The sequence below is a fragment of the Podarcis gaigeae genome (genome assembly GCF_964106915.1).
Source record: "Podarcis gaigeae genome assembly, chromosome: Z".
Taxonomy (NCBI): Eukaryota; Metazoa; Chordata; class Lepidosauria; order Squamata; family Lacertidae; genus Podarcis; species Podarcis gaigeae.
Genome location: NC_139691.1, coordinates 32,164,001 through 32,227,206, shown reverse-complemented (window position 1 = coordinate 32,227,206; position 63,206 = coordinate 32,164,001). Strand labels below are relative to the sequence as shown.

Genomic DNA, 63,206 nt, shown 5'->3' with positions numbered 1-63,206 from the left:
ACATCAGGGTCTTCTCCAGGGAGTCTTCTCTTCTCATGAGGTGGCCAAAGTACTGGAGCCTCAGCTTCACAATCTGTCCTTCCAGTGAGCACTCAGGGTTGATTTCCTTCAGTATGGAGAGGTTTGATCTTCTTGCAGTCCATGGGACTCTCAAGAGTCTCCTCCAGCACCATAATTCAAAAGCATCAATTCTTCGGCGATCAGCCTTCTTTATGGTCCAGCTCTCACTTCCATACATCACTACTGGGAAAACCATAGCTTTAACTATACGAACCTTTGTTGGCAAGGTGATGCCTCTACTTCTCAAGATGCTGTCTAGGCCTGTCATTGCCCTTCTCCCAAGAAGCAGGCGTCTTTTAATTTCGTGGCTGCTGTCACCATCTGCAGTGATCATTGAGCCCAAGAAAGTAAAATCTCTCACTACCTCCATTTCTTCCCCTTCTATTTGCCAGGAGGTGATGGGACCAGTGGCCATGATCTTCGTTTTTTTGATGTTGAGCTTCAGACCATATTTTGCGCTCTCCTCTTTCACCCTCATTAAAAGGTTCTTTAATTCCTCCTCACTTTCTGCCATCAAGGTTGTGTCATCTGCATATCTGAGGTTGTTGATATTTCTTCCGCAATCTTAATTCCGGCTAGGGATTCATCCAGCCCAGCCTTTCGCATGATGAATTCTGCATATAAGTTAAATAAGCAGGGAGACAAAATACAGCCTTGTCGTACTCCTTTCCCAATTTTGAACCAATCAGTTGTTCCATATCCAGTTCTAACTGTAGCTTCTTGTCCCACATAGAGATTTCTCAGGAGACAGATGAGGTGATCTGGCACTCCCATTTCTTTAAGAACTTGCCATAGTTTGCCGTGGTCGACACAGTCAAAAGCTTTTGCATAGTCAATGAAGCAGAAGTAGATGTCTTTCTGGAACTCTCTAGCTTTCTCCATAATCCAGCGCATGTTTGCAATTTGGTCTCTGGTTCCTCTGCCTCTTCTAAATCCAGCTTGCACTTCTGGGAGTTCTCGGTCCACATACTGCTTGAGCCTTCCTTGTAGAATTTTAAGCATAACCTTGCTAGCGTGTGAAATGAGTGCAATTGTGCGGTAGTTGGAGCATTCTTTGGCACTGCCCTTCTTTGGGATTGGGATGTAGACTGATCTTCTCCAATCCTCTGGCCACTGCTGAGTTTTCCAAACTTGCTGGCATATTGAGTGTAGCACCTTAACAGCATCATCTTTTAAAATTTTAAATAGTTCAGCTGGAATGCCATCACTTCCACTGGCCTTGTTATTTGCAGTGCTTTCTAAGGCCCATTTGACTTCACTTTCCAGGATGTCTGGCTCAAGGTCAGCAACCACACTACCTGGGGTATACGAGACATCCATTTCTTTCTGGTATAATTCCTCTGTGTATTCTTGCCACCTCTTCTTGATGTCTTCTGCTTCTGTTAGGTCCTTTGCACTTTTGTCCTTTATTGTGGAAATCTTTGTACGAAATGTTCCTTTCATATCTCCAATTTTCTTGAACAGATCTCTGGTTCTTCCCATTCTATTGCTTTCCTCTATTTCTTTGCATTGCTCGTTTAAGAAGGTCTTCTTGTCTCTCCTTGCTATTCTTTGGAAATCTGCATTCAATTTCCTGTATCTTTCACCATCTCCCTCGCATTTTGCTTGCCTTCTCTCCCCCGCTATTTGTAAGGCCTCATTGGACAGCCACTTTGCTTTCTTGCATTTCCTTCTCATTGGGATGGTTTTCGTTGCTGCCTCCTGTATAATGTTACGAGCCTCCATCCATAGTTCTTCAGGCATTTTGTCCACCAAATCTAAATCCTTAAACCTGTTCCTCACTTCCACTGTGTATTCATAAGGGATTTGACTTAGATTGTATCTTACCGGCCCAGTGGTTTTTCCTACTTTCTTCAGTTTAAGCTTGAATTTTGCTATAAGAAGCTGATGATCTGAGCCACAGTCAGCTCCAGGTCTTGTTTTTGCTGACTGTATAGAGCTTCTCCATCTTTGGCTGCAGAGAATATAATCAATCTGATTTCGATGCTGCCCATCTGGTGATGTCCATGTGTAGAGTCGTCTCTTGTGTTGTTGGAAAAGCGTGTTTGTGATGACCAGCTTGTTCTCTTGACAGAACTCTATTAGCCTTTGCCCTGCTTCGTTTTGATCTCCAAGGCCAAACTTGCCAGTTGTTCCTTTTTTCTCTTGACTCCCTACTTTAGCATTCCAATCCCCTATAATGAGAAGAACATCCTTCTTTGGTGTCACTTCTATAAGGTCTTGTAAGTCTTCATAGAATTGGTCAATTTCAGTTTCTTCAGCACAAGTAGTTGGTGCATAAACTTGGATTACTGTGATGTTAAAAGGTCTGCCTTGGATTCGTATCGAGATCATTCTATCATTTTTGAGATTGCATCCCAGTACAGCTTTCGCCACTCTTTTGTTGACTATGAGGGCCACTCCATTTCTTTTATGGGTTTCTTGCCCACAGTAGTAGATATGATGGTCATCTGAACTGAATTCACCCATTCCCGTCCATTTTAGTTCACTGATGCCCAGGATGTCAATATTTATTCTTGCCATCTCATTTTTGACCACCTCCAACTTACCCAGTTTCATGGTTCTTACATTCCAGGTTCCTATGCAATATTTTTCTTTACAGCATTGGACTTTCCTTTCGCTTCCAGGCATATCCGCAACTGAGCGTCCTTTCGGCTTTGGCCCAGCCGCTTCATCAGCTCTGGATCTACTTGTACTTGCCCTCCGCTCTTCCCCAGTAGCATGTTGGACGCCTTCCGACCTGAGGGGCTCATCTTCCAGCGTCATATCTTTTATATGCCTGTTGTCTTTGTCCATGGAGTTTTCTTGGCAGGGATACTGGAGTGGCTTGCCGGTTCCTCCTCCAGGTGGATCACGTTTGGTCAAAACTCTCCACTATGACCTGTTCATCTTGGGTGCCCTGCTCGGCATAGTTCATAGCTTCTCTGAGTTCTTCAAGCCCCTTCGCCACGGCAAGGCAGTGATCCATGAAGGGGCAGCACCAGGTTAGGTGCAGGCAATTCCCCCACATAGGGTGCCAAGCTGGTGGGGCAATAATAATAATAATAATAATAATAATAATAATAATAATAATACCACCTGAATTTATATGGGTACCTACTGAGGAGATCCCTGGGGCATGGCTAAACCAGGTGAGGGTAGCTGTTGGGTCTCAAACCATAGCTGTCAACTTTCAGATTTGAAAATAAGGGATCAGCAGCCTCGAAAATAAGGGATCAGCAGCCTCACCTGTCCCAGGGACAGTCTACGGGATATCTCACAATCCGGGATAGCAGCTGGAGACGGCGCTGGAATAAGGGAATTTCCTGCAAAAAAAGGGAAGGTTGACAGCTATGTCTCAAACCCTCAGTTGGTGACTTCTCAGGCATGTGGTGGATTGATCAGGCAAGACCAATGGTGGGTCCAAAGGCCAAGGAGCCTGTTTCGGGAGATGCCATGTGAGAGGCAAAAAGGGCTTGTCAACCTAAGAAGGTAGCCCTCCTAGAAGGAAAACTCTGGTCCTGAACCTCCGCTGCTTTGTGGGCTACCTTTGGAAGAAGAAAAGGATAAGAACTACCAGGGCCATCTTAACCATTGGGCTTAGTGGTCCATCACACCATGGCACCGGCCTCTCAGGGGTGCCCAGCAAGAGTCCAGGGCCAAAATTTGGAGTCTGGGGAAGCTGCGCTGACGAGCGGAGCAGATTTTGTCAGAGGGTGCGCCACAGTCTCTTCTGCTGCGGGCACCGGGCGACTCTACTCTGCTGCTGCCCCTGCCCCAAGGGGAGGGGTTGAGTGGGCATCGCTTCCCACGCTTGCAGGGGCATGTTATTGCCCCCTGCATCATGGGAGCCCTAGGCCCAAGTCATGCTACCCCGCCAGCCAATCTGGCTGGCAGGGGTGTGTGGTTTGCCACTCCTCCTCTTTGCCTGCTTCCTCTGATTTCGGATCTCTCACACGCCCTGTTGCACGGTTTGAGTGTGTGTGTTTGCCGCTTGCCTCCTGGTCAGTCCTGGTTTGCATGAGGGTGTGTGCGCTCTGGGGGCTATGTGTTTCCCTCTGTGTTTAAAGAGCTGCTTGCCACTTTAAGAGGCTTGGGCTTTTCATGCACTGTAGAAATGGCTTGAAGGCAGTTTTGGCCAGCTTTTATTGTTTAACAGCGGGGCTTGAAATGCTATATTGGCAATTGGCATTAGCGGCAGTGTTTACTGTGAACACCCCTTGTTGTTCGTGTGGGTTTTTGGATTGCTTTTTGTTTGTCATTACATGCAGTGCGAGATCACTAACCTGAGGGCTGCCATCTTGTTTTCTGGTCACGTGGTCAATATTGCTGGCTATAGCATGTGGTTTGGTTCGGCAACCATTTTTTAAGTGGGCAAGCGATCTATATTCTACAGACCTGCAAAGCTTTTCTGTGGGCTGCCATTTCATTTATCTGCCTCACCAGATGGTCTGACAACTTTGGTATCCCCCCTCCCTAAAAATAGGTCGACAACTCTGGGAAACCGGGGGGGGGGGCAGAGGAATCTTTGCACCCCAGCGCCACATATGCTTAAGACGGCCCTGAGAACTACACAAATCCAGAGTGCAGTCCCTAATACAATTGAATGGCGCCTTGTGCGGTTCCTTCCAGCAACTCCTGCAGCCAAACGGGTGCCAAGCGTATAGCTCTGCTTTCCTTTGAACCACATCGGTAAGGCCAAGAGGAGAGTCTGTTCACCTGGGCACCCCAGGACTTCCATACCCAGGCTCACACCTCTGGGAGGACATTTCAGTGCTGCAGATGCCGCAGTCTGACTTCACCCCTGGAAGCACACACTTGAGACAGATGCCAACAACCGCCACCAAAGTTCCTTTAAAAAAGCAACTGTGCCAAGAGGAATTACTGCATGTTAGGAAGCATCCTAAGTAAGATACTTAGTCCATCTGACTTGGTTTTTTCAATGCGGTGTGATTTCACATAGGTCTCTCTCAGCACCCTACCTCAAGGTGCCAGCAGGGATTTGCCTGGTGCCTTCTGTGTGCAAGGCAGATGCTCTGCCACTGAGCTGCAATCAGAAGGGAGGACTTTGGACCTGTGTGTCTGCAAGAGAAAATTGCTTAATTGCTTAATAATTAGGGCGGGATACAAATAAAAGATTATAATTATAATTATGTACATTGGCATGTGGGGATTTGGGGTTGGAGGACAGGCGTGCAAGCTGGGGGGGAGGTTAGAGAGCCAGTGTGGTGTAGTGGCTAAGAGCGGTGGACTCTTAATCTGGTGAACCGGGTTCATGTTTCCGCTCCACTTCTTTGAAGTCTCTCAGCCTCACTCACCTCACAGAGTGTTTGTTGTGGGGGAGGAAGGGAAAGGAGAATGTTAGCCGCTTTGAGACTCCTTAAAGGGAGTGAAAGGCGGGATATCAAATCCAAACTCTTCTTCTTCTTCTTTTTCTTCTTCTTCTTCTTCTTCTTCATTGGTTGTGTTAATCTGCCGTTGTCATTTGGTATACATTATCTTTATTTCCCTACACATAAAAGTGAGTAATGTTCACTTACCACACAGGAGATTATGTCAACCCAGTTTTTTTTTCCCTATTCATTTTTCCCAGGCTTACATTCAGTTCTCTACAATTTCTGCTACAGTTTATAATTTTTTTAAAGAAAAACTCCTGAAAATCCATTGGCATTTTAGTGCAGATTTCTCATAATATACACATTTTTGCAAGCTATTTCCCAAATATAATGCACTTTATATTGAATTGAGTTGGCATCTGTCTGTTTTTGGAAGACAATGGAGAAGTCTGCCTTTAGGGGTGAGGTCAAGCTGTTGGACAGTTGCAGAGCCCATTGTGACTGGAGAGATTTATGCAGGAGAGGCATGTTTTGTTGCAGCTGGGGCAGATAATGGTGTCCAGTTGTACTGCTACAGATGCATCATGACGTTTCTTCTCTCTGTGCTCCTCCCAGTGGTCATTTCTCCTCTGGTCACTGCTATGGAATCATGACTTGACTGCCTGCCTGACAAAGACCAATATCTTGGGTCAAGACATTGCCAGCAATCCACTCATCAGCATTTTATAGAATTACAAATATATGCCCAATACAGTATGTGCATTTTTGTGCATTTTGTTTTTGCTGGAGAACTGCATCACAAAATTAGGCAAAGTGCAAATTTCAAATAATAGTAGTGTTTCAGTTCACATGGTTTGCAAAGTGTGGTAGAATCACTTTAAAATCCTAGTTGAATCAAGTTTCTTCCCTCCCTGGTAGAGACTACCTTCAACATAGAAAGCCACACCCAAACCAGAACAGCATACCTAGCTGCTGTTGCGAATGTTAATGTGTCAAAGGTTCCAGGCACATTGTTAAACACCTGTAAGCATCTGCTGAATGTGTAGAATAGTGGGTAGGCATGGCAGACGACACAGTGATGTCTCCAAGGCAGCTCTTTATTTTGTAAGCTGGAACAGCAAACTGAACAGCAAACAGCTCAGCCGGCCTGCTTTTATAGGCAGCCGGCTGTCAACATTGTAGCAACAACAACCCAGAGTTTCCCGCCTAAAATAACTGACGTGGACCTGAGTGAAAACTATCTACAGACCTGAGTGAAAACTATCTACAGTATCCCCCTGCTGGCCCAGGGGGGACTTCACTACATAACAGAATGCAATTTGCCATGGACAGTTTTCTAATATTTACTTAAAATAACCTAAAGGCAAAAATCTGTGAAACCCTATATGGAGACAATCAGCTGTTTTGAAAAATGTCTCTCAAGACAAAGTACCTTTGAGAATCTGCTCAGCACATTTTCCCAACCATGGAAAGCAGCTCTCAGATAAATTGACATAAGGACAGTGTCTCTTAGGTGCAAAGTTAACCTCATAAAAAACACATGCATAATAGAAAATCATACTCCTACTGTGCATGAATTTTTCTGCAGTATGCATGTTGAAATGGACCAACATGGTCAGAGTCAGAGAAGGGAGACAATGTTACTAAAAAAAGAAGAAATGGAGTGTTTTCATTGGTACAATAAGATGCAAGAAAATACCAACCCACACATTCTTTGGGAGTTATTGTGAAATATTTTTTTATCAAAGTAATTACTACTTATTTTACTGAACAGAATCTTATTCTTCTCTCTCTCACACACACCCTTGTTGAGAAATTTCCAAGGGTTCATGCCAGTGTTGGGCAAGGTAGAAGGCAATGGGAAGTGGAGCAATGAAATGACTCTTAACTTAGTACTGTGGACTCCATTCCACTTGTGCAAAAGCCCGGGGTTTCTCTGAAAACTCCCCCGCAAACTTTCAATCTAGTTAAGCAAGAAGTATAATCATAGTATAATGATTATAATTATATAATGATTATATATAATTATATATAACTATATAATTATTATATAGTATAATGGACGCAGGTGGCTGCGGGTTAAATCACAGAGCCTAGGACTTGCCAATCAGAAGGTCAGCGGTTCGAATCCCCGCGACGGGGTGAGCTCCTGTTGCTCGGTCCCTGCTCCTGCCAACCTAGCAGTTTGAAAGCACATCAAGTGCAAGTAGATAAATAGGTCCAGCCGGAAGGTAAACGGCATTTTCGTGCACTGCTCTGGTTCGCCAGAAGCGGCTTAGTCATTCTGGCCACATGACCCGGAAGCTGTACACCGGCTCCCTTGGCCAATAAAGCGAGATGAGGGCCGCAACCCCAGAGTCAGTCACGACTGGACCTAATGGTCAGGGGTCCCTTTACCTTTACCTATAATCATAGAGGAAAGTTTCCAAACAGCCAAAATTTCTTGAGAGTGCAGAGCGAGGCTGATGAGGGGAATGACACAGCGAGCATCCTGAGGACCAGAATGGCCTGGAGGGCTTCATTTGGCGTACAGCAGGCATGGCCAAACTTGGCCCACCAGCTGTTTTCGGACTACAGTTCCCATCATCCCTGACTACTGGTCCTGTTAGCTAAGGATGATGGGAATTGTAGTCCCACAACAGCTGGAGGGCCAAGTTTGGCCATGCATGCCTGGCCTACAGCGTAGAGGCTCCCTACCCCTGTTATAAAGTAAGTGATAAGTGTAGCTGGTGCTGAGAGTTGTTTGGAAACCCCTATTCCCCTCACAGACTTATATTTCCCAGTTTCCTGGCAAGAGGGATTGATGGCTAAACCACTCAGAATTGTCACTCTGCAAGGAGAATAGGGGTCTCCTAACAACTCTTAGTAAACCACAATTCCCAAAATTCTTGAGCAGGGAGGAGCCATGACTGGTACAATACAGTGGTACCTCTGGTTAAGAACTTAATTCGTTCTGGAGTTCCGTTCTTAACCTGAAACTGTTCTTAACCTGAGGTACCACTTTAGCTGATGGGGCCTCCCGCTGCCGCCACGCCACCGGAGCACGATTTCTGTTCTCATCCTGAAGCAAAGTTCTTAACCTGAGGTACTATTTCTGGGTCTGTAACCTGAAGCGTCTGTAACCTGAGGTACCACTGTACTGCGTTTAATGTTAGGTACAGATGTGACCGATGAGGTCAGCAGTGCAGAGCCTGACCATAGCCACATGATGGCACAATTTTCTTCATTTCTTCCTGCACTTTATACTTACTATCAAGGTATGTTCTATGGCAGTCTGTGGCTGTGCCGACCTCATTGCAAAGGACAGCAAAAAGAAACTTTGAAGGTGACGTACAGTATTTTGAAAGAAAGTGCTGATATCAAAGGAAGCTTCTGAGTGACACAGAATATTTTTCAGGCAGAAGATAAGAAAAGTTAATTTGGTAGGCAGGTAGATTGATTGGTTATTGGTAGATTTTCACATCCTAGTGCCTTGCCAATGTTTTACACTATCTACAACTCCCATCAGCCCCACTTGGCACCAACTCATGAGGGGAATTGCAGTCCAAAACATCTAGAGGACACTCAGATGAGTAAGGTGGTGGGTGGTGGTTTTTACAACTCTGTAACAGCTGCTCCATATGCACCAAGCACTAGGATAGTTGTTTAAAACCCTGTCACACTCAGATTTCATGATGGGGTGGGGAGAGGGAATTCATTTATCTGGCAATAAATAAATGAGACCATAACTAATTTGTATTCTAATGTTTCCCAGGTGCTGAGACAAAGAAGGAAGATACCTTGCCTTTATTTAGAAAAGCACTGGACTTTACCTTTAGTAGAGAGAAGTGGGACCTGCAACAAAATGTTGCAGTATGGAGTACTCCTGTTCAAAATGCCAGCCATGGCCTCTTCTACATATTCCATTGTGTTCTTCCCTCCCTGGAGGCTTCCTGTTTCCCCCTTCCAATAGTTAGTCAATGTCCACTGAGGATGCGGGCCTTTTACCTTTTTACAATGTTACCAGGCCAAGTTGAAGGTTTTTGTGTTAACAGAGATAGCACTGAGCAACTTGAGTCCAGGATACCTTAAGGTCCGTGTCCCCCACCCACCGAGTCCTTATATCCCAGCTCGATCACTGAAATTCTGCGGAGGCGTGTTTTTTGTTGTTTCCCAGGTTACAGAGACCCAGCTTGCTTCAAAACCAGAAGTTGGGCATTGAGTGTTGCTGGGCTTGTAGCGGAAGGTACTTTTCTAGTGGAGATTCAGTAGGCCCATCACTTTCAACTTTCAGGCATCTCTTGGGGTTATTTTTATGCTGACAGCCCCTTGTAGTTGTTGACTTTAAATAATAATAATAATAATAATAATAATAATAATAATAATAATAATAATAATTCTGGTCATTATATTCTTTGTATGATGGGGTGATAAAGAATTACATTTATAAACAAAACAGCTGAAGTAAAATCTAGTCTTTCTCCATTAGCTGTTGAAAAATCATCTCAGCTTCTACATTCAGGTTGTTTCGTTTGTTTTAACAGAATAAGCCACGTGATATCCATTTATGAAAAAGTCAGTCTGAGTAGAGCATCTGCTTAGGACACAAAAAGTCCCAGGTTCAATCCCTAGCATTGCAGGGAACACTCGTTTGAAATCCTAAGGTGCCACGTTAGTGTAGATGAGACACAGCCCACACGGTGTCCTCTAAATGCCTTGGAATACAACTCCCCTCATCCTTGAACAAATGACTATACTTGCTGGCGCTGATAGGAATTGTAGTCCAAAACACTTGGAGTCACTATGTTGCCTACCTCCGGTGTAGACAAAGCAAGCTAGATGGGCCAAAAGGAACATTTCCTATGTCCTATTTTTGTGTGTGTGTGTGTTTTCTCAAAGAGGCAAAGAAGTTGAATGGTGCTGTCCTGGTGGATTTGCTGGCCACCCCCATCTCTCTTCAATGTGATTTATTTATTTAGCATTTCCTTTATTCTGCACCTTTTTCTTGTTGCCAGCAAATTATCTCTCAGAGGCAGCTTCACTCCTGGACCTTCAGCTTCCTTCCCAGTTTCTCATCCATTGTGCAAGTAACATAAGTTTCCTTACCGATTTCAATCAATCTGATGTGACTTTTTCCACCTACACTGATACCTCCCCACCAGCCCTGACCTTTTCAACTCCATTCTCTGCACAAGTCCCTCCCAGGAATGCTGAGCTGTTCAAAGCTTTCACATACATACAACACAAAATATGCACCATGGCAATCTCATTTTAATAGGTTGGTTTATTCAACTCTGCAGCTACACAAACCCACACACTTTCTGCACAGAGCAGGGACCGAGATCACCACCAGCAAAACAGTCTCTGTGCACTTCTGGTTTCCCAGGATCAAGTGGATTTACTACTGATACGTTTACAGATCCAGTTGACTTCACCCTATGCTCCCCCACCTGTCTCCTGCACCATGTGAAAGGGTGTGTGCTAAGCACCTCAAAGTAAAGGCAACCAAGTTCTACTTCAACACAGGGGGGTGTTCTCTTTAAAAATAAAGACGTTTCCAGCATAGAATAACAGAAACAAGCAAAAGATCTCAAGCTAGTTATTCTGTGGAGAAGTATGGCTCTTGTATAGTTTTTTGTTCTCTGCATCTTCATTTTTCAAGGCGTCTGCCAGCATCTTGCCAAGATGAGGTGCACATCTGGAAGGGCCAAGTGTGCCAATCCACCACTCCTTTCCCCATTTCATCTCTCTCCTCCTGTCTACCAGTATGGTCCCAGCAGTCTGATAATCCAGTCCAGCTCCATCTGCCTGCCTCAGTAGTATGCATCTTCATACAAATCTGTGCGTAAGCAGTAAAGGATGGCAGCACCCAGCATGAAGACGGCAGATCCCCAGCCTAAGCCGTAGCCCCAGTTGAACTCGTGGTAGCTCTTCAGCATGCTGCTGTCGATGAATTTGATGGGGTAGAGGATTAAGGCACAGACATGCAGAACCACTAGACCAATCCAACAAAGAAAAAAGGTCTGTTAGAAGAAAAGAAGGAAAATACACTTGTTCCATGGAGACACTGGGGAGATCAGGAACAACTGATCTCCAAGTCTGCCACATTCTTGCTTCTGTGTTTACCAACTGGTCTCAACATCTATCTTAAGACAAGGTCATTAACCTTTAAAGCCCTATACAACTTAGGACCCTCATACCTACAGGACCGCCTCTCCTGGTATGTCCTACTGTATGTCCTCTGGTATGTCCCCCTTACGGTCTTCAAATAAAAATATATTGGAGATCCCGGGCCACAGGGAGATTAGCCTGGCCTCAACCAGAGCCAGGGCTTTTTCAGCCGTGGCCCCAATCTGGTGTAACACTCTGTCACAAGAGACTAGGGCCCTGCTGGATGTGACATCTTTCCGCAGGGCCTGCAAGGTAAAGCTGTTCCACCAGGCCTTTGGCCAAGCACAGTCTGTCCCCCTCTCTCCTTCTGTAATCCACATAGAACTCCAGCCCAATGGTTGCCATTAATTTGATCCCGGATTTCAGAATGTATTATAATTAATTGACTGTGTGATTTTACGTACACTGTGCTATTTTTACTTGTTGTTAGCCGCTCTGAGCCCAGCTTTGGCCGGGGAGGGCGGAATATAATAATAATAATAATAATAATAATAATAATAATAATAATAATAATAATAATAAATAAAATAAAATAAAATAAAATAAAATAAAATAAAATAAAATAATAATGTCAAATCTCGGTCCCCAAACGCCTCTGTTCTGGAACATTTTGGCTCCCAACCAAAAACATTTTTTGGAAGCCGAACATCCGACGAGCTTCCGGAATGGATTACATTCGACAACCGAGGTTTGACTGCATCTGCACTATACATTTAAAGCATCATGATGCTTCTTTAAAAGTCATTGCTTTCCCAAAGAATCCTGGGAACGGCCACCCATGGCTCCTTTTGTGAGGAGGAAGGATGGGATATAAAGTCAATAAATAATAATAAGCAATAAGCTTGTTAAAGGTGCTGACAACTTTTCCCACAACAGAGCTACCAATCTCAGAGTTCCCTAGGAAGAGGGATTGATTGATTGTTAATCCACTCTGGGAAATGTAGCTTTGTGAGGGAATAGGGGCTGTCTAATTATTCTCAGCACCCTTAACAAACTACAGTCCCCAGGATTCTATTAGGGAAGTCAAGGCGGTTTAAAGTGGCATGATAGGGCTTTAAATGCCTATTGTAGATTTGGCCCAAGTTCATCTGGAGTAAAAATGGAAAGGACAGCCATTGGCAATTAGCTAGGCCTTATCTATAGGTCCATTGTTCATGCTGCTTGGGTATCGGAAAGGGCATATTAGGCAAGCCCATCAAGAACTTGCAAGGTATTATTTTGAAAGAAGCAAAAAGACAATTGCAAAGAAATGGAGTGAATGGAAGGGGTTTTAAACTATAATGACCGTGCTTGAACATTGCAACAAAGCATAACATATATGGCTCCCACTTCACTCCTGGCCCAGCAGAAAAAGCAGTGAGCCCTGATATTTAGCCAATTTCTGATTTTAACTTTTCTATATGGTTTTTATTGTGTGGTTTTATGTACAATTGTTGTAAACCACTCTGGTTTTATTTATTTTTATGAACAGCGGTATATAAATACATTTCAAATAAATAAATAAAAGCAGCATAGAAATGAACTGATGTTACAAAAGCAGAGGTTAAAGGATACGTACCAGCAACAAAAAGGAGGATGGCAACAACCCGGTAATAGCGCTTATAGATCCCCAGGCAGAAGGAAGTCAGAGACAGGAGGAATGACAGCAGAGTAATGGTGGCTGCCGTCAGGATTAACACCAAAGCAGCTATTTGCCAGTCTGTAGGAAGGGAAGGGGGCGGGATAAGGAACAATTGTGAAAAAGACTCTCAAAGCACTATCAACAGACATGAGGGTCTTGTTTAGTCACCAAGAAACCTGGTGACATACACATATGCTGTTTTAGATCAGAGTTTGTCAGCTCAAGGACCACACTTCCACATGGGACACATGCCTGTCTGTGGTGGGTGGGGCCGGGGTGGACGTGAGCAGAGGAATACAATAAATGTGAATTTTGCCTTTGTGTGGTAGGCTGGTTTCTACACACAATCACAAACCCCATGCTGTCCTCCATTCCAGCAAGCAAAAGGCATGGTCAGTGTTCAAGGACACATTCCAGCTATACAAAAACACTTGAGGAGTTTATAATAAAATTGTTTAAAAGGATGGGCAGAGCAGGGCTGGTGAGGTGTGTGTGGCCTGGTAAGAACTTGAGGGCCAAAAGGGTAGGTAGGCTGCCATTGAACCCTGGGCCTCCATCTCTGTTTTCCATCTCTGTTTTAGAGCCCGCAAAGCAAAAATCCCCAAGGAAGAGGGATGGATTGTTAAACGATGCTGGAAATTCTGGGTGTGTGATCGGAATAGCGGTCTTCTCTTGGCACTCTTAACAAACTAGTTCCCAGGATTCCTTGGAATGTTTATAAAATTGTGTGAGACTGCTTTAAATGTATAGATGGGGCCTGTCTCAGCAAAAAAAAACAACCAATTCAGTGGCACCTTAAGGCAGACTTCCTCAAACTCGGCCCTCCAGATGTTTTGAGACTACAATTCCCATCATCCCTGACTAGCTAGGGATCATGGGAGTTGCAGGCCAAAAACATCTGAAGGGCTTAGTTTGAGGAAGCCTGCCTTAAGGTCTAACTTACGCACCTTACTAATTTTTAGGGCTCTATTGTTTCTGCACAAGTGTAGCCATCAGTCCTTGAGAATCCACTTACTCAACCCAGTTGCTGAACACAGCTTTCCATCAGCTGCACAGACTCTGGCTCTATCTTGGCTGGATATACAAATTCGGCTGTTCATGTGTATAGACATTTACTCTATAGCTCTGCCAAGGTATACTCCTCCTCCTCTCTGCATAGGTGCTTCTCTTTTGGCTGAGTAATTACTGGCACTCACAGCCTGATCATTGGAAACTGAGGGAATGAATGCTTATTCTAACAGAAATAAGAGCTGAATTTCCAGCCAAGTTGCCTACTTGATGCATAAATCATTTATCCTGTGATAAAAAGTGAGAAAGGCAGAGCCTACAGACTTGTCTAGTCATGGAAATGTGAAGTTGTATTTCTCACCTCCAAACCTAACGCAGAGTATCCCCAAGGGCCCCCACCCCATTATTTTGTATTTATTGAGGACATAGATCACTCAGGTCTCTAACCATCTGGGGTCCTCTATGACCATCCCAGTATTGGCCATGAGAGCTAAAAAAAGGAGGAAACCAGGTTTGGAAAGACCTTCAATGCAGGGGGGTATACCGTAAGTGAAGCATCAGCTTCCCTGCTTCTAAGATTCCCAGAGCTATTTGGCTGGCTGCTATTTGCAAACAAATGGCAGGGCTAGACATAAAATCACAAAAAAGATGGGGCAAGCTTGTTTTCTTCTGCTTCAGAGGGTAGGCCTCAAACCAATGGCTTCAAGTTACAAGAAAGGAGACTACGACTAAACATAAGGAAGAACTTTCTGACAGAAGGAGCTGTCCACTGCTGGAGCAATCTCCTTCCAAAAGTGGTGGGCTCTCCTTCCTTGGAGGTTTTTAAGCAGAGGCTGGATGGCCATCTGTCATGTGTGATCTAGTCGAGATTCATGCATTGCAGGGGGTTGGACTAGATGACCCTCAAGGTCCCTTCCAACTCTAAAAGTTCCATGAGCATATTACTGTGAACATCCAGCAAGCATCCAGCAAGACTCTTCTATGTTCTTATTTCCCTGAGCCTGAAAGGGCAGCATACTCTGGGCCTTTGGCTGCTGGGAGGTTGCCACACCAAGCAGACAGAGCCATAGATCAGTGGACCATCTACTTCAGTATTGTCTACACAGACTGGCAGCAGCTCTCCAGGGTTTGGAGCGGAGGGCCTTCCCAATATGTCAATGCTGCAGAACTGAACCTGGGCCTGAACCTCTGCCATCGAACTGTGTTTCCTCCCAAAATGCTTTGTATGCAGAAGGTCACGGGTTCAGTCCACAGCATCTCCAGGTAGAACTGGAAATTTCTGCTATTGAAACCCTGGAGAATTGCGGGCAGTCAGTGCAAACAATACTGAGTTCTACAGACCAGCAGATTGACTTGGTATAAGGGAGTTTCCTATATTCCTGCCTCCCTTGGCAAGCAGAAGACCAAATTGGCCCTATCCTTCACAGATACAGGAGCAGTAGCTGCGGGATACTCTCTCCCTCTGCTCTCCTCCACTCTGCTTCAACTACCAATTTTTCTGGAACTGCTGTGGTGATGGAGATAGCATACTCTGTCCCCATTCATCACCAGCGAGAGGAGTATATCTGTGTGTGAATATTGGTTTTTAAATATTATTACAACCTGTCATCTGTAAGCCACATTGAAAATCATTTGATTGCAAGGTGTGGATATACATAAATAAAACCAACCACACCTTGCAATATATATTTATATGATTTGTCAGGAGGTGAGCTTGCATAGCTAGCACAGTGTGGTGCTGTGCATGTACGAATTAGGAAAAAATAAGGCATAGGCTTCAGCTTCAGGGGAATCCCACTTAAACAAACTAAGTACCGTAAGTAAAACAACTCCAAATTCCTAGCCCCTGTGACTGTGGAAGCCACATTGAAAGCATGCAAACAAATACCTGCTGATTCTCAGAGGGCAGATTGAATAAGACCCAGAGGGCAGTTCTTCAGAACCCTGCACAGCTGCTTACTGCCCTCCCCAGTAAGAAATGCAAAATTATGCAAATTAAGGAACTTTGCCTATCTCTGCTTGCATATGCACACGTGATTTATAGAGACCACAGGAAAGGTCAGTGGAATCAAACAATACATGCAGCTTCAGTCAGCATCAGTCACCTATACCAGGAATATATTTAACTTTCTTCCATAGTATAATGGCACATCTTCAGCATAAGCAACAAGACAAGGGAGAGGCAGCATAAGGGGAAGTTGATATAACAGCTTTCTAAGCAGATACATGGATAAAGCATATCCTGGAATGGGAATGGTTCTGAACCGGGTTGGCACAGCAGAAAGCAGCTAGTGAATCATCTGGAATCACAGGCCCTTGTACTATCTGCCTATTGTGACAACAAAGGACTGGTTTCCAGTTCCTATTAATCAGCAGTTAATTGTGACCAAGTCAAATGCAGCAGCAAGAGGTCTGTTTAACTTTAGGGACATCTGTGGGGCAAGGAGAAAGGGGCCTCCTTTTTGAAGGATGACCCGGCTAAATTCCCACAATGTTTCCACCCAGCTCTTCTCCACAGCTTTTAAAATAATGGCTGTCCAGGTGTGCAGTTTGGTAAACTGTGACTCTAGAGCAGGCTTCCTGAACCTGGATGCTTTGAACTACAGTTTCCATCACCCCTGACCATGCTGGTTGGGGCTGATGGGAGTTGTGGTCCCAGCAATCTATGGAACAGAGTCAGATTAAGACCTTTAGAGGCCTTCCAACATGATGAGGCCCCAAACTGGGATGCCCTTCTTCCCGACCATACTCCCATGCAAGCCACATGACCTGCATGAGATCATGGAGCCCAAAAGATGTACTTTTCTGGGGCTATGATCATGCATCCACACAAGCAGTGCCAGATTTACATATAAGCTAAACAAGCTATAGCTTAGGGCCCCACTCTCTCAGGGGGCCCCAAAAAAATTAAAGGAAAAAAATGTTTGCATTATTAAGTTTGTTAAGAATAAAAAATCATTATAAATTAGAGCTCAATAATTATTTCACTATTAATATACTTCTTAATTGTGTTTCAGTTCAACAATTACTTTGATAAAATACATATTTTGTTATGTGCAGATGGCTTTAGATCCCTATTAGATCCATAAATTACCATATAGCATATATTCAGCACAAAAAACAGCGACAATTTGTTGTTGACAAAGGACAATGGACATATAAAGGGCCCCATTACCTTCAGTAGCTTAGGGCCTCATCAAACCTAAATCCGTCCCTGCACACGAAATCACAGCCTCAATAAAGCACTTTTTCGGGGTGAGATCATGGCACTCCAAATGGCCACTATGCTCTCATGGAAGAAAATGGGATGTTCTAGTTTTTCCAGGACACTTGCGAAGAATGGTACACTATAAGTACATGCTTACTGTGTCTACTGGATAATCCAGTACTGAACTGGGGGGCACCAGGCTGGGGGACGCTGCTCTAGAGTCTAGACATCCTGGTCTTGTGGCAGAAAGGGGGTGGGCAACTGTCTGACATCCTCCCCCGCCCCTTTACATGCTGATGTGTATTATATTGTTCAGAGTGTCGCAAGCAAACCCAGCTGCTGTCAGGGGCGCTGGACTTCTGCTCAAAGGCCTTCCTATGACTACTTCCTGCAGGTGCTAAGAATGTCAAACTATTCACTTCCCCAACAATGAGATGCTGGGCAGGACAGACCATGAGGCTATCAGTAGACAAGACTGCCTTTGCAACTATGGTCACATCCACACCATCCATTTAATGCATATGACTTCTCCCAAAGAATCCCCAAAGGGGGCTGCAGTGTGCTAAGGGCACAGGGAACTGTAGCTCTGTGAGGGGTAAAACTACAGCTCTCATTGTTCTTTTGGGAAAGCTTTAATGCAGGGGTCAGCAACCTTTTTCAGCCGTGGGCCGGTCCACCGTCCCTCAGACCATGTGGGGGGCCGGACTATATTTTGGAAAAAATAATAATGAACGAATTCCTATGCCCCACAAATAACCCAGAGATGCATTTTAAATAAAAGCACACATTCTACTCCTGTAAAAACACACTGATTCCTGGACTGTCCGCAGGTCGGATTGAGAAGGCAATTGGGCCACATCTGGCCCCCAGGCCTTAGGTTGCCTACCTCTGCTTTAATGGATGGTGTGGATGCAACCCAAGGAAGGCAACTGACAGCTGCTTCAATGTTTACGTGACATCCCCTGCACTACTTTCACCACTACCCACACCCCAATTTCGAACCAGACTTACTGAGCATGCTCCAGTATGTGTTTCTAGTAGGACTGCAGCTCTTAGGAACTGTCAGCCCAGGACTTAGAAAAACAAAAACAGAACCATACAGAGCAACTGAGTCACCACTGCTCACCATCCTGTTCCTGGCACAGCTGGGAGGACTCAGAGGTTCCGCCGCCAGCTGTGAGGCATCCCTGCATGCATCAGGCCCTAACTGATCCAAGATCCACAGAAGAGCTTTCCGGATAAACAGAACAATTTTCACCATGCCAGAAGTGGTTTAGAGAACAGGGTGGCCTTTGCCTCCATGGGAAAGGCAGCTACACTTTGGATGCCAAAGGGAGAGAGAGGAGCTTTCTCATCGAAGATGGATGGAAATGCTAGATTTAAAAATAAAGTGAAATTTTTATTTGTTTAGCTGAAGGCCTGCTGTAGGGACAAGGAACCAAGCATAGGGAATCATGATTTGATCTAGGCGTTTGGGCTTCACCCCCCCTGTGGGATTTGAATTCAAGTAGCTAGAGGGGAATTCTCAAACCTGAATCAGGCGTGGGGGCCATTCGGCCTTCCAAATGTGCCTCAGCAACAACTCCAGTCAGCCCTTGCAAGCATGGCCAAAGGCCAGAGATGACAGCTGTTTTCAGCAACATCTGGAGGGCTGCAGGTTCCCCAGACAAGTCATACATCCCTACTGAATACCTTCACTGTTCCAGCTCCACCAGCACCCTCAGCTGCCAGCCCTTGCTCTCTTTCTCAAGCTGCTTGTATTTTTGTCTCAGGAGGAGACTGGAAAAGTCGGTTTCCCAGTTCTAACTTGCAGCAGAGAAAAAGGAGACCTTTTTTATTATAGAAGCTTGAATTGAAGAATCTCTACATGGAACAAAAATGGACCTAACTGCTGCAAATTTGGATGGGTGTGTAGGATTACAGGTGTCTGCAGGATTATTATTTTTCTGGCAGAGGGCAGGGTTGTTAAAAGCTACAAATAAACAAACACATGCAACTGAAAGGTAGGAGCATGCAGGTTTCTCATAGAACAGAAGAAAAGTACCTGCACATTTTCCTCATATCACAGGTCCTACAAATGCTAGAAGCTCTCTTTTTAAACTGAATGCTGTGGAATCTAGGGATCACGCTTCATCCAAGGCAAGGGCAACTGACCTCTCTGTCACCTCATCCACCCTTCCTTCATGGGGACTCACAATCTGAGTTCACCCAAACCCCTCTTCTATGAAGTCTCCCACTCCTCAAGCTGAACGGGAGAGCAGAAGACAGTGAAGGACTCTAGCCAGTAAGCAGGTGGTCAGCAGAAGAGCCTGACAATAAATCACAGGTTTGAGCTCCGGAGTGCAGCCTGGATAGCAAATGCCACACATCTGTTACTCTCTTTGCGAAGACTAAAGAGCCTTTACACCCGAGACAAATGTCAAACTCTTCTCTCCTCCTCTCCACCTACCCCCCCCCCCCGCAGCCATTTCCAATTTGTAGGCTTGAATTGTTGCAAAAAGAAAAGAAAATTGCCTTTGCAAGGAGTTCCCCAGCTGCCTCCCCCAGCACCTGTTGCATTTCTGATTATTGTGTCTCAGGCTCTACTGCCAAAACAAAAGAGGAAAATCAAATGGCAGCGCTTGTTCAATAGGTAATTGGCCCTGTTGTGCCATTAGGTGGTAACCCCCGTGCTATAAACTAGGGAGAAGGTGGTAGCAGCAAGCTACTTTTAGAGAATCTGAAAAAATTAAGAGGCTCACACTTAACCTTGAGGTATTCACTGACCTTGAAACTTACACTGAGGCAGCAAGCAGGTCTCACTTCCACCCCCTTCACCTGATGAAAAGGCCACAACCCTTTCTAGGAAATCTACTGCCTTACCGACCACCATTCATGCCTCCCTAACTGGAAGCTAGGCTGCTGTCGTGTATGTACCCGGGACTCCCCTTGAGGCCCGCTTGCAAATTTCTGAAGATTAATTAGCTGGCAGGGCAGCTCCCAATGGAGGTTGACTTGGATGTGATACCAGAGCACTCTTTATTGCAGCCTCCAATAACTCATGCTGTGTAGTGGAACCCAGGTTCAAATCTCTATTCCCTTAGGACAGTCACTCTATTTCTGCACAGCCTACCTTACAACAGTGATGAAGGAGAGAAAAAGAAGGGGGGGTGTGCAGGCTGCTTTTAAAAATAAACAGTTGTTCCAAGATCCCTGCTTTGCAGCCCTCTGTGCTTTCCTGAAAATATATTTTTTTTAATAGAAAAACAGAAGTAAGACATTTGCAACAGAACAAGAGGCCATGCCCCAAAGAGTTACATCTGCCAGCAGTCAAAATCCCTGGACACTGATGCAGTGGGAACTTCTTTACAGTCTTGGCAAACCAGATTTACTTACACCAGGCAAGTCCTCCTTTTAATCCAAACCCTTCTGCTGAGTGAGCCTATTGTACTGTACTAATGCATACACAGCCCAAAACCCTGCAGCTTCATCTGAACTTAGGGCCTTCCAGACTGGTGTTTTTTGGGGGAGGGTGTATTCCATAACATGTCACTGGCGCAGTAATAATACATTTAGTTCCACTTTATTAGTGATCTTGTGATGCTTCCTCACTGTTTCTGCACTACTGCCATCTGCAAGGGCAGCTTGCACCATAGCTGACAGAGAGCAGGCCAACTACCTATTCCCCTCCCCCCCCCCAAAAAAAAGAAGGGGAAAAAAACATTTATGGTATGAAAAGTTACAGGATTTCAGCAGGATGCTATGTGATGTGCACTGATTGGAAACAAAGCAGTATGTTCACCCCAAAACTTCTGCTAGCACAAACAGTACTGAAAGCAGAACTGAATATGACCACCCTGATACCACCATGAGCATGTTACCATTATGACTTACTTTACCGGTATGTCAAAATCAATGCTGCTTCAGGAATGGTCACTGCAATTATTTTATATATACTGTATTTCGGCTGCAATCCCATGTAAACTTACCTGAGGGGTAAGTCTTGTGTGCTTACTTCTGAGAGGTTACATTTAGGATCACACTCTCAGTGGTGCACAAACCTTCTTTATGACAAATTTCATACAGCTGCTGACCTGGTCCACCCAACAAAAAAGTTTGTTGTCCATTGCAGACATTTTGGCTTCAGTACCAAGCTAGCTTCCTTTCCCCCCCTTACAGACCCTCATCCCTGTTTGATTTAACATCTGATCTGCTCAACAACCTTCTTTGCTGGTGGCCACCCCTAGACACAGCTCTGGTCTCCTGCAGAAGAGAACACACCCACACCCAACATCTGTCGATTGGAGAGATTGTCTCACACAGCCTAATGGTAGCACTGGCCCTGTATTTCCCTCTGACTCCACCGCTTATGTTTTATGCATGCATATGGAGTGCGGCTGGAGCAGATTGCAAGTCTTAAAATACACACAAACAAACCCACACATATAGGCACATAGGAATCTGCCTTACACCAATCCATTGGTCAATCTTGCTCAGTACTGTCCACACTGACTGGCAGCAGCTTTCCAGGCAAGACTCTCTTCCACCTCCAGCTGAAGATTCTTAGGAATAAACTTGGGGTGCTCTGCTTTCAAGTTGGATGCTCTACCACTGTGCTGAAGACAGCAGGTGCCTGAGATCACACTAACCCTCCCCCCCCCCCATCCAACACCCTGGCCTGCTGGATGTTGTGCATCTATATGACCTTTTGGATGCTGCTGGAACACAATTCCCATTCTCCCTGGCTATGCTGGCTGGGACTTGTAGTCCAACAGTATCAGGGAGGGGGGCACATGTTCTCCCATCTGTTCAATGCAGAAAGCTGCCTTACACCAATTCAGACCACTGGTCCGCTCAGCTCAGCATCTTCTGCCCTAGTATTCTTCAAGATAACACTCCATGCAGTTCATAAAAGTATATTCTAGTTCTCAGGAGCTGATGGCATTAAACTCCCATTTGGTGGGATGAGACAGGATTTCGATTTTGGCAAATGCCTTAAAAAATAAATACAGCAATACTTTGCCCACCCACCCCGTCTTTTCCCAGGCGCAACCAAGTCTCTTTGCTGCCCGACTCTTCGTGCATGTTTCCAGCATTTCTAACTCTCCCCGGGGGCCCCTTACCAGTCTGGAGGGTGGAGCTGCACTCCCAAACACCATCCCGGGCTTGCATACAAGACACCCATAGGGAGCGGGAGTAGCGCTCCGACGTGACCCAGGCAGGGCTCAGAAGGGCCGCCACGTCTAGGGCGAGAGCGATGAAGGCGCACAGCAGGGCTATCAGTTTGAAAGGGCGGAGCAGGAAGCCATCCTCATCTGCGGTTGACATCCCCACGAACTGCTTTGGCACGCGTGAGAAACCGTCGGCAGACGCTAAGAGAGATGCGGGACAGGATTAGGAAGAAGGCGCCGGTCGGCTGGATGTCTGTCTCCGAGAGCGCACCGATATCTGCGGCAGCTATTAGCTCTGCAAAGCTTTGGAAAAACGTAGGAGGAGGAATAGCCCACCCGGGACTCTCGGTCTTGGCTAGACTCTGCAAAGTTTGCAAAGCAGCGGCCCTGCGTGTCCCTCCCAGCCCCAGATCCCACCCGTTTGACCCCGCCCCTGGCACTGTCCGGCGGCGGGGGGAAGCTCTCCGGATCCTAGAGGCAGCTGGACTTCCCTGGACGATGAAGCTAGGGCTGGCTGTCTCTCTGCACCAAACTGACTTTTTCTTTTCTCCCTCTATCAAAGACACCTGTTCCGTTAACAGCTGCATGGCAGGCTGGAATCATAAGCAAGCTCTTCGCGCGCCCTGATTATCCGTGCAAAGAAGACTAGACCCGATTAATTTCTACCTGTCCTAACAGGAGGGGGCGTGGAGAGTGCGGAGAGTAGCAATCCACACTGGAAGGCAGAAGCTGCTCGCCCCTCTTTTGTATAGTTTCCGAGCTCAGAACCCGTCTATTTAGCAAAGGGTACCTTGACTTGTATTTTTTTAAAAAGAATGTTTATTAAAGTTTACAATAATAATACAATAAAAAGAAAAAAGAGAAATAAAAAATAAAAAATAAAAAATAACAAAAATACAAAAATAAAAATATTTAAAAAACACATAAGGTTTCCAATGCTTATTTTCATTAACTTATTTCCCAGACCTCCTCATACCTCCCTTTTTTGTATTCCAGTTCAAATTGTTAGTTCAGCAAATCCTTATCAATAAATTTTAACCTGTTTCTAAACCTTTTTTTCCATATTCTCTTAAAGCATTACAGCTGGAAACCACTTAATTTCTATCCAACATCATTCTAACATTCATTAATTTTGCAATATTTCTGTAAATAGTCTTTAAATTTCTTCCAGTCTTCTTCCGCCGACTCTTCTCCCTGGTCTCGGATTCTGCCAGTCATTTCTGCCAATCCCATATAGTCAATCATCTTCATCTGCCATTCTTACAGAGTGGGTAGATCTTGTGTCTTCCAGTACTTTGCAATAAGTATTCTTGCTGCTATTGTGGCATACATAAAAAAAGTTCTATCCTTCTTTGGCACCAATTGACCGACCATGCCCAGGAGAAACGCCTCTGGTTTCTTCAGGGAGGTATATTTAAATACCTTTTTCATTTCATTATAAATCATTTCCCAGAAAGCCTTAATCCTTGGGCACGTCCACCAAAGGGGAAAGAATGTACCTTCATTTTCTTTACATTTCCAGCATTTATTATCGGGCAGATGATAAATTTTTGCAAGCTTGACTGGGGTCATGTACCACCTGTAAATCATTTTCATAATATTCTCTCTTAAGGCATTACATGCCGTGAATTTCATACCTGTGTTCCATAACTGTTCCCAGTCAGCAAACATAATGTTATGTCCAACATCTTGTGCCCATTTAATCATAGCAGATTTCACCGTTTCATCCTGAGTGTTCCATTTCAGCAGCAAGTTATACATCTTTGATCCTGACTTGTACTGTATATGCATTAGATCTGAACTGAAGAAGGATTGAGGTAACAGGTGATTTAATACTGGTGCAGTAAATAGCCCCCATGATTATGATGGGAGTAGAGGGAGAATAACAATAAACTTCATAATCTTTATCACATTTATATCTTATATCTTGCCTTTCCACTAACAAGCTGAAGGCTGCTTAACCTGCTGTCTCCCCAGCCCCCCCCCAATCCTGCTACTTGAGGAAAAGGACAAAGAATGATAGAATTGTAGAGCTAGAAGGGGCTACCAAGGGTCATCTAGTCCAACCCCCTGCAATGCAAGGGTGGCAAGATGGCGGCCACTCTCCATTCTGCATATGGAAGCCAAATGAACCAGCAGTTCTCTTACTTAGGTGCTAGTGAGAGAGATGGATAACTTTGCTGCACCTGAGACAGCATGCCAGGCTAGGGAGCTGGGAGCTTAGACTGAGCAGCCATGGGGCTGCCATGGCTGTCCTCAACATCTGCCGCTTAATGTATTTGCCTCCTTTTGCCCCATAGTAGAGCTGGTCCATCTGCTCCCTTTATCTTCTTCACAGGTTCGCTGTTTTTCTTTTATGTATTAAGGTTGCCCCTTTAGGCTATAGCTTTCACAGGACAGCTATTACAACATTTAGTTTTACAATATGTAAACCAAAATTGTTTATTGGGATTATGTTCTGCTGCAACACACCTGTTCACTTCTCTTGCATGTGCGGACATGGTACTTTGGTTAGAGCCACATTCCATGGCATTTAGGAGCCTATGTAGAATTGGGAGAGAACTCCCAGAACTGGAAATTTGTGGTCTAAACCACAAAGCCTAGGGCTTGCCGATCAGAAGGTCGGCACTTCAAATCCCCGTGACAGGGTGAGCTCCCCTTGCTCAGTCCCTGCTCCTGCCAACCTAGCAGTTCAAAAGCACATCAAGTGCAAGTAGATAAATAGGTACCGCTCCGGCGGGAAGGTAAATGGCGTTTCCGTGCGCTGCTCTGGTTTGCCAGAAGTGGCTTAGTCATGCTGGCCACATGACCCAGAAAGCTGTACACCAGATCCCTCGGCCAGTAAAGTGAGATGAGTGCCGCAACCCCAGAGTCGTCTGCGAATGGACTAACAGTCCCCTGTACCTTTACCTATACCTTTACTTGTAGAAAAGAGTTGTACAGTGGTACCTCTGGTTGCGAACGAGATCTGTTCCGGAGGCCCGTTTGCAACATGAAAGGAGCGCAACCCACAGCAGCGTGTCTGCACACACGTGGGATGCAATTCATTGCTTCTGCGCATGCATGTGATGTCATTTTGCGGTTCTGCACATGTACGAGTGGCGAAACCCAGAAGTAACCCTTTCTGGTACTTCCGGGTTGCCGCAGGACGTAACCTGAAAGAACGTAACATGAAGCAAACATAACATGAGGTATGACTGTATTTCCTAAGAAACACTGGTGAATGCTCAGTGGACAATAGTAGTGGAATCTGTGGGGAGTGTTTTTGGCAGGGGGAGGGGAAATGGGTCTGCTTGATCTGGGTCTGGGGTTCTAGGGGAACCTGGACTACTTCATTTATTTTTCACACTATTCTCATTCACTTTTTACATCACAAGGTAATGCAGTTTTTAAAAGATTTGAATTTTTCAATTGTCCAAATGCTTTTTTTAAACTTCCCACTTGGGGGTCTGGCTGCCCATTAAGGAAACAAAAAACTTGCCTGTTTTGTTTGGATTCTTCCCTCCAAGTCACCAACCCTATTTCACCCCCTCCTCAAATGTTTTTTGTCTGGCTGAACAATGCCTCTTTCTTGCCTGGCTGGGGGACAGTGAGAGGTGTGTGAATCTGTGTAGAATTCACAATTATTGCTCTGCCCACTTTTGCTTCTGCCCGTGCCTCTCACTGGCATGTGGTCCCTGAAAGGTTGTTGAGAATAAAATGTGGCCCTTGGTCTGAGAAACATCTTCCACTCATGATCCAAAGGCACTCCCATCACCATGTTGAGACCATTACATCCGGAAACTAACATTAATGAACTACACCACTGCTGAGTGACTGAAGAGAGACATCATTTGAAAAAGCAATTTTCCAGTATTCCTTTACCCAGTTTGTCCAGAAGAATTATTTAATGTGCATGTTTGTTTTTAAAAAAGGAAGGAAGGAAGGAAGGAAGGAAGGAAGGAAGGAAGGGGGAGAGAAGGTATCATCTCAGTTGCAGTGATCACTGCATTATCATCATCCTCCCGCCTCCCCCAATTCATGTTCAAAAATGACAGGTGTGAGCTTTGCACAGTGGGGTATACACTGCTTTGTCTTGTTTTGTGTCTATTAAACACCTCATCACCCCTTACCCTCCTTCAACCTCCTCTTCAGGAGCTTATAAATAGCAGGGCCAGCTGCCAGGGAGCCGTGAACTCGGTGAACCTGTTGTAACATTACCCAGGAAGGCAACAGAGAAGAATGGAATGCAAGTTCCCCTCTGACTCCCTGCCAGGTTATGCCAACTGCATGTGTGGGAAACCAATTCTTCCTATAGCTAAGCAAGTGGAATGACCTGGTTGAGATGGTGCAAGAGGATAACATAGCGCAGACTGTCCCTTGTAGGGATATCAGCATCTACAAACTCACTCAGTTCAATGCACAAAAGGCAGGCTTGGTGGAATCGTGGACTGGAGAAGTACAATATAAATATATATATGTGGATATGCAGTGGCGTAGCGTGGGTTGTCAGCACCCAGGGCAAGGCAAGTAATTTGTGCCCCCTAACCCGTGGATTTGCGCCCCCAACCCGTGGATTTGCGCCCCCTAACCCTAACCCCCAGATGTTGCGCCCGGTGCAGCCAGCCCCCCTGCACCCCCATGCTACGCCACTGTGGATATAATCAAATGTTTCTTTTTAAAAATGGGGGGAAGCTGTCAAAACAAGGGCTAAAATTGGTAAGAGGTCACAGAATGCTGACTGGTTGGGGGGGGGTGAGGTGAAAAACATGTAGGGACAAAATGGAATGAAGCAGATAAACACCTGAATGGGTCAAGGCTGGTCCACCCATGAGGCAAATTGCCTTAGGCAGCAGGATATGGAAGCAGCAGATCCAGCCTCCCAGGAATGCATTGCCCATCAACTTTGGGGGGTTGGGCTGGCCCCCTCAAATATTTTATGGGGGGGGAGCGACCTCAGCTCCTAGGAGTTGACTCCTATGTGTGCCATGATCTACTTTTTATCGATATCTGAGCTCAAGGTTCAGGTAGGTAGCTGTGTTGGTCTGACACAGTTGAAATAAATTAAAAAATTGTCCAGTAGCACCTTAGAGACCAACTAAGTTTGTTCTAGGTATAAGCTTTCATGTGCATGCACACTTCTTCAGATACAGTGGTACCTCGTGTTAAGTACTTAATTCGTTCCGGAGGTCCATTCTTAACCTGAAACTGTTCTTAACCTGAAGCACCACTTTAGCTAATGGGGCCTCCTGCTGCCGCCACGCCGCCAGAGCACAATTTCTGTTCTCATCCTGAAGCAAAGGTCTTAACCCGAGGTAATATTTCTGGGTTAGCGGAGTCTGTAACCTGAAGCGTATATAACCTGAAGCGTATGTAACCCGAGATACCACTGTACACTGAAACAGAAATCACCAGACCCTTATATATATGGGGTGGGGTTTTTCTCAGAAGGGCAGTAGGAGATGGGTGATTGACTCAATGGGTATGGTAAATCTGTTGATAAAAGCAAGGGATAGTGTGCAGATGACCAAAAATAACTTTAGCATATTTAATGAGACAAGAATGCAATATCTCTATTCAGACCAGGTCTCTCCATAGTTTTCAGTTTAGTAATAAGTTGTAATTCAGCAACTTCTATTTCAAGTCTATTTCTGAAATTCGTTTGTAATAAGACAGCTGCTTTGAGATCCTGTATTGAATGTCCTGGGAGATTGAAGTGTTCTCCTACTGGCTTCTCTGTCTTGTGATTCCTGATGTCAGATTTATGTCCATTTATGCTTTGGCGTAGGGTTTGGCCTGTGTGTCCAATATAGAGAGCCGAAGGGCACTGCTGGCATTTGATGGCATACACCTCAAGGTCTAAGAGATCAGATTTGGGAGTGGCTGAGAACAAGTTAATGGACAAGTTAATGAACAAGTTAATGACGAGGTCATTTCTTGAACCATCTGCTGAGGCTTTCTCTAAATGCCTCAGCCTGAGGACCAAATTCTCCTGTCAGTTCCAGCTGCGGTCATATCTTTCAAGCTCATTACCACCACCAACATTCAATCTTCTTTCCAACGGAAAGAATCTCTTCTGCAAGCATTGCATCCAGCCCTCTAAGCATCACATTACCCTAATTACAGAGGCACACATGGCAATCCCACGGCCCATTATATTTGCACCTGGATGGGAAATGGGCTATAGCCTTCTCCCACCACAGGCCAATCTACATATTTCATCTCCTTACTAAGAGGTCCAACTGCTAGTAAGCATCCTTTGCTGTTTTGAAAATGGAGGCCCTCAAGACTGTCATTGCATGTAGCCAACATGACCTGTCAGCAGCAGGATAATTGTGTGCAAGGGGTGTTAAGAGGCCAAGCGTGACCATATCCTGCACAAACTGAAAAAGTGCAGGAGGAAATTAAGATGGGAATGGCCAAGCCAAGCAACACTCCAAATGAGGCTGGTTCCTCTACATGTACTCTGGGTACTCTACCCATTTACCAGGGAAGCCGCACGTTATTGCTTCCATTCCCCAATGCACTGAGTTCAAAATCAGTACAGTGGTACCTCGGTTTAAGAACAGCCCTGTTTACGAACTTTTTGGTTTACGAACTCCACAAAACCAGAAGAAGTGTCCCAGTTTGCAAATTTTACCTCGGTCTAATAACGGAATCCGAACGGTGGAAGGGCACCGGTGGCGGGAGGCCTCATTAGGGAAAGCGCGCCTCAATTTAAGAACGGTTTTGGTTTAAGAACAGACTTCCGGAATGGATTAAGTTTGTAACCCGAGGTACCACTGCATACTGAAAATCACAATCCTTTTAAAAATGTGTTTGTACTGCACAATGCTAAAAAGGAGGGTTTCCAAATATGTGGCCAACACCAGCAGGATGGGTCCTACCATTAGCCAAAAGGAGGCAGCCACTTCAAGCAGCAAATGCTGTGCAGGGGAGAAGCAAAATAGCCACCCCAGCCATTCTCTTCTTGGAGGGCAGCCCTGTAGGTATACTATTCAGCCTGTTTTCCCCTCCTAAAGTAGCATGTTGCCTCAGGTGTACTGTTATTGTTTGTGCCTCCTCCTATCAATGCTGTATTGCCTTTTTGTGCTAAAGGGATGTTCCAACTTACAACAGAGTCTCAAAATTGCTCTGTTAAAGGGCTTGAATTCCTCCCATTCTCAACATCTTATGCTCTTGAGGCAGCTTTGGACAGAGTGCTTTGTGCATTCTCTCCACATCCTGCAGCTGAGATGCAAACCTGGGAATAGGCTATTCAGCCCATTGACAAAGAACCACACTGACTTAGTGGCTTCCAAGGATTCTGGACCATCACATTACATCATCTGTTGTGGTCCTCCCAATCCACCACATGAAGGTGCACCCAGCATCACTTTTTGTAGGGCTTTAACATCATCCACAGGCTTCATACTAAGTGCAAGTGCCTTTGAAATATCCTGTATTTTATTTGATAGGCCCTTAATTTGTTCCCTTAAATGCTTAATTGCATTTAAGTTAAACCTTGTGTCAATTGCTTCGGAATATCATTAGGAGAGGGGACTGTGGGTAAAACCTCAGCGCCTAGGACTTGCCGATCGTCAGGTTGGCGGTTCGAATCCCCGCGGCGGGGTGCACTCCCGTTGCTCGGTCCCAGCGCCTGCCAACCTAGCAGTTCGAAAGCACCCCCGGGTGCAAGTAGATAAATAGGGATCGCTTACTAGCGGGAAGGTAAACGGCGTTTCTGTGTGCTGCGCTGGCTTGCCAGATGGAGCTTGTCACGCTGGCCACATGACCCGGCAGTGTCTGTGGACAGCGCTGGCCCCCGGCCTCTTAAGTGAGATGGGCGCACAACCCTAGAGTCGGACACGACTGGCCCGTATGGGCAGGGATACCTTTACCTTTACCTTTATCATTAGGAGAGCCCCTGCCCTCTAAAATTCTGCACATCATTTTCTGGGTCATTAGCAGACCGCCCCACAAAAATTAGGCCATTAACTGTCTGGGATTCCCATACACCACAAGGTGCTTTTAATCCTTTTTTCTTTGGGTCTGTGGTCCTTGATTGCATAACACACCTGATCCCACAATTAGAAGACTTTCATGTTTTCGTAAAGACATTTTTGCTCAATATGTTGACAACTCAAGTGTGGGCTCCTGGGCTAACCCATCATCTTAAAGCAGTGATGTCACCACCCCATTTATCAAGTCCCTGATGCATGAAAATAATCATTAGCTGAAGTTTCTTCAATCCCTGAAGAAATTTCTTGACAGCAAGACTGGGGGGGGGGGGAACAGTTTTGCTGTGCCAAGCATAAACTTGGAAGACCAATTGCCGTGCCAAAGATAAACTTGCTCAGTTTTAGCACACGTTGGAACAGAAAAAAAGGGAGAAGGAAATAGCAGCCCCTTCCAGACCTGGATGCACTTTGGAAGTTTCTCGATGATTACAATGAGGATTAAAGAACAGCATTAGCAACGTTGTTGGAGACACTGCTGTAAGAAACTGCAGCCACAGCTGTCCTTCCCAGACGCTTCCCATCAGCTCTTCAAACCCCTGGCTCTTATCTTCAAGAAGCAGGTGGCCACAGATAAAAGTTAAAGTGATCACTTTAAGCTCTGATTCTGAAAGACTTTAAAGTTTAGTGCTCAGCAGCAGCAGAGGCAGAAACAGGTTAAAGACCAAACCAGAGGTAAGGATGTGATTGCAGAATGATGTCACGCCCCCTACCAATCTTCAGATTATGGCACAAGGTGAAAAATCTGATAGGAAATCATTATATCTGTGATTGTTTCAAATCCACATAATGTAAGCATAACATTCCACAAAAGACATATAATCCAGCATATTAAGAGCGTTGGCACATATTTTTAAAATGTGTGGATAATAGCTAGAGAAATCTCTAGAGCTGAGTAGTGTTCAGTGGCCAGCAAGGGAGAAGGCAATGCCTCATAAAACTCTTTACCAACTTCCCAAAGGAGAGGCAAATTGTAAACAGCCAGGACCAGCCCACCCTCCCTGCAGCAGCTTAGCTTCTTCATCTGCCTTCCCTTATTCAGCATCCTCTTTCGGTGGCAGAAATGCCTCCATAACTGTGACTGACATGGTCAATATACATAGATTTCTGTTATGCTGTGTGTAATGGACGTGGCAACCATTATTGTTGTCTATACTGAAGAGGGCTTTAGTGCTTGAATCCTGTTTCCCACAGGCATCTGGTTGGCGACTGTGAGAACAGGATGCTGGACTAGAAAAGCCATTGGCCTGATCCAGTGGGTTCTTCTTTGTTCTTACCTCCAGAAGCCAGGAGGGAGAAAAGTTATGTTGTTGGGCTACATCTCCCCACATCCCTGATTACTGGCCAAGCTGGCTGGGGTTGATGGAAGCTGGAATTCAGTATCTAGAGGGCCACAGGTTCCTCATCTGTACTTTAAGTATTTAACAAACAACAGAGACGCGGATGATACCACAATTCTCTCTCATACCCAGGTCGGCCTTAGAAGATTTCTGAACTCGTTCTCTTCCTTTTACCAGATCAACTCCCTGAGAATTAATTACCAAAAATCTAAAATTATGATTTTTTTCCTAAAAGTCATCAAATGGAGACTAGAAAATCATCCCATTGACCAGGTAAAATCTTTCAAATACCTAGGGATATTTTGCCGGCCAAATTTAAACTGGACAACACACAGACGTCAAATGATTATTCAAGAAGAACGCACTACATCAGCGATTCTCCATTTTTTTCTTCCTCAAAGGCAACCAGATGGTCCCTGCTGCAATAAATATATTTAATGCCAAGGTCCTTTATAATATATAATAATTAATATTTCTCAGCTATTGTACAGTATTCCCATTTGGATACAAGCATTCAATAGAGAAGTTGAACAAATCCAAGCGACCCTTCTTCGCAAGATCCTTGGTGCCCCTAAATGTGTAAGTTATTTAACCTTATGTGCTGAAAGCGGCCAACTTCTGATGGAAACCAAAGCATGGCTCTCTTGATTATAAAGGCCTGGCTGAAAGTCCACTTTAGAACAACATCTAACTCCTTCTTAACCTCTATGCTTGAAGACCGCATCTCATGGTATAGAGCAATTCAAGACAAAATCCATAATTTGGGCATTGTTCTCGAGAGTCTTGAAGCATGTGACAAAACCATATTCTAATTAATCAAGCAGCTTCTGTGTGACCACAAAAGACAGCGCTTGTTACCTCACACTCTGAGATCTTGTTCTCTGGAGGCCTTAGGTATTACAACACCCTATGGAACCTGTGCCAGATACCTAAAGGATTTACTACTCCCTTCCCATCGAAGAGCCTTTATGCTTGTGAGATTAAATGCTTTCCATTCTACAGTGACTAAAGGTAGATTCTCACACACTCCATATCAAGCCCGTTTGTGTGCCTGCAACCAAGAAGCACCAGATTCAATGGACCACATTCTCTTAGATTGCCCTTTACATAGCAGATCTCACCAACTGATGCTGAGTAAAATGTTGGACCTCCAGCCCACAACTCTGAGAAATCAAATGATTCTCCTGGCAGATCGGGACAAAGATACCACTGCTCTAGTAGCTTCCTTTTTAGCCACGATTTTACCTGAAATGGTTCCCAACGAACCATCCCTTCAGGAAATAGACTGAGAGTGGCAGAATATCTAAGTGCACATGGCCACAGTGTGACCCTGTGATTTGTATGATCCCAGTGATTTGAAACATTTTACATTGTGATGCCAATAAAGGTATTTGATTTGAAACGATGGAGACAAACACACTTGCAGATTCCCCTCATTTTCTCTCCAAGTTCAAATGTTTGAAAGCTCTTCCCTTTTAAAAAATCAACATTAGCTCAGCTGTGCCCCAAGGGCCATGTGGTGACAGAACAGAAGGAAAAGCCTTCCAAGATTATCTTTTCCAGCAGATTTTTGAAATGGTTATGAACAAAACGTCACTGTGAAGAGATGGCCAGAAATATTATAACACTGTGCACTATTGTATTATTTATTTATTTATACCCCACATTCCCCAACAACAGGAATTTAAGGCAGCTTACAGATAAAATAAGAACAGCAAAAAACATAGATAAAAATCTGATGTCTCACTATTATAGATAATAACCTTATGACTTTTTGATAAATCTTCTTTGGGTGAGAATGAGAACCACTTCATCAGCATAAAGAATTATCTTAGTATCCAAAGAGCCATGTTAGATCCCATTGATGTGTACATTTTCTCTTACTGCTATAGCCGACACTTCAATCACAATGGCAAAGAGCACGGGAGATAAAGGACATCCCTGACTAGCTCCTCTAGACTGCATGTTTCTGACATACCTCCATTTCCCATTATTGGAGCTCCAAAAGTCAAGTCCAACTGATGAGTTCTGAACCCATACTGAAATATTCTAATTCTTTAAATAATATTGGAATGCCTTTTCTATCTCATGGTATGGGAGAATATCTACTGTAAAGATGAGTACCCAAAATTCATTTATACTCCTAAACATTTCATTAGTTGTCCCATTTGAAATACTGTCAAAATGGCAGCAATTGATGAAGCATCTCAAATGGAACCAAAACCCACCTAAGGTAGCTGCCAAACTCCAAAAACAAACAAACAAAAAACAGCAGAGGTATGGCAGTGCCTAGCATAAAGAATTATTGCTACACAACAAAATTGGCTACGCTGAAATAATTGTTTGAGGAAGATCCAGTACTGGAGGCAGAAGAATTAATAATAAAGAAAAAGCTTGCAAGGGCAGTGACATCACCAAGGCGAGATGGTGTTTCGATCTGCTGCTCCTTCTTTCCCCGTAAGCAAAAATAGGTTTGCCTTGCTTGCGGCAAAACGAAGTCTTGCTCAAACTTCTAATATCCCCAAGCAGGCTATGAGCTGCAGGATCAGAAAATCATGAAGTAACCCTCTAGACAACTGGTCTCAGATCATCAGAGAATCACAAGCCCATTTCCAAAATGGTCACCAGGGCTCAGTGAAGGGGGGGGAAACAGCTCAGAGAGACCAGAAGCTCCATTTAACACAGCAGGTTACGTTGCCCTAATTAAAAAAACACTGTCTGAATCTAGGGTAAAGAACTGAAACTGTTGAGAGAATATATTTTAAAACTCACCCAAGCAGTTTCCCCAACAGTTAATGAAGAAATGGAACTCAGCACGAAGAACAGAACTATGATTCTTTATCTAACTTTTATGTGGTTTAGTACAACTTTATTAATTTCACAAACAATGAAGCATATAGTAGGACAGTACATACAGTATACAATACAGTCTGGTGCACATAGGTTATCCCTCCTCTTTCACTCCTTGTTACTTCTCTATTTAATTATGACATATGTAACCAATGACAAAAAGAATGGATACTGAAAGAGAATTTTGAATCGTTACTGGTATAAACTATTATTTGCCTGTGTTCACTGTGGGGAAATAACAATAATTTTATTATTTATATGCTGCCTGGGTGGCTTCCAACCTGAAACGTTAAAAACCTCCCTGTACAGGGCTGCCTTCAGATGTCTGAATACGGAGCATATGTATATGGAGTGCATGTTTATGTGTCCACAGTAAACAACAAATGTTTCTGCTGAACAAATGTTTTATGTGGTGAGCTTAACCGCTTGACTGAAGCTTCTGTGCTGCATCACACACAGAATACAAGATGGAGAAGAAGCAAGGTAGGATGAAGCCAAACTTGGGAATATTTGGCTGTTTCTTAGGCCATGAGGTTCTGTTCTTCTCCCTCCAAGGCAGCGAGTTCCTCCAGAAGTTTCTCTTTCTCCTGCTGCAGTTCCTGCACCCTCTCTTTGTTTTTCTTCAAGCGATCCTCCAGCCACTGCATAAGAGGACCACTGATGACAGACATCTGGCTGCAGAGTTTCTTAGTGAACACTGGCGAGGAAAGAAGTCATGCAGTAAATAGTGAGATACAACCATCTCCCTCTGCAGAGTGTCAGTGTACCAGTAATGATGACGATGAGAATAATAATAATAATAATAATAATAATAATAATAATATACTATTATTTATACCCCGCCCATCTGGTTGGGTTTCCCCAGCCACTCTGGGCGGCTTCCGACCAAATATTAAAAACAATACAGCATCCAACATTAAAAACTTTCCTAAACAGGGCAGCCTTCAGTTGTCTTTTAAAAGTAAAATAGTTGAATAATAATTATTATTTCCTTGGCACTCCAAAGGGTTTCCTTGGCACTCAATTTTACTCCAAGGCTGACTTAACAGCCTGATCCTATACGGTGTTAGAAATTATATAAGCCCTTCAAAATTTAACAGCTTAAAGATACCTAATTGTGAAGGCAAGACAGGCACCAATAGCTCACAGAGCAAACACATCAAAAGAAAGAAGCAAGAGCATGGACAAGTTTGCATTAAGGTACTCAGGCTAGCATGCTGGCAAAACAAAAGGTTTGCCTCCCTGTCCTCCATGGCAAACAAGTTATCATACCTGCTATCTTGAGTAAGTAGTTACGCCAAATCTTGGCGTATCAACAGTACAGACCAAATCCCAGCCATGGAAGGGGGTTAATGAAACTGGGAGCCACATAATAAGGATAATGCACTCCCTCAGCAAACTGCTCACATCTCAACAGAAGAGGCTTCCCTACACTTTTCAAACTGTTGGTGTGGAGCAACTATCATTTAATGCTAAGCCTCTGACAATCCGGGTCCAAAGTCTGATGACTGCAAATGTTTCAAGTACCAAAATGTGTGGCATTGGTACTTTTGATCTGGACATCCTTACCTGCACCATTATGGATCTTGGTTATGGGATCCAGATGGGTAAGGCTAAATGGAGGAAGAGAGCACACTGGTGTCAAGTCAGCACTCCCACAAAACACAAAAGTCACAGTATGTTTTCTATCAGGCTTCACAAAACAACTTCCTCCAAAAAAAATAAAGACTACAATCCAGGTAGTTCTTCCCTCCCGGTCACTTCATGTCAATGTCCACTTCCTGGACCACAGTAGGTTACTTGGCTACTGGCAAGGGTCACCACATGGTCCACATGGGATTTTGAAATGCCCCCTGCTGGATCAGACCCTCTTGTCCCAGTGGCTTGATTCCCACAGTAGTCAAGCAGATGCTTCTGCAAAACCAACATTTTCATTATTTACTTAATTCAAACCCTCTTTCTTCTAGCCCAGTAGACTGCCAGGCAAGGGCCAAATTACTCCTGCAGATGATGATGATGATTAATTGAATTTATATACCACCCTATGCCCAGAGGTCCCAGAGCAGTTCACAGAACAAAATCAAAATATAAAACCACAAAATATATAATCAAAATAAGATCAGCAACCCAATAACACCACCTTCCAACCCCCCCCCTCATTTTAAAAGGGAATAGGATGTCAATCAAATCAACCAAAAGCCTGGCTAAAAAGGAACATTTTTGCCTGGTGCCTAAAGATGTATAATGAAGGCGCCAAGTGAACTTCCCTAGAGAGAGCATTCCACAGATGGGGAGCCACTGGAGAACGCCTGTTCTTATGTTGCCACCCTCCGGACTTCTCGAGAAGGAGGCACATAAAGAAGGGCCTCAGAAGATCATCTCAGGGTCCAGGTAGAGCAGGCATCCCCAAACTCAGCCCTCCAGCTGTTTTGGGACTACAATTCCCACCATCCTTGACCACTGGTCCTGTTAGCTAGGGATGATGGGAGATGTAGTCCCAAAACAGCTGGAGGGCCAAGTTTGGGGATGCCTGAGGTAGAGGCAGTCCTTAAGGTATTGTGGTGCTGAGCCATTTAAGGCTTTATAGGTCAAAACCAGCACTTTGAATTGGACCCAGAAACAGTAGAGTCGGACCAGGATTGGTGTAATGCACTCAAACCATCTTGCTCCGGTGAACAACCTGGCTGCTGAATTCTGCACTAGCTGAAGTTTTAGAACCGTCTTCAAAGACAGCCCTACATATAACACATTGCAGTAAACTAACCTTGAGGATACTAGAGCATAGACAACAATAGTTAGGCTATCCCCGTCCAGATAGGGACGTAGCTGTTCCACCAGCTGAAGCTGAAGCTGATGGAAGGCACTCTTGGTCACTTAGGCCACCTGAGCCACAAGCAACAGCAAAATATCTAGGCGTATCCCCAAGCTACGAACCTGCTCCTTCAGAGGAAGTGTAACCCCATCAACAGCAGACAATCTCCCACACTGAAGGTTCGACGGGCTGAAAAGCATTCCCCAAGCAACACCATCTGGGAATGACCATCCAAGTAGGACTGGAACCACCGTAAAGCGGTGTCACCCACCCCTAGTTTGGAGAGTCACTCCAGAAGTATACCATGCTTGATGGTATCGAAAGCCGCTGAGAGGTCTTGCCGCCTTTCTCCCACCATCTGTGTCAGCTTTTGGATGCCTTTGGGTCCCCCCTCAATGAAATTAGGCCAAGAGCTGCTTGGAACCCTTAGGCTGTAGGCTGCCTACCTCTGCCATACAGTGGTACCTCTGTTTACAAACGCTTCTGGTTATGAACTCCGCTAACCTGGAAGTAGCTGCTCCTGGTTGCGAACTTTGCCCCAGGATGCGAATGGAAATTGCACACCAGAGGCGCGCACACAGTGGGAAGCCCCATTAGCAAAAGCACGCCTCAGGATAAGAATGGTTTCAGCTTAAGAACGGACCTCCGGAACGAATTAAGTTTGTAACCAGAGGTACCACTGTACTTGATGGCAAAGGAGAGCAAGTGATAAGCGTATCCAAATAAAGCAAAGAAGGAAGCCTGGCTCTCATTTTACCTGTGGATTTTCCTGTAAGCATCTTGCTCCTCTTGACACAAGATCCTGGGGAGCTCCATCATTGACTCAAGACACGCTTTCCCCATGGTGGTGTGAGGTATTATATGCACAGGAATTTCAATCCTTTCATACCTACAAGGGGAAGAATATTTGTGTTACTGTTCCATTTTTGGAGCCTTGACAGCATAATTCTACGCGTGCTTAGTTGGAAGTAATTTTTATTTATTAATTTGAAGTATTTGTTGGCTGTCTTTTAGGACCAAACCCTCCCAAAGTAGCTTCCATCACACATATTCACAACATAAAATCAATACAAGTTTAAAACCATAAAACAGTATTAAAATGCAACAGAAAAAGAATAAGAACCTATAAAAATACAACATTCAGCCCAGTAAGAGAAGTAAATGCTAGAAGAGCACAATATACACAGCACATACAAACTGTGTTAAGTGGGGCTTACTCTAGAAAAGTGTGCACACTATATCGTCCATAGATGCCAGGTGAAAAACTATAAAGATACAAGCAGCTGGGCACAACAATAGAATGTCTAGGCACACTTTTTTATAACAAGAACACAAAGATGAAAGTGAACGAACTGAAGGTAAAATATTATGGTCTAATCCTTCCCTTGCCCATCCCCCTACTATTCTTAAGCAGGTCTCTTCTCCAGTTTTCAGAGAGTAGCTAGAAGTGGGGAAGCAGAAAAAGCTCCTCCTTTCCTTCCACTCTGCAGTTTTAATCTGAAATATTAGGCACAGTACTGTGCCCAGAGCTCAGAAACTGCTCCCGCTAATGAAATCCCGTCGCAAACTGCGCCCAGAACAATGGGAATTTTGAACCCAGAATTGCCTCGAGATGAAGAATTGAGAATTAAAACAAAGCAGAACTGCTATGCATAAAAAGTAACCACTGAAGCTGAAGTTCAAAGAAAAGTGAGAAAGGCACTGAGTTTGCCAAACCCTCCTATTTAACAGAGCACTTACTCGGAGCTCTTTTGGGCTTGAATGGACTGGAAACAGGTGAACAGAATCCGGCCAGTCTGGAATAATCAGCAGATTTATGTGAGTTAAAGAAAGAAAGAAAAAAATTATTATACAACAGGGTGTTTGATTATCCAAACTCCAAAAGAGCCACACATCTCTATGTAGTGACACTCTATTCAGGTGTTCTACTACTTGGGAAGCTGGGAGGGAAGAAGGAAATAAACACACTGGATGGGATTCAACTAAGATATTCCATGCAGCGGAACTTTCCCCTCTCCCCCACCATGCCTCTGTGCTCCTTAAATCTTTTCTGGATGATTGGGAGAAACCCCATAACAGGTTTAGGACAGGTGTGGGGAAGGGAAGTCTTGTTGCTTGAGTGGACAGAGTTGTACAGGCATACATCTCATTTCACACTAAGTTTCATTCCACCCACTGCACTCCAGTCAGAGATTAAAGCTCACATTCCATTAAATGATAAACATTCCAATGGCACCTTGAAGACTGATTGCTGCAGAAGGAGCCTATTTAGGTGATATACTGCCAAATGTGAAGTTCATTGTCCCAATGAATATACCTGGGTTTTGTTTCTGTTTAACAGTAGTTTGTGGGTGCACAATTAGAATTACTGTTGCTTTTGAGCAGGGTGGTTAAACCCTCCCTGACCCACACATGCAGTTGCAACAAAAACCATGTCCTCTTCCTTGAAGTTGCTGTTTACTATGGGAGATAAGTGATTGTTGACGTCAATACCAGTATTGGGGGGGAATGTGTTCTTTTATTTCCTTCTCAGGTCATTCTTGAACAACTTTGTGCATGTTGTCTTTGCATTTGTGTTTCCCTATTGTAACACCCACTGCTAAATTCTGCCAACAATTACTGTTCACTAAACCACAGCACTAGTGATCCACCTAATCCAGATTAAGTGGCTCAGAAATGGAACTTCAGTCCATGTTTAGGTATTCCAAAGAAGACAGTCTGCCTTTCCCCAATGCACCCTCTTAGTATCTTCCCACATTTTATGCCTGTCCATTTTTAATGTGGTTCAGCAACATCTGCAGACCCAAGTATGGGGAAAGCTAGGGAGCCTGGATTTGAGGGTGTGCACTCTAAGACACAAAGGACCAAGTAGTTAAGAAAAGTGCTGGGACCCTAATTACCTTCTCCAAGCTCATGCACTTGTTTCACGGAATTTATGTGTGTGTAATCACTGAAAACAAAGTGACAAACCATAACATCAATGAATGAAAGGGAGAGACCTAGTCTACAGCTCAACTCTAATTTAATTTTATGTGTCTCAGGACTAAAACCACTCAGCTCACAAACTATGCTGAAATTGAAACCACAGCAGCAATAGGTATCATGTATGTGTTCACTGCTTCAAGTATCTCCAGTCCAGGGATCTTCAACCTTTTCAGACCCAAGACCCACTTTTAACCCAAGCATGCATTTGGGGACCTATGTCTTAATCTTTAATCACATATTTGCCTGGTGGTAATGCTCCTGTTGTGACCTACCTTGGATTAGGCCACAACCCACTTGTGAAGACCAGTGATCTAATCCAGGCTCCAGAAAGAATAGTGCATTGTTTTCAGAAAGGAACAGAGAGCAATAATGGCTAAGACACAGGAAAGGGTGTCATTTATTTACCTTTGTGTTTTTGTCATCATTGAAACAGGAGAAGATAAGCCCCACAAAGTCTTGGTCCATCATCTGATACATCGCTTGTGTGCAGAGGTCTGCAGGCATACAATTGGCAAAACATATTACAAATTCTACATTCCCTGGCTTAACAGAAGCCACTGGATCATTAGTGTGAAAGATCAAGCCAGACAAGGAAAAATCATAGATGTCCTTTTTTCCAGGAGCAGCAGAGAGCATTGGAGAAGAGATTTGTATGACATTTGAAAATGAAAGTTACCTTACAATAATGTAAGCCAGGGGTAGGCAACCTAAGGCCCATGGGCCACAAGCAGTCCACGGGGGTCATTTAACCAGCCCACGAGCCACCCCCAAACCAAGCTGCCCACTTGGCGAGTCCCCGCGCGCTGTGCTAAACTGCCGCAGCGCAGCGCGGGGACTCGCTTCCGCGGTGCTGAAAATTGCATCTGAATCTGCGCATGCACAGATGCTGGAAATCGCAGGTGGGCGCACTCATGCAAATGCGCAATCCAGCCCACAGAGGGATATCTGCTGGAGTGAACTGGCCCAGACAAGGTAAACTTTGCCAACCCCTGATGTAAGCCTCTAAAAGCAAGATTACAGCCAAATCTAAGACAGCCCTGGGAGTCCCTTATTTAATCATCTCCTCATGCATCTTTTGGCTCTATTTATAGATTTCGATCTTGGGGCTCTTCCTCTCCCTGTTGTTTTTTTTTGGGGGGGTGGTGGTGGAGCAAACTGCTTTCTCCCCTTTTGCTTAAACTGCACTTCCCCCCTTTTCTCTCCGACCCTCTTCTGTGAATAAAAACCATTTCTTCTCTTCTCTCAGTCTACCATTCCTCTTAGGGGCTCTCGCTTTGTTATCACTTGGCACACAACAGCAAGCATTAGGTGGCTTTGAGGAGTAAGAGCAGGGAACTTCAAAGGGGAAATGAAACAGTAACTCAAACATAAGATTCTCCAAGGTGGACAATAGTAAATCAGGAATAGAAGGTCACACCTAGCTATTATGGTTTGTAGGCCAAGCTAAAAATGCAACTTTGCTAAAACCTACCCGTTGCCATAGTACTGTGTATGCAGATAGGAGCATGTTTTTATTAACCAATGAAACTGTAGACATGTGCCGATCACGCTTCAAGTAGCCAATCCATATTCATAACATCTTGTGTTTCAAGTAAAACTTTGTAGGGAAACCATATAAATATGAGCCTGATGCCTTAGATTTTTGTTATATATTTTTTTGGTGGGGACACACACACCAGTTTTTTCTGCATTTCCTTCTTCCCAAGTCAGGTAAGAAAAGGGCCGTGGTGTGTGCTTTGCAAACAGAAGGTCTCAGGTTCAATCTCCAGCATCAACATGTTGGTCTGGGGAGTCACTGCCAGTCATTGTGGACAAATATTGAGCTTAGTGATCAGTGTTCTGACTTGGCCTGAGACGGCTTCCTATGTTTCTATAATGGAGCAAAAGAAGTGCACTCATCCCCAAAAGTCTATTGTAATCAGCAAAGATTCTTTGCCAGGAGCATTCAGCTCATACAGGTCCTGCCTGGTAGGAAAATGAAGGCTCCACCTGTTACAAGATCTTATCCTTACATTAAATTCTCTCTCTCTCTCCCTCTCTCTCATATACATATGTACAAAATCTTTCAGGTATCTCACCCCCTTAAAAAGTGGCCCACCCCAAGTCAGCATATATTGGATGATGGACACATGTCTTACCCAGAAGAAAACTCTTACCTACGTGTGATGGCCAAACGGTTATGTGGGGATGAGAATGATACCAGCCAACAACTCTTGTAGGCTGTCCTGTTAACTTAGCCAATCTGTGTGTTAGTTAAGGTTTCTCCAAAAACTAAAAATAGCTTCCTACTGCAAATCTAGTCATGCATTTAAAAATACACATGTTCTTACATTTGCCAATCTCAAACATGCGCACACACTATTATTATGAAATGTTCTTTCAGAACAGCAAAGGAAAGAAGCAGAGAACTATGGGCAGGACATTTCCCTTCTAGGCCATCACTTGCAAAGTGATTTAAGTCACTTTCCCAAAATCTCATGCCCTTTGAGGACTACCTGCCTTGAAAATACTCAAGTGTTATTATCCCATAATTTCTGTCAAAGGATATCTCTGCTTCTGTTGAAGCAGCTGAGAGCTGCTCTGGGGAAATCTCCACACGATCTTTTCTCTTATCTGACCGGTGCAGAATGATCACGGAGTGAATATGAACTATTCGGCTAGTACCAACCTGTGGATAAATGAAGAAAAACATATGAAGCGCAACATTTCACATGCTTACTTAGACATGCATCCCACTGTATTAAATGGAGCTCACTCCAGGTAAATGTGCATGCAATGGCAGCAGCAACACAATAAGATTGTGATTCCAGAATATGCTTACTCTCACTGAAAAACCCTTCTTCATTCTTACATCTCGCACACATGCAAGATAATTTAAGCAGAGACTTATTTCTGAAAACTTGCTTTCAAACTGAGCAGAGCTGCCTTTACATCCCTCCAAATAACCTTTGCAAAGAACCTGACTGTCCAAAGCCATCCAAGAAAGTGATTTCCTTCCCTGGTACAGATCAAGCCAACCTAAGCTCTTCCAAGGAGACCTTGCTCCATGATCAGAAGATTTTAACATCTGTGTTGGTGACAACACAGAAGCAGGTTTTGTTGGTAATTGCACCCACCACTGGAATGCCCTCCCTTGAGTAATTTTGAGAGACAATAATGAGCTTTAAACACTTCTGAACACCTATGTTTGCTCAAGCTTTCCAAATTCTTTGTTTTGTTCACTACTCAGCTTTATTTGTTAACACTGTTACATTTTTATCTAGTTTTTAGGAAAGTTTATTTAATGTTGCTATATTTCTATTGTTTTTATGAAAACTTCTTAGAGGCTTTTATTATATTAAGCAGACAAAAGTTTTAATGAATAAAATATATTGAAGACAGGAGCCCAGACTCATGTAGTTTAAAGTTTAACCGAGAGATACTTTGGCCACTGTATAACTAGACACTATGTGTTTCCATCTAGGGGTGTTGCACCTGACTCCAGATGCCAGGCTGGAGTTACTCAGAGCACACATGCAGAGATGCTACTCTTTATCAATTCACATGCTCTCTGAGAGCACTGGCATAAAAGAGCAACACTGCTGCAGGTCCCTGTTGAAACTTGCTGCATGAGACATGCAATTGCAATCTAGGAGAGCAACCATAACAACAGTAATCAAGCCTACTGTAGTCAATCCCCCAACAATGGAGCAGAAGAAAGAAAAGACTTTAAGGATGCAACTCTTTGTAGAGGTACTTGAGAAAATGTTCAGTGCTGCCCAGTACTACCTAATTATCGGTACAAACAAATATTAAGTGGGTCAAGCTATGAAAATATTTCTAAACTCATACTGTCAGTTCCTCCTAGTGATGCATTATTTAGTTGGTCAGACTCAATAGCTTACATCATTCCTGACAATCGGCCATGCTGGGTGAGATGATGGGAATTGGGAGAACAATACTTGTTAGGCCCCAGGTTCCCCTCCCCGGGTTAAAATATTCTAAATGACTAAAAGTTATACAAAGTAATCAATAGGCTTTTTAAGAGCACCACTTTTAGAAATGTACAGTACTTGAAAAACCTGCAGAGAGCAAGCCTCAGTTCAAGAGAGAAATCCCTTTCCTGCGGGTGAGAGAAATGGGGAAAGAGTGCACCTTTTCTAACATGAAACTTGCTTCAGAACATGCACATGGCATCTTAAAATAAAGATGCTTTTATTCTTTAGAACTCTGGGCCATATTTAATTCTGATTCATGAGGCAACATATTTATAAAATTATTTCTTAACACAAATTCTATTAAAACTGGCAGGTGGCATGATCCATCTTAAAAGGCAATTCATCCTTCTCCCACACAGAGGATGTGTGCTTTTTAAAATTATGCCCACTATAACATACAGAAATATAATCTGAAAACAAAAAAAAAGGCATGCTTTCCTCATAAATATAGTTACAACCCATTGCTTCTCTCTTCACGTGTCAGACTTTCTTGCTCCAACAGTCTTTTGGGAACAGGCTGTTTTTTAGGAAAGGTCCGTTGCTGCACTGCTTTTATTGTAATTATTTGTTTCAAAAAAATCATACACTGCTTGATTATGAAAAACAAAAAACACCTCAAAGTGGTTTACAAAAAGATAAAACAATAAAATCATGGGGGGGGGTGTCACAACCATACTTTAAAACATACATAATTATAATACTAACACAGATTAAAATTACCTCAGCTTTCTAAGAATCTGGGTAGGTGCGTCTAAGTAACAATGCTCGAGGAGGCGCGGAAAAGAGTACAGCAATGGTGCCTGCTTAATCTCAATAGGCAAGGAGTTCCAAAGTGCAGGAGCTGCCACACTACAGGGTTGTGATTTTACAAATGTGGAAGGGGTGTTTCATAGCACCTGCAGCAGTGTTTTCTGTATGTTTTAATGTAGATAAATTGATCTTAATTCTATTGCTTCATTATTATTTTTAAAGATCCCCCTATGTTTTCAGCTCTTCTAATTTTTTTCTGCGAGCTGCCCTGAGATGGAGTGATAGAGATAAATATTGTGATCAATCGTCACTGTGGAAGTCAGTGGGGGAGTCGGCCCACTGACAGGTGAGGGTTACGGCTGCGGCCTGTAACGGATCCGCCCAGAAGGTAAGCGCCCTGCACCCAGCGGGACTTCCAAGCCAGCCCCGGCTCCCCCGGTCCCTCCTCCGCAGCAGCAGACCCCGCTCCTTACCTCGCCAATGCAGAGGCCCATGACCTCCTCTTGCTCAGTGCTCAGCGCGTGGACCATGCAGACGAGGAAGGCGTCGGCCTCCAGGTGCGCCGCCTGCAACGCCATCGCCGCCTGCTTCGCTCTTCTTCGCCGCTCCTTGTCTCCCCTCTTAAAGGGGAGGCCGGGGATCACTCAGCCGGTAGCAGCACATGAGATTATTTTTGTTTCTCACGGCTGTGGGTCCAAGCCCAACGTTAGGCGTTGCAGTGGGGTCGGACTAGATGGCCCTCAGGGTCCCTTCCAACCTTACGAGTCTAGGGCGAAAGCGGTTCTGCGGTCCTGAGCATCTCTTCCGCCTAGGCCTCTTCTGAGAGGGAGATGGTGTTTCCTGGACAACGCTGACTTCCTGTCCGTCCGCAGAAGTGTCCGGCTAGCCCCGCGTAAGAAGCGTTCTTTGGTTCCGCTGGCGTCGCTGGCCCAGGTCGGTTCCGCCCGAAGGGGGGCGTCGGCATCAGGCAGAGCTGCGCGCCTGCGGGGCTGAAGCGGGAGGGAGAGGGAGACCCGCCGTGTGCAGGGCGGAGAAGCTCCACTTTGGCGGCCAGGTAGCGCCCGGCTACTCCTCGAGCGGGACGAGGCATGCCTCGCCGGGGAGGCGGTGTGGGGTGCTAGATCTTTCTGCGTGCAAATCAGGGCAGTTTCCTCACCGCTAGAGTGAGGGAACTGTTGCCATGGAGACTCCCCCTGGATAGTGGGGGGGGGGTGGAAGAGAGAAGGAGGAGGGGGGGAAACTTTGGGTGAGCTGGGATTAGGGAAGTGGCCAAGCTCCCTTTGCTGGCAGAAATTCAACAGGCGTAGCTCTTCCGCTGCACTAGGTAAAGCTGGACCTGTAGAGCTTCTGCCTGTCTCGTACTGATGATGCTCAGAGCTTCTTTCAATGGGGAACGGGGGGAGAAGAAGGTGATGAACGTAGGAAGGAACTGACTGGCAACCTAGAGGATGCAGAAGAATATGTTCTCTTTTCAGCAGCTACTCCTGCTAGATCAACCAGGCTACTTTCCTGTGGGTTTTTGTGTGTGTGTGGCAAGCGAAAACTCAAGAGGTGTAGCTTCTAGGATAGTGCTGCAGCTACGAGTGAAGATTTGCCTGTTGGATTTCTGTTTGCTAAAGTATAAGAGCTCTGCCGGTGGAAATCCAAGTGGAATATTCCAAAGGGGCCCTTTCCCCAGAAGACTTCACTCTTGACATTACATTGGGAATATGTAATTGATTTCTGTTGTTACTTACGCATCTGGCCTGAGTCCAGGAAGCTTAACCCCAACAAAGATATGCAAGTCCTTCTTCCTGGTCTTATACTGCTTAGAAAGAGGCTTTTCTAGGTGGAGTTTCTTTGGGCCAGAAACTGCCTACTGTCTCTGTTACATTGATACTCCTCAAAATCAGGAGCAAGGACGGGGGGAGGGGAAGAAGTTTCTTAATTTTGCACATTTAAGTTGACCTTGATTTTAGCAACTTGTAGGAAGGAGTAGTGAAAGGCAAGGTTTTCGTTCTTCATGTTGTACCTTTCATTAAGCAGTTGTTTTGATATGATTTGCAATAATCAACTGCTTTGTGGAAACTACAGTCTCCTTTGGTTGCTGATTTTCTGTGTAGTTCAGGTTTATTACCACCCTTCTGCCGTCACCAATTGCATTCCTGTTTCTCTTGTAAAAGGTAGTTTCATCGGTGTCTATTTTGCAGTAGCTGTACAAGGCCACACCTCTTTGCATTCTGGTAACCTGATAAGCAGTTGGCTGGAGGGTGATGAAGGAGAAATTCAGTTGTGAAAAGCTCAGCTTTGGAACAGAGGCTTAAAAGACAAGGCATCATCATAGATCAGGTAGTCACTTCCTGACCCAGAGAGGTTACTGTTGTTTTATCTTCTAGTCAGTAATGTCTCCTGCTGATCTTTTATTTACTTTTATTTTGTTTCCTCTGACAAGCAGGATTCGGCAGATGAGGGGAAATTCTGGGGAAATTAGTGGCTGTTTCCAGTTCTGGGGGGTGGCTGACTGTCTTTGTAACAGATATTATGATTGCTTATAGGAGTGAAAGAGCACCGTGAGGATCACAGTAGGGCTTTCGTACTCTGGTGGCACAGTTACAACATTGGTCACCCTCTCACAACACCTTTGCTGTGCACAAACAGACTTTTAAACCGCATTTTCTTCATATGAAAATTGTTCACTTTTAGGGGCTGATGATATTAATAGAACTTGCGGGGGGATATTGCAACAAGGCACTCTGAGCCCTGTGATTCTATCTACATGGAAAGAAAACTTATTTGGAAGGACCCCCCCCCCCAGGTGCAGGGGGAGGGGAAAACCCACCAGTCTTGGCCATGGTCTCCTCTCTGAGTCAAAGTGGAACATAGTCCCATGACAAAATAAGAGTACTTTGATCTGTTAGGAAAGTTTGCTGCAGAAACGAAAGCTTGGGCACTTATATCACTAACGAAAACTGTGGGCTTTGAGTAAGTGGGTCCCAGCTGGCTCTGATAGTATCTTGATCCCATGTCAACTTTTTGGAGGCCAATACAGTTTGCATGCAACAAGGGTGTGCGCTGACTCTTAGTCTGTGTGTGCTTTGAGCCCCCTACAGTACATGGTATGCTTAGCAGTTTGATTCCAAGGATATCTGTGGAGTGCTGGAGGAATTATACTGGCTGTGTCATTTTGGGGGTGGGGGAAAGCCTCCTGCCTCAATCCTCTTCATGCATCTTTTGCAACGATGTGGCTGTGGATACAAATTTCTCAAGGGCTGGTGCCAAAGTAGTTAACCACATCACCACAACCTCCGTTTATACTCCCAGAATGTTAGCATGTGAACCTGACTTTGTTCTCCTTTCAACTTAGAGCAGACGTAGCCAGCATGGTGTCCCCCAGATGCTAATTGGACTACTGCTTCCATCATCCCTGACCACTGGCCATGCTGGCTGGAGCTGACAGGAAGTTGGAGTCCAACAATGTATAAAAACATCCTGCTGGATCTGGCTGATGACTAGCTTTATCCCTCCATGAATTTGTCTAATCCTCTTTTAAAGTCACCCATGTTGGTGGCCATCATTGTATCTGGAGAGCAACGCCATGTTGGTTACCCCTGGCTTAAGACATCATTGTAGTTAGGTGCTTAATTCGCTGGAAAGGAAGTGCTCCTGCTGTGCTTCAGAAAAAACTACGTGCTTTTGTCTTCTTAATCTGCTGTCTTTCTTTTCACACCGACTCTGGTCACACTTCCCACACTATTGAGGAGTGATTCCGCACACACATATCGTGAGTTGTGATAAGCACTCTAGCCTTCACAGTATCAATCATGACCAAAATGTGAAACTAACTAAGTTCTATCTTCTGGGTGCTATTCTAATTTTTCTTCCTCTCCCACTCTATCAGTGTCACCCTTTTTATACAAAGCTTTGCCCCAGTACAAGGGTTTTAACTTGTCTTACCATGGGTTCTGTGGTGAGTTGCCAAGTAGAATAGACTTTCCCTGCTGAAATAATGTTCATCTTTCTATGCCAGTGACCAATGCTTGACAACTCGATTGAAATAGGGAAAGGGAACTTCTAGTACTCAGGGTTGGTGGGACTCAGCTAATTTGCTCCTCACAATTTCCATAGTTTTGCACTCCTAGCTTCTCCAGTACTTGCAGTATTTTGAGCAAGAGCAAAGGAGAGAACTGGCAGCGGCTGTACTTCCTCTTAACTTTCAGGTTTTGTGGATGAAACTGACCAAGTTTGGATGTTGTGGGGGGAGGTCTCCCCCCCCCTTCCTAGAAAATGCTACAGATTGGAATGGAGAATTGAGTGAAAGAAGAAAACCGAGGAACCAAAATGGGGAAAAAAGACTGGAAAGCAAATGGATAGATACAAATTTGTATCAGTTTAGTGGGCTAAGTCATCTGCAAACCACATTACGTCCACAGACCACTAGTTGCTGACAGCTGTGCAGCATGCATCCTCGGTACTCTGTGGCCAACTTGGATGACAGCAGGTCCCATTAAACAGCTCCAAGTTCATGATTCTGTAGCACATTTCATCCAAAAAGATTGCTGTGAGTCTTTCAAGCGGGCTGTATTTTTCCTAAAGAATTTCCTGAGGCCCCAGGGTCATGCAGCACCTGGTTTGCATGCAAAAGGACCCAGGTCCTTGGCACTTCCAGGTAGGATTCAGAAAAGCCTGTAACCATGGGGAGCCCCTGGCATCTTGTGTTGCCTGGGTCTGATGACCATCATAGTCCAAAACATCTTGTGGGGGGCTCCATTTTGGCAAAGGTGGGTGCATTCAGGATTTGATCCAGATAGACCAACAAGGCAGCTTCCTGTTTTACTGTGGTCGCTGTACATTTCCAGCATTCCCCACCCTTCTCTTAAAAGAAGAATAATTATAAAAAATGCTTCTCACAGTTCAGGGAAGTTGCATTCCACCTGGCTGCCATGCCCAGTGCTAGTTCTTTTCAGGACTAACAATTCATCCCATGTCTTTGTTCAGAGACAAAGGGGACCATGTGTAGAATGGGAGCCAAGGGAGGGCATTCCTAGGAAGAGAAACGGGGCATGGCAGAAGGAGAGGAAGGTGGTGATCCCCGAGCCCCACCAGTCCGCCTCTGGGTGCGGCGCATAGGCGTCTACTGTGATGAGAACCAGAAAACATGGCTGGTGGCATCAGAAGAGGTAAGCAGGAATACTCTCAGCACCCTTTTGCGTTGGTGTTTTGGTTTTAGCCTTTTAGCAACACCTCATGTTCTCTCCCCACCCCCCGTTTTTTTTTTTTTTTGGTTGCTTCTCCACCCAGGAGGCAGATACAGTGAAAGCCCGGATCAGGAGAGTCCGGGTCCCCCTGGGCCAGGCGGTGTGCCCCAGCCATCTCCCTGCATCCCAGCTGCCCCACATGTGGCAGCTTTCAGAGGGACAGCAGTACCGGGACAGTAACTCTCGCATCTGGAACATCGAACACCATTTAATGGTAAGGTTCCAGGCAGGGGAAAAAAAGATACAAGCTGCTTAGCTGTGACTCCAGCACTGATGACCCAGCATCTTATTGGGATGCAATGAATGTTTTATTTTGTCTCTTGCAGATCATGGGAGTGGAAGAGCTGCTGCTGAAACTCCTCCCAAGTGATTAAATCTGGTGAGCTCTGCTGTTTTCCCACTCTCAGTCTCCCCTGCCCCCCTTCCTCCTTTCTCTTTACTTTTTGCACTCATGGCGGTTCTTTTAATGCTGGTTTTTGTCTTTCAGGAGCTGTGTGACTCTAGGATGGTCTCCCTGTTTTGTTTTTTATGTGGTAACTCACAGCACTAAAAAGCCGCTGCCTCTGTGGTGGAGCATGGCAGGCAGCTCTCTTGGCAGTGCTGCCACCCAAGAGATTAGGACAGGCAGTGAAGAAGAGTGCCGCGGCCAGTTGAAATAACAGGGGGAGTTCTAGGTAGGCAGGATGGAACACCCCCCTCCCCCCGCTGCCCTCCACTGGAAATATAGTCAGGGCACCGATTTCTGGGCATTGCTGGGGTCCGCAACAAGGCACGGCGATTGCCATTGTGTTCTCTCCGTGTTTAGTTTCCTGGAAGCGGCTGGGAAGCCACTACAGGGGACAAGATGCTGAACCAATTGCTGGGGTGCAAAAGCAAAAGAGGGCTATTGTCCTCATGTCCTGATTGTGAGCTTCCCAGAAGGCATATGATTGACCGCGGTCACTGTGGGGCTTGGCAGGGCTCTTACTGTGGGGTGGGATAAACATTGTTCTGACCCAGCAAAGTGGCCTGTGCATTCTTGCTGAGTTAAATTGGTCTGAAAAGCCGCCTCGCTGTTCAGCAGTTCAGAATGTTGCAAATGTGGTTCGTTGCTCTACTAATCCAGGAGGGAGGGAGCCTGTGGCATCTTCAGCTTCCATCAGCTCCAGCCAGCATGGCCAGTGGTCAGGGATGATGGAAGTTGTAGCGCAGCAACATCTCTGGAGGGCCACAGGTTCCCCACCTTTGTACTAATCTGCTTCAGTGTTGCCAGAAGTTACATCACCCCCTTCATGCTATGCAAGACATTGACTCAGAGGGGAGAACCCTGTCTCAACAAGCATTGTCAGTGCTTACTTGGTGATCTCTCCCCCTGCCCCCCGGTGGTTCTTCAGGGGGCCTTTTAGTCCAAGCTGCTGCTCATAGAGGGACCTTGGAAATATTCTAGTCCAACCTATTCTCAGTGCAGAATCCACAATGAAAAGGATGCATCTATAGTCCTAAGTGTCGCCCTAGAAATGGCAGGGGTGGGTAGGGAGGAACCTGGACCTTACTAGACCAACGAAGCAATCATAGGTGTTTCTTGTCTCATCTTTGACAGAATTTTGGGGGACATGGGAGGGCTCGAGACATTGTATTCCACACTGGTTTGCTTGATTGGGCAGAGACACTTTTTCAGAGGGCTCTGGGACTGTAGCCTTGGATGTGCTTGAAAGGGATCAGTCCTTGCTGTGCAAGAAAAGTGGGCCTTGCCAGTGAGCAGGATTATTAGGAGATGCTTTGCTAACTCACTCCCTTAGTTCTTAAATACAGTTGTATTTTCCTCTTCTTTTAGTTCCACAGACATGGCTCAGAAAGACCCCTGCCAGAAATATGCCTGTGAAATCCAGAAATGCTTGCAAGGTATGTTGTGTTGTTTTGGGTTTGTTTCATTTAAAAAGAAAAAAGAAAAACTATTACAAATGATTGTACCTGGGATGGGGAACTTGTGACCTTCCAGATGTTGCTAAACTCCCAACTCCCATAATCTCTGACCATTGGGCCATGCTGCCGGGTCACAGCATCCAGCAGGTTGCAAGTTCCCCATCCCTGCCTTTTTGGGGTCTTCAAGCCGTTCAGTAAGATTATAGTTTGAAATTGCAAAAATTAATCGGCAGTAAGAAAATAAAATGGAACAAAACCAATAGAAGTTGGGTAAAGGTAAAGGGACCCCTGACAGTTAGGTCCAGTCGTGGCCGACTCTGGGGTTGCAGCGCTCATCTTGCTTTACTGGCTGAGGGAGCCGGCGTACAGCTTCTGGGTCATGTGGCCAGCATGACTAAGCCGCTTCTGGCGAACCAGAGCAGCGCACGGAAATGCATTTACCTATTTATCTACTTGCACTTTGATGTGCTTTAGTGACTGTTAAAAACTCAAGTGAGTGGGACGAGACCAACATGGTACTCATGGGGTACCACCAGAGAGAATGTTCTCTCTCTGATTGCTACCTACATTATCTCTGAAGGTAAGCAGTATCTGGAGGGGACCTGGAACATTCATTATTGCTCCAGCATCTCTCACAGGCAGAGGCATTTTTGCTAACTGGCGATGGCAGGGATTGAACCTGAGATCTTCTGTATGTGCTGTACAGTACCTCTGAGTCATCTTCCAGGCCAACTGCTAAAGGTGAAGTGTTTTTGAAACTGAAAGAATGAACATCCCTTTTATGTTTTTGTTCTGAAATGTGCTGGTTTTGAAGTAAGTGACCAGCGGTCTCTGAAATAAATGATACTTTCAAGTTTAAGGCTAGTCTCTGTTCACAAAGACCTGGACCCATCCAGACACTCTGAGCTTGTGGAGAAAGAAAATGTATTTTCATATTCCAACACTCTTCCCATTGGGAACCTTTTGTAACAACCTTAGTGCTCTGTAGGTGGACAATTGTAGGAGAAGGTTCGGAAGTCCTCAGCTGTGCTTGCATGGGACAGTGATGCTCTGTGAGCATTGAGAGGGCAAAGCTCTCCTATTGCTTTGCCCTTAACTTATCAAAAGACAATTGGTAGGACTGTTATAATGAATTTTAACCTTTCATTTGAATTGGGATACAGTCCTACCAGTTGTGTCTTAGTAATCAAAAGGAAGACTAACCTGGAAAAGATGTTATAGGCTGCAGGGGTTTCCCATTTTACCATGTAACGAAACATGTTTTAACCTGTCCCCCAGCTCTTTTGGTTGTTACTGGTTTACATGAATACCCAACCTAAAAAAGAATTTTGGGGCTCTCAAAAGCTTGTTTTTTTCTGGGTGCTGACACTTCACTTGGTCCTCATAAAAAGTGTTGCATTTGGATTCTTTCAAATTACTTAGGTGACAGATCAACCAGAAATATTGTATTGGAAATTGACCAAGGGCCATTGCAAAATGTCCTTTCTGGCTTGATACTGCCTTATTGTTTCAGAGTGCTTCTTGTGAGGAGAATGGCATCCTGTCTCGAGAGACAGTGGAATGCGCCTCTGTAGGTTAAGTCAAACCGCTGTGTTAGCAGCACTGGGGTGCAACCCTGGGCAGTGTGTATGGAGGTCCTGGGCTGTCCAGATAGTAGGACCCTGCCCTTGGCCTCACTTATGTGGTCAAAAGTAAAGCAGAGTAATATGTTTGGCACCATCCTGGCTGCAGGAGTTACTGGAAGGAGGAATACAAGGCGCTATCCAGCCATCTTAGGGACTCCTGAAGATATATCACAAAGCAGCAGAGGTTTAGGATCAGAGTTTTCCTTCTCCTAGGTGGGCTGCTTCCCCAGGTTGACAAGCCCCATCTGCCCCTCACTTCCCTCTACAGCATGAGCAGAAACTGCTTTCTTGACCACGGGACCCACTATTGGTCTCACCCACTCAATCCACTGGACCCTGTCTCTGCATGCAGGGCAAAGTCCCTAACTCACTGAGGGCTTGAGGCCCATTAGCTACCCTCACCTGGTTTAGCCAGCCAATAGAACCGGTCCCAGGCTGTGGCTGCTGCGGCATGCTGACAGCTTCTAGGAGCCACAGGTGAGAGCTGGGTGCAGGGTGGGGACCAAAGATGGACAAATTACTCCCATCAGAGGTACTAAAGGTACAGGTAAAGGTACGCCTGACTGTTAGGTCCAGTCGCGAACGACTCGGGGGTTGCAGTACTCATCTTGCTCTATAGGCTGAGGGAGCCGGCATTTGTCCGCAGACAGCTTCCGGGTCATGTGGCCAGCATGACTAAGCCGCTTCTGGTGAAACCAGAGCAGCGCACGGAAACGCCATTTACCTTCCCGCTGGAGTGGTACCTATTTATCTGCTTGCACTTTGACATGCTTTCGAACTGCATGTCAGGTGGGCAGGAGCAGGGACCGAACAACGGGAGCTCACCCCGTCGTGGGGAATCGAACCGCCAACCTTCTGATCGGCAAGCCCTAGGCTCAATGGTTTAGACCACAGCGCCACCCGCGTCCCTATCAGAGGTACTAGTCCTCCCCTAATCCTTTCATTATTCCACATGAAGGTGCTTTAGGTGGGAAATTGAATAGCAGAGACCTCACTTTTATATGTAAATGTGAAATGTGAGGATTGTCTTCAGTAGCAGGTGGAGGGAGTAGCCTAAGGTGACCATACACTCTCAAAATGTGGCTTTCTGTGTGGGAACCCTCATATGCCTGTTTTGCAGCTTGCTCACTATTTGCTCTGCTTCCTGTCCCTCATCTCCCACAGCCAACAACTACTTGGAATCAAAATGTGAAGCCGTTCTCCAGGAGATGAGAAGATGTTGTGCCCGCTTTCCCAAGGGCAGATCCACCTCCTGCTCAGGGTTTGAGTTGCAGCAAAAAGAGAGAGAGAAGCAGGTATCCTCTTCCCACGGAATTCAAGCCCCCAAACCCTGAGGATGTACTAACCTCTGGGGGAGTGGAAGACATTCCTGCAAACTTCGTTGCTGCGCAATACCTCATCTGCACCGCTTGCGTTGACACGAGGTGCAAGGCAGCTCCTCTTTCGGACATTCTCAGAAGCCAGAGAACAGTGGCCCGTCTGTTAAGGGTAGAGCTGCTAGTTGTTCTACTATCAAAACGTGTCAGTACTGTAGCCTTATTGTGGATTAGATTGGAGTAGAATTAACTTGATGTGTAAATGTTCAACGTCATCTACTTTTATTATCAGGAGTAGCAATATTTCACTGCAAAGTGAAGTCCAAGCAGCCTTTATGCTGGAATCTTAAGTTTTTAAAACAACCTTGTTAGACACAGAATAACATCCTTAAGATGCAGAAACTGTACTCCCGTGAAGTCAGCACTTCCCAGTCTTTCAGAAGTTGTCCTTGTCGTGCTCCTGCATTTTGCTGTGCAGTTGTATGAAGTGTTGGCAACTAAAGCTCCAGAGAACTCGGGCTTACCCTCTTTTTGGCTGGGCAATAGTTAGGTTACCTGCGTGCCTCTGTTTCCTTATCTGCAAAACAGGACATACCACTTCTTCTTTTGGACTGTAGATATAGTAGCACTCAAATCCAATTGCACAATGCTTAATTATGTGAATGCTGTTGTGGAAGCAGCTGATTTCAGGGATAGCTATAGAGTGGTGTGTTCTCCCCCTCCGCCTTTGCAAAGCAATAGTCACTTTCTGGAAAACCAGAGTGGTGGAAGAGGTATTTTTAAAATCCCCCACTCTGCAACTTGTGTGAGCAAAGCCTCATTTCAATTGGAATGTGGTTGTAGCATCTCTTTCCCCCCAGTTGAGACCCTCCTGAACACATCTCAGAGGATTTTGACCATCCTGTTACTATTCTGTGTTCAATCTAGTACCTCTCAGTGTTGAAGTAATTTCAAGACCACTGCAATGTTCTGTGTGCATCATAAGCAGGCATAACCAAAACCAGTGGAACAATCTGTGTTGGAAATATTTAACTTTAATGCTGCAAAAATAAAATAAACTATCTGAACATACTTTCAGAACTGTAAGAATGGTTTTTAAGGCGTATGGCCTACAACATCTCTTGCTTGTCTTGCCTTTTCTAAGCTGCAATCCTATACAGTGGTACCTTGGGTATGCTTCGGGTTACAAATTTCGCTAACCTGGAAGTAGTACCTCGGGTTGCAAACTTTGCCCCAGGATGAGAAGGGAAATCGCGCAGTGGCGGCAGCGGGAGGCGCAGTTAGCAAAAGTGCGCCTTGGGTTAAGAACCGTTTCGGGTTAAGAACAGACATCCGGAACGAATTACTGTAAGTTCATAACCGGAGGTACCACTGTATACAAGTGCTTTCCAAGCTTCTCATCCAGATAACTTGGAAATTGTTGAGCGTCTTGGTGGACTTAATGACTGTTCTGCTGGTTGTAGCAATTTTAATGTACTCTGTTAAATGATTTTAAACTTTATTGCTTCTCTTACATACATTTTGAATCCCATAAATTCAAATTGCCTTAAAATGTAAGAAATAAAAGAAGCAATTAAAGAAATCAATATAAATATTTAATGTAATGGATATGCTGTTTCCCATCTTCAGTACAAATCAATAAACACACCTCAGACCACCTGAATGAGGCTTGTAGACCAGTTTGGGAGCCCCTGCTAGATACACCTAACTGGTGAGTAGTAGGCAGATGCTGCAAGGTAACTGTGGTAACAATAGCCCTTCACGATCCTTGCTCACTACAAAATGAGTAGGTATGATGTCAAACTTACATTTTAACTAACTCAGTCTGTAGTGAGAATTTCTGTAGTGAGCAAGGATCAGAGGATTATTGTTGCCCCAGTAGTCAACAGCCCAATCTCTGAATAAGGAAATGCCTTGGTTCATATTTCACCTGTACCACACATGCAGCCACTACAGTAGTGATTGCATGTTTATTTCACAAAGAAGGTATAGAAGGTAAATACTGAAGATTGCTTGTCGAGGGGCTATAGTTCACTGGTAAGATCTGCTTTGCATGCACAAGGTCCCAGATTAGATCCATGGCATTTCATTAAAGGAAGCAAATGACAGACAGCTGCCTGAACCCTTGAAAAGATATTCTGGGCACAATAGACCATAATTCTGACTTGAGATAAAGCAGTTTTTCACAGGTACTGTTCAGTTCAGGGAGCTGGTTAATGTTAACCCAGAAACATACAGCACAATTCTAAGCCTGTCTGTTCACAAGCAAGCTGCATTGAATTCAAATGACTTACTCCCAGGCAAGGATTTGCATAAGGATGTTATTGCTTTAGTTAAAAGTGGGAGGCGGCACAGTCTGCAAGCCACTTGTACAAAGTCACTAGGTTTTCCAGTCACATTAACTTGTTCTGAAGCCAAATTGGTGGGTGTGGGTGTCACAACTGGGGCTAAGAGGAGAGGATCTCTTGTGGATCAGCACCTGGTTAAAGAACAGGAAGTAAGAACAAATGGGCAGTTCTCTCACTGGAGGGATGTAGAAAGTAGAGTCCCCCTGAGGATTTGTACTGGGATCTGCTTTTAAACTTGTTCAAAAACTATATAGTGGGGCAGCCAGTTTGGTTGAAGACACCAAATTGTTCAGGGTCATTAAAGCAAAAGGATTGTGAAGAACACCAAACTAGCCTTAAAAACTGGGCAAATGGGCATTGAAATGACATGCAGTTCAATGCAAGCAGGTGTTAAGTGATGCATAGGGCGGAGGGATCCTAATTTCACATATAGGTGAACAGAATCTGAACTGGCAGTAACTGACCAGGAACAGGACCTTGGCATCATTGTGGATAACTCAGTTAAGTTGTAGACGCAGTGTGCAGAATAAGGACATCCCATAGGCATGTAGCTGTCCTCCAAGCATAACCTTGTGTACAAAGGTGTATGGATGTGTGTGTGTGTGTGTGTGTTTGCAGGTTACACCAGCATGCAATCCCCGAACTGCATGAGGAAATGCAGCCATTTGGCCCAAATAATTATTGACCCCTGCCTTAAAGTCATATCTCCCTTCAGCATTCACTTCAGTACAGTAGGTACTAGGAAAAAACAAACATCAAATAACAAAATACAGCAAAACCAGTTTATTTTAAACTCTCACCTCAAACATTTAAATATATAAAAACATTTTAAAACTTTTAGCGGTTTTCTAGACTCAAGTGTGGGTAGCTACTGGAGTTTTTGTGGGTGGCTGCTTTGGGTTTGTTTTTTAACAAAAAAACAACATCCAACATTCACTGATGGTCTCTCTCTCAGCACCGTAGTTCTTCCTAATTTATGCCCTTGTTTCCAAACTGGAGGCCAGCTCAATTCTTTTAGCACCCTCTGGTGGCCACTTAACAGATTGGCTCTTTCAATCATCACTCGAGAGGCAATGAAATCCTGATAAAGTCAAAAAATAAATGAGATTGGCAAAAAAGCAGCACCCAAATATACTGTTTATTCCTCAGACCTGTGGCGCTTCAGATGTTGGTGAAATCTAACTCCCATCATTCGTTACCATTCACTGGTGGATAGGATTGATGGGAGCTGTAAGGGGCCCCAAGGCTCATCTAGTCTAACCCCCTACAGTGCAAGAATCTCAACTAAAGCATCTATGACTGATGGCCACCAAAACTCTCCTTAAAGACCTCCAATGAAAGAGAGCCCCCCACCTTCTGAGGGAGTCCATTTCACTGTTGAACAGCTCTTGCCATAAGAAAGCTCCAGATATTTAGTCGTCATCTACTTTCTTGTATCTTGAAACCATTGTTTCAGTCCTAGCCTCCAGAGCAGAAGAAAACAAGCCCTTTAGGTATTTGAAGACAGCTATCAAATCTTCTCTCAGTCTCTTTTTCAGGCAAAATATACCCAACTCTCAACTGTTCCTGATAAGGCTTGGTTTCAAGACCCTTGATAATCTTGGTTGCCCTGCTCTACATGTTCCAGCTTGTCAATATCCTTGTCCCCTTCCTTAGACAGAGTTACTGAGTGGGTGGTCACAGACCAAATCCATTTTCTTGGAGGAAACTGATTTTCTAGATCCATTTCAATCAGTGTTTAGGCCCACCTTTATCGCAGAAACTGCTTTACTCGCCATGTATGATGACTTGCTAGGAGAGAGACAGGGGAAATATGTCTTTGTGAATTTTCCTTGACTTCTCAGTGGCTTTTTAATAGCATCAGGCACGGTATCCTTCTGGAGCGGCTGTCTGAGTTAAGGATGGTTGAAGTGGTTCTGGTCCTACTTGGATGGACGTTTTCAGATTGTGATGCTTGGGGTGTGCTGTTCAGCCCCATGGAACCTTCAATATGCGTTCCACAGAGTTTAATTTCATCCTCCATGTTGTTTAACATCTACATGAAACTGCTGAGTGGGGTCATATGGAGTTTTGGAGTACATGTCAGCAATATGCTACTCACACAAAACTACTTCTCCTTTACATCTGCAAATGTGGCAGTGGATATGCTGGATCGGTAATGGACTGGATGAGAGCCAACAAAATGAAGCTAAATCCAGATAAGACTGAGGCACTGTTAGTGGGTGGTTCACTAGACCAGGATGGGAGGTTTCCTGCCCTCTGAAGAAGCAGGAACGTAGCTGTGGAGGGTACTCCTGGACCCACTGCTGCTGCTTGAGGCTCAAGTGGCCTTGGTGGCATAGAGTGCCTTCTATCAGCTTTGGTAGGTGGCCCATCTGTGACCCTATCTGGACAGGGATAACCTAGTTTCTGTTGTCTATGCTCTGGTAAACTCTAGGTTAGATTACTGTAACACATTATGCATGGAGCTGCTTCTGAAGACAATTTGGAAACTTCAGCTGCTGCCAAATTCAGCAGCCAGGTTGCTCACCTGAGCAAGACAGTTCGAGGATATAACACTAATCCTGGCCTGACTGCACTGGCTACCAATTAGTTTCCAGGCCCAATTCAAAGTCCTGGGTTTGACCTATAAAGCCTTAAATGGCTCAGGACCGCGATACCTCAAGGATCACCTCTCCCCGTATGAACTGACCCAGACTCTGAAAGCGTCATCTGAGGCCCTTCTTCATGTGGCCCCTTCTCAAGAGGTCTGGAGGTGGCAACATGAGAATGGGCCTTTTCTGCAGTGGCTCCCCATCTGTCGAATGCTCTCTCAGGGAGGCTTCCCTGGCATCTTCATTACATATCTTTAGGTGCTAGGTGAAAGCACCTTTGGCTGATTAAACAATTTATGGCCTTTTAAATGTGTTTGGGGGACAAGGGATTATTGGTTTGTTAATATGTTATATATATTGTGTTTCCATTTTTTTTTTATGCCGCAAACCACCCTGTAATCTCTGGATGAAGGATGGTATATACATTTAATAAATAAATAATAAATTTGCAGGGCAGCCTTTTGCAAGAATGAACTAACAAGAGTGATATTTTTAAAAGCCAGGGCTGGGGAAGCCCTTCAGAAGTTGCCAGACTCCAACTTCTATCAGTCACTGAGTATAGTTTGATGGCATGATGAGAGTTGAGGTGCAGCTCCATTTGGAGAGCCATGGGTTCCTATCCCTGCTCCGAACCATTAAAGCTTCTGCTATAATAAATCTGTTCATTTATAAACGTAGCTCAGTATATCATTTTAATTTTTACATGTAACAGACAGGTAGGGACTGCAGGAGGGGAAAAACACGTATTAGAAAATCAGCTTTAAGTGCTCCTGGAGCAGATATGAAAAGTGCAGGCTTCTGTCCAGAATGCAACTCATGCAGAGATAAACCAACTTCTGTCAATATAATCCAACCATTACTTCTCAATCTTCAGTTTGGGGGGCAAGAGTCACATCTCTCATGCAGCAATCATGATCTAGAAAAGCTTTCCCCAATGTGGTGCCATGCAGATATTTTGGACTACAACTCCCCTTGGCTATGCTGGCTGGGGCTACTAAGACCAAAATATCTGGAGGGCACCAGGTTGGAGAAGGCTGGTTTAGAGCAACAGCAGACCATGCCTAGCTCTTCCTCCATACGTTTCAGGGAGCTGGAGGTCCATAAAAGACAGAGCAGGAGGCTCCAGCAGCAGAACACAGCATTCCATCCCCATAATCCAGTAACTTTTGCTACCAGTGGCGTGAGTCATGTAGAAAGCTTTCCAACTCCAGTCATTATTTTAGCCGTTCTACCACCAAGAGCAAAGTTTAGTTGAACCATAATCAAGTGAGTGTTCAAAATACATATTCTGGGAAGAGGGTTCACCCCACCCACTACAAGCTTTTCAGGCCTCCTTCAGCAGGAGAGGATGGCAGAAATCCCACGCAGCAGTCAGAGTTTCCACAGATCATTCCAGCCCTGTGGCTTCAGCAAGAGGTAAAAATAAAAGTTTGGGAGGTGTCAGGAAGACCTGTTTCTCTCTTCTGCGGGCATTTCTAGGAAGCAGTAGTCAGAGCCTGTCCAGGGAAGAATAAGCCAAAACTAGATGCAGGTTATTTTGGGACATGGCCTGGCACACCCTCTCCTTAGGCTGCTGAGCTTCTGTGCTCTCCAAAGCACAGGCTGTACTCTTTGCCACCCAGGGGGTACAACACAATGAGAAGGTGCCAACAAGGGAGTTGGGTGCTCCTCTGCAGGGTACTATCATAACATTTTGTGCACGTTTTCCCACTGGAAAATAATTTGGGGATGATTATACAAAACCTGACATATCAGGCAGGAGTAGGAATCAGCCTCACAGCAAACAGCCTAATGCTGCCTCTCAACCACTGACCAATCAATCAAATGAAAAAAGGAGAGGAGCAAAAGGAGCTTGTGGCAGTGTTTCTGGAGGCCATAAGGTGCATACAGAGAGAGGTCAGAATGTTCCAGCGGCAAGTTCAGCAATGGAGAAAACGAACGATTACTGAGTAGGAGATGGCGGTGGCAGCAACAGCAGCAGCACAGGAGCCAGATCAGAGGAGGCTCCTAAGAAGCCATGCCAAGCAGAAACCCTCCAACGAACCCTCCAGTCAGGAGAACATTCTTCTTCAGAAAGGAGATCACCTGAAAAAGAGAAAAGACAAATCTTATATTGGTCCCTATTTGATTTTCAGAAGCTACATGTTGCCTCCTGGACATGCATTGTGGCTGCTTAAGTGCCTGACAAAATGACACCCCCACATTTGCAATTATAAGGCAGCAGCAAGCATAAGAGCCCCGACTCTGTGGGCCACTGGTTGTGCAGGCCTACTCAGACCAGAGTCTTCAGAAGTGAGAACTCTCTCTGGATTCTGCCTAGAAGCTATCAACTATACTTGAAATCTGAAATCTGCTGCTGACAAACTGGCTCTCCCTTCAGTGTACCATCTTGATTTTGTTACAGCCATACTCGGTAAGCAAACACTGTCTGCTCTCACACCTCCCTCTCAATTTAATGCAAGGATGGGGAACCACTGGACCTCTATTCTGGCTTAGAGTTGTATTGAACCAAAGGCTAACTGTTTCAGAAGCTTTGCTAGCGCCATACTAGTAGTCAAGATAATCCCATAATTAATTGGTAGCTGCTGTAACAATGAGCTCATATATATGTTTATATTCACTTGTTTTGATATATGTTAATTGGCTTGCTTTGATGTGATCCCTATCTGTGGTCTTGGAGTGCTGGGCTCTGAGCCCAGAAAGGAGAACTATCTGTAAGGTATTTGCCACCTATGCCCTCATCTAGCCAGGTAAAATGATGTGTGCTGCTTTGCTGTATAAAGAATGTATAAACATTTGCTTGGGTGTGGATAAGTCATCTCTTATATCTTGTCCCACATCTGCAAAGGCTAGGAGAATTGTCAGGCTGATTTGCTGTAAGTCTACCCCTTCTTTAGTAAAGCACCAGAACCTACAACTCTGGCATTTTAGGCAACCAACAGATTCTTGGGCTGGAGTATTGTTCACAGGAGGTTGAGAGAGCTT

General features: G+C 44.8%; 4 protein-coding genes across 12 annotated transcripts in view; 1 reads left to right on the top strand and 3 right to left on the bottom strand.

Moving 5' to 3' along the window:
• Positions 1 to 10,618: 10,618 nt before the first annotated feature.
• Positions 10,619 to 22,910, bottom strand: LOC310836773 (transmembrane protein 47-like). Its single transcript, XM_083722633.1, has 3 exons — positions 22,465 to 22,910; positions 13,084 to 13,224; positions 10,619 to 11,349 (listed from the first exon to the last, which is right to left on the bottom strand). The coding sequence occupies exons 1-3, from the start codon at positions 22,667 to 22,669 to the stop codon at positions 11,168 to 11,170; spliced, it is 528 nt and encodes a 175-aa protein (XP_083578759.1). The 5' UTR covers positions 22,670 to 22,910; the 3' UTR covers positions 10,619 to 11,167.
• An 11,765-nt stretch (positions 22,911 to 34,675) lies between these two features.
• On the bottom strand, positions 34,676 to 46,064 carry BRCC3 (BRCA1/BRCA2-containing complex subunit 3). Its single transcript, XM_083722539.1, has 8 exons — positions 45,676 to 46,064; positions 43,024 to 43,143; positions 42,632 to 42,719; positions 40,881 to 40,969; positions 39,231 to 39,286; positions 38,248 to 38,379; positions 36,248 to 36,291; positions 34,676 to 35,375 (listed from the first exon to the last, which is right to left on the bottom strand). The coding sequence occupies exons 1-8, from the start codon at positions 45,778 to 45,780 to the stop codon at positions 35,200 to 35,202; spliced, it is 810 nt and encodes a 269-aa protein (XP_083578665.1). The 5' UTR covers positions 45,781 to 46,064; the 3' UTR covers positions 34,676 to 35,199.
• A 62-nt stretch (positions 46,065 to 46,126) lies between these two features.
• Positions 46,127 to 55,171, top strand: MTCP1 (mature T cell proliferation 1). Of its 8 annotated transcripts, none has more exons than XM_083722652.1 (7): positions 46,127 to 46,256; positions 47,395 to 47,530; positions 50,177 to 50,358; positions 50,480 to 50,650; positions 50,763 to 50,815; positions 50,924 to 51,110; positions 52,250 to 52,317. In XM_083722652.1, the coding sequence occupies exons 3-5, from the start codon at positions 50,242 to 50,244 to the stop codon at positions 50,808 to 50,810; spliced, it is 336 nt and encodes a 111-aa protein (XP_083578778.1). In that variant the 5' UTR covers positions 46,127 to 46,256; positions 47,395 to 47,530; positions 50,177 to 50,241; the 3' UTR covers positions 50,811 to 50,815; positions 50,924 to 51,110; positions 52,250 to 52,317. The 8 variants fall into 8 exon arrangements, with proteins under 8 accessions (XP_083578778.1, XP_083578783.1, XP_083578777.1 ...); XM_083722657.1 differs by lacking the exon at positions 50,924 to 51,110 and adding an exon at positions 55,128 to 55,171 and having other exon boundaries at positions 46,130 to 46,256; positions 47,392 to 47,530; XM_083722651.1 differs by having other exon boundaries at positions 46,130 to 46,256; positions 47,392 to 47,530.
• Positions 55,172 to 58,395: 3,224 nt separating this feature from the next.
• FUNDC2 (FUN14 domain containing 2) overlaps positions 58,396 to 63,206 on the bottom strand; it is a 10,552-nt gene continuing 5,741 nt past the window's right edge. Inside the window, exons 5-6 of one of the 2 annotated variants that reach the window (XR_014560193.1) lie at positions 59,707 to 62,306; positions 58,396 to 59,591 (exon numbers count right to left, since the gene is read on the bottom strand). Coding sequence is in view for 1 of the 2 variants with exons in the window: in XM_083722626.1 (XP_083578752.1) it covers positions 62,229 to 62,306 (78 nt within the window). In the remaining variant the exon portion in view is untranslated. Of the gene's footprint in view, positions 62,307 to 63,206 lie in introns of both variants that reach the window. The other variant, XM_083722626.1, reaches the window with a different exon arrangement.

Excerpts from the sequence above, each read along its gene's own strand:
- MTCP1 (XM_083722657.1), top strand. The coding sequence starts at position 50,242 with ATGGCAGAAGGAGAGGAAGGTGGTGATCCCCGAGCCCCACCAGTCCGC. Across the intron at positions 50,359-50,479 it reads GGCTGGTGGCATCAGAAGAG|GAGGCAGATACAGTGAAAGC; the intron begins GTAAGCAGGAAT and ends TTCTCCACCCAG. Across the intron at positions 50,651-50,762 it reads ACATCGAACACCATTTAATG|ATCATGGGAGTGGAAGAGCT; the intron begins GTAAGGTTCCAG and ends TGTCTCTTGCAG.
- BRCC3 (XM_083722539.1), bottom strand. The coding sequence starts at position 45,780 with ATGGCGTTGCAGGCGGCGCACCTGGAGGCCGACGCCTTCCTCGTCTGC. Across the intron at positions 38,380-39,230 it reads CAAGCCCAAAAGAGCTCCGA|GTATGAAAGGATTGAAATTC; the intron begins GTAAGTGCTCTG and ends TTCCCCTTGTAG. Across the intron at positions 36,292-38,247 it reads GCTTACAGGAAAATCCACAG|CCTTACCCATCTGGATCCCA; the intron begins GTAAAATGAGAG and ends TCCTCCATTTAG.
- LOC310836773 (XM_083722633.1), bottom strand. The coding sequence starts at position 22,669 with ATGTCAACCGCAGATGAGGATGGCTTCCTGCTCCGCCCTTTCAAACTG. Across the intron at positions 13,225-22,464 it reads CAGCTCCACCCTCCAGACTG|ACTGGCAAATAGCTGCTTTG; the intron begins GTAAGGGGCCCC and ends CCCTTCCTACAG. Across the intron at positions 11,350-13,083 it reads CATCCTCCTTTTTGTTGCTG|TGGTTCTGCATGTCTGTGCC; the intron begins GTACGTATCCTT and ends GGATTGGTCTAG.